Source organism: Dromiciops gliroides, chromosome 4 (genome assembly GCF_019393635.1).
Source record: "Dromiciops gliroides isolate mDroGli1 chromosome 4, mDroGli1.pri, whole genome shotgun sequence".
Lineage (NCBI taxonomy): Eukaryota > Metazoa > Chordata > Mammalia > Microbiotheria > Microbiotheriidae > Dromiciops > Dromiciops gliroides.
In genome coordinates this window covers 193,335,326-193,389,824 of record NC_057864.1, presented here as the reverse complement: position 1 = coordinate 193,389,824, position 54,499 = coordinate 193,335,326, and the positions used below count along the sequence as shown (strand labels likewise).

General features: G+C 42.0%; 1 protein-coding gene across 2 annotated transcripts; it reads right to left on the bottom strand.

Annotated features, from left to right (window-relative positions):
- Positions 1-12,339: 12,339 nt before the first annotated feature.
- MYL4 (myosin light chain 4) lies at positions 12,340-52,498 on the bottom strand. Of its 2 annotated transcripts, none has more exons than XM_044005213.1 (8): positions 52,325-52,498; positions 31,606-31,792; positions 27,530-27,557; positions 16,115-16,264; positions 14,640-14,813; positions 13,618-13,695; positions 13,020-13,063; positions 12,340-12,495 (listed from the first exon to the last, which is right to left on the bottom strand). In XM_044005213.1, the coding sequence occupies exons 1-7, from the start codon at positions 52,477-52,479 to the stop codon at positions 13,035-13,037; spliced, it is 801 nt and encodes a 266-aa protein (XP_043861148.1). In that variant the 5' UTR covers positions 52,480-52,498; the 3' UTR covers positions 12,340-12,495; positions 13,020-13,034. The 2 variants fall into 2 exon arrangements, with proteins under 2 accessions (XP_043861148.1, XP_043861149.1); XM_044005214.1 differs by having other exon boundaries at positions 31,606-31,771.
- Between the last annotated feature and the right edge of the window lie 2,001 nt (positions 52,499-54,499).

Sequence of the window (54,499 nt, the reverse complement as noted above, 5' to 3'; positions counted from 1 at the left end):
TGAGATATTATTTGTAAAGTGCTTAGCACAAAGCCTGGCACATGGTAGGCACTTAAATACTTGTTCCATATTTTCCCTTTGCAACTTGGAAAATTGTAGGGTTAGTGAACACTGCAAGAATTAGGCCTATGTCTTCTGCAGACACTGAGAGATAGCATTGTATAGTGGAGAGCATGCTGGACCTGCAGTCAGAAGATTCTGAGGTCAAGTCCTTCCCCTGACACATTTAACATAGCTATGTGACAATCAGGGGAGAGGTCACTCTGAATCTCTCTGATCCTCAGTCTCCTTATCAATACAATGGGGATAATAATAGTCTCTACTTTTGAAGTGTTATTGTGAAGACTAAATAAGACTATATAAACCTGATGGGGCAGCTAGGTAGCGCTGCAGTGGATAGAGTGCTGGGCCTGGAGTCAGGAAGACCTGAGTTCAAATTCGACCTCAGACATTTACTGTCTGGGTGACCTTGGGCAAGTCACTTCATCCTGTTTGCCTCAGTTTCCTCATCTGTCAAATGAGTTGGAGAAGGAAATGGCAAACCCCTCCAGTATCTTTGCCAAGAAAATCCCAAATGGGGCCACAAGTCAGACATGACTGAAACAACTGAAAAATATAAACTTTATAGCACATTATAATTCTTTTACTATATATAATAATATATAATTAAGCACTTTATAATTGTTAGGGATTACTGATAGTCAACGTTTTACTCCCTCCTTGTCACTGGTGTAACGATTGGAATAACGCCACCTGCTGGATACTTACTGTAGAAGAGTTCTGCCCATGAAGCGAAGGTCTTTGACGGCAAGACCAGGAGTCTTTTCTTTGGCATCAGGAAGTGACACGGACTAGTGAGAGGAGGAAGGAAGAGACTGGCGCTCACTCTCGCTCTCTTGCCTTTGGACTCTGGTGGAGAGCGGAGCTAGAAATGTGCTCTCCCTTTAATAGATAGAAATCTAGGCCTTTCTCTCTCTTTACCAAAATTCTTATTCTCCTTAATAAATGCTTAAAAGTCTAACTCTTGCTAAAGCTTATAATTTATTGGTGACCACACTGGCTTCCCTGGCTTCTTTTAAGGTTCAATTCAAATCCTACTTCTGTAAGAGACCTTTCCTGTTCCCCCCAGCCCCTACCCCTATAATTTGTGTCCTCCCTTGGAGACTGCCCTCAGTTTACACTATATATCTCTCTTAGGTATATAGTTATTTATGTGTTATATATCCCCTGAGAATGCACTCTCTGAGGGCAGGGCAGTGTTTGCCTTTCTTTGTAACCCCGGTGCCTGACACATGGTGAGCACTTAACAAATGCTTGTTGACTGCCTATTGTTACAGTGATGGAAGGAATCAGATATGTAAAAATCCAAAAGTCGTTTTGAATTGACTTTGGAATGTGGCTTTGGACATATTTGAATATGTGTAAATTTTTTCAGATTAAAGATGAAATCAATTTACTTTCCAAAGACAGAAGGATCTGGAAGGACTGTTCAATTTTGCTATCTTGAACCCTGTTTAACTATTGTGCATAAACCACTCACTCTATGCTAGGAATTTCTTTCTCTTGCCTTTCAGGGCCAGCCTAAGCAGAAATGTCTCCCCTCTGACTTTCCCTGAAATGGGTAAATGTTTATATTTCCAGAGGCTTCTCTCATGCTGAAAACAGTGAAGATAAAGTGAGATCTGTCAACCAAGTAGACAAGGAAGCAAAGAAGATTCATGGGAAGTAATGCTGTAGTAAGAAGGTTCCAAAGGACTCAAACCACTAGTACAGCGACCACCACCTCCTCTCCCAAGACCCTGAGCCCTGGAACCCTGGGAATAGCAATGCCTTGCCCCAAACCAATAGCCCTGCTTCTTCCAGTCCCCAAAGCCATTATCCAAGGACATAATTCCTGTGTCCAAGAGGTCAGCCATCCCCATTAACTGTGTCTGCCTATATGACAGAGAGTCCAATCTGGCTAAAACAATAAGGCCCTCTCAGGAAAAGACAGAAGGCAGAAGTGCAACACTGCCACCATCTCAACCAGAGCCTCCCCTTAGACTCTAGTGAAAACAGCCCAGGACCCTGAACCCAAAAGCCTTAGGTTTAGCAATGTCCACCAGACCACCGAGCCTGCTTCCAGCCTAGCCATCATCCACAGAATTAACTCTTGAGGAAAGAAGACCTGGCAACTGCCTTTCTAGAGGTACTGTAGATACTGCCTCTTCTTCTTCTTTAAATCAAACTAACCAAAAGTGTATCTATTTTATTGTTTGTTTTTTTCATAAAACCAGCTTAGTTTTATTTATTAGCTCAGTAGCTTTTTTAACTTTCAATTTTATTAATCTTTCCTTTGATTGTCAGAATTTATAATCTGGTATTTAATTGGGGATTTTTAATTTGTTCTTTTTCTGGCTTTTACATGCCCAGTTCATTGATCTGCTCTTTGTCTATTTATTGATGTAAGCATTTAGAGATATAAAATTTCCCCTAAGTACTGCTTTGGCTGCATCCCATCAATTTTGATATGTTGTTTCATTATTGTCATTCTCTTTGATGAAATTAAGAATTGTTTCTATGGTGTGATACTTGACCCATTCATTCTCTATAGACCTTGCTTTCTCAGAAACTACAATGACTGAGGATCTGGAAAAGAAGCTTCTCCATTACCAAATTCCTTGGCATTCTCAAATAGTTCAACATCAGAAATGCATATGCTTTTTCTCAGTGGAAATAACATTAAAGAAGATGAATTACCATCTGCTTTGCCACTGTACTCTAAGGACTATGGGTTCTTTGCATCTGTCCTGTATGTGGATTACCTCCCATTAGAACGCAGTAAGGTCCTTGAGAGCAGAGACTGTCTTGCTTGTCTGATATCTCAAGAGCTTAGTATAGTACTCATAGTAAGCATTTAATACATGCTTTTTGTCTTCATTTATTCAACGGAGGAGATTGTCATGAAATCAAAACAACTGATTAAACAGGTGTCAATTTTCCATAAGTGACCTGTTTGGAACTGGAATTTTGACTCTAAAATATCATTCTAATGATATACTCCTTTGGTGTGTTCCAAAAGTCTTGACACTTACTAGCTGTGTGACTCTGGGTAAGTCACTTAACCCCAACTGCCTCACCAAAAAAAAAAAAGTCTTGGAGTCTTAATTATCAAAGTTTAACACTACACTATGAAATTCCAAATCATCTTTGCTAACAAGATGGCAGACTAGACATTTTCTCCAATCTCCACAACTTCTCAAACCTTTCCAAAACAGAAATTACACACCAAAGATAAAGAAATTGAGTTATCTCCATGGTCTAGGATACCCAGAATCCAAAAAAAAGGTCATAAAAGCCTGATGAACTGCTACTCACTGACCCTGAGCTCCCTCAGCACTTTTCCCCTACTGATAGCAAAGTCACACCAGCAGACCCAAGGACACAACATAGACTTACATTAAAACCTATCCTTGTATCCTCCCTCTTTCCAATGTTGCGGGCTCCAAGCTTCAGAAGTTTGCTTGGGCCTTGACAGCCAGCTTGGCCACAGCCCTTCAGAAGCAAAAGCATGTCAGGGGCTGCAACCCTCTAACACCCATGCTATAAAGCCCTGAGCTGCTGGTACTGGGGAAAACAGATTCAAAACTGCTGGTGCCAGTATAGAGAACTGAGAAATAGAGAGAGCTGAACTCAGCATAAGGACAGGGGAGCTGTGTAGCACTCCACTATGCCTGAGGGAAAGAGCACAGCACCCAACTGGAGCCAATTCTGACCACCCAAAATTCAGTTGGGACAGGACCTAGGCTGGTGAACTGTGAATTGCTCAGTATGGGAAAATGCTGAGATGCTTTGAGATCCAGCCCTCAAGGAAATCACAATCAGAGCATAGGGAGTCAGGAAGTGAGTGATAAGGAAAATGGGAGTTGAGGGAATAGAGGACTGAAAGTGCCAAAGATTGCAAGAAGAAGAAAAATCAAAGACCTTGAATATGAGCATAAATAAACAAGAAAACAGTAAGAAGAGAAGGGAATGTGGCTCCCAGATCTATTAAATTATTCTAGTTGGCTATGAAAAAGATACTGCAAAATAAAGGAAAATAATCCAACATTTGATGAGACAGAGGACCTATGGAATTTGAGAACAGAGAAACACAGCACATTATTTCTGAGAATTTCTATTAAAAGAGAAGTGAGAATTATTCAAGCAGAATTTATGTCCTACATAGCAAAAAGAAGAAATAGAACAGAAAAACTTGGATTTGCAATGGCAAACCTCATCAAAAAAGAGAGAGAGAGAGAGAGAAAGAGAGAGAGAGAGAGAGAGAGAAAACAAAAGATTGGGAATGCAAATATACAAAAGCAAAGGACAATCTAGAAGAGAAGCAAAAAACAACAACATTAAAAAGAAAATATGCTAAACTTGAAAACAGGATGTGCAGAGAGAACCTAAGGTTCATAGGTCACCCAGAAGAACATGACAGAACCAAAAACCCTCAACACTATAATGAAGCAAATAATAGAAGAGAACTCCTCAGAAAACATAAAAAATGAAATTCCAATTTAAGGAATTTCCTCCCAAAAAAACCCTCAAGGTTGCAAACTGCAAGCTACATGGTAGTTAAATTTAGCAATTCAATTCAGAAATAAGTTCTGCAAGTCATCAGAAGAAAGACTTTCAAATCCAGCGTAAAGGACATTCAAATAATGCAAGACTATTTTCTACCCACTAGCAAAAGGAGGAAGGAATGGAATAATGTGTTCCAAAGAGGAATTGAGGTCAAGGTGCAGCCCAAGGTGACCTATCTTGCAAATCTGAGTTTAACCATACAGGACAAAAGATAGACATTCAATAACAAAGATGTTTGAAATATTTTTAGAAAGAAAATCAAAACTAAAGAGATTATTTGCTTATAACAGAAATGCAGGAGGAATGAATAGACTCGGGGGACAAGATCGGTAACAGCAGCACTGGCAACAGAGAGATCGGTAAGAGATTTTGTTCTAAATGGAGACAGAGTGAAGGTGGAAATCTGGTAAAGGTAACAGTGAAGAAGTAGAAGGGGATATTATGGACAGAACCTGGCAACACCCTGCATGTAGGTGAAGGTTTCTTTTGTGGGACTATATTATATCATGGGAAGGTATATAAAAAGGTAGAAGATAGGAAGGGGCTAGAGAGGAGTGAGTGATGCTCCAGGGTCAAATCAAGGGCTAGCAATGAGGGAAAATTGCCCTCTGTGGTCTCAGAAAGAGGAGACCCTAGAAGGGAGTAAGTAAGAAAGGGGGGAAAAGACCGAAGGGAGGGAAAAGGAAGGAGGCCTTACTTTGGAGGTGGGAGGACACTGATGAATACTCCTGAGTGAAGAGATATAGTCGTGAAGGAAGATGAGGACCTCACGTTGGAAAAGGCCTGGAACATCTGGAGCTTGAAAATTCTTCTTGGCCTGGGGGGCCAAGAAGGGGGGAGAGATTGGAAGCTCTGGGCACCTGGAAGAGTGGGAGAACATGGATAGAAGGGGGAAATTTCCAAGAAAATGTAGAAAATAAAGGTCAGCTAGAGATGATATAGATCAGTGGTGGGCCACATAATCAGAGACTGGTAGGGAAGGGGCCCTACCATGGAACAGTGCCTCTCTGACACCTGAAATAATCAGCATTGTTCTGGCAGTGAGGCACAATGAAAAGGGGGAATCCATGAGGCAAGCCCTACAAGATGATGCCATAAAATGCCTAGAGGAAAGAGACTAGAATGGATACATTGGAAGCTTTCATTGTATGAAGAATAAAGAGAAAAACTAGATGCCAGAAAATTATCGAGCTCATGAGTCAGAGAATAAAGGTCTAGATGAAATAGAAAGAGAAGATGGATGATGAGGAGAATGAGAGAAAAATTTTGGAAAGGGGAGCAAAAAAAAAATGAAATTTTTAAAAATTAAGGAGGGGCAGCTCTGCACCCCTCTGACATCAGAAAAAATTTCTATCTGGGCTTCTTCATTTGTCTTCCCCAAGTGCACAGGGGTGGAGATGACCTCTGAAGTCCCCGCCGGTAGTGGGGATTTTGTTTCCCCTGTATTTAGTTCTCCAGGGGAGACATTTTCACACAACTAGCTGGGGAATAGGACGCTGCCGTACTCCCATCTACTGGTAAAATGTAGGGATTGCACCTCAAGTCAACACAACAACTCTCCTTGTTTGTTCAGTTGTGTCCTACTCTTTGTGAACCCATTTGGGGTTTTCTTGGCAAAGATACTAGAGTAATTTCAGTCATTTCCTTCTCCGGCTCATTTTATAGGTGGGGAAACTGAGGCAACCAGGGATAAGTGACTTGCCCAGGGCCACTCAGCTAGTAAGTGTCTGGGGCCAGATTTTAATTCAGGAAGATGAATCTCTCTAACTACATATGTATGTATGTATGTATGTATGTGTATTGCATGTTGTTCGTGCATGCATGAATATGTGTGTAGTATGTCTGTGCATATGTGTATGTATTTGTATATATAGGTGTATCTATGTGTATATGTATGCATCTGTATATATATACTTATCACTTTTATATAGATATGTAGTGCTTTACCTCTCCTTCTATATGTATGTAACTGGACAGAAATCCTAATGCTACTTCCTTCTCAGCCTAAATTTGATTCCTCCCACATGGCTCTGATCCAGAGAAAAGCCCTAGCCATGGACATTATTCCCCAGGGACAGGAAGGGGGGAGGTTAAGGCCCTTCCCACAAGATGATCTTTGCTTCAGACTCACACTGAGCCTGGTTTCATCCTAAAGGTATCCTTATTGCAAAAGGGGGAGTCTAGCTTCTTTTATACTCTCTGGCCAGTCAGTCAATAAGCATTTATTAATCATCTACTATATTGGGGGCAGCTAGGTGGTGCAGTGGATAAAGCACTGGCCTTGGATTCAGGAGGACCTGAGTTCAAATCCAGCCTCAGACACTTGACACTTAACTAGCTGTGTGACCCTGAGCAAGTCACTTAACCCTCATTGCCCTGCAAAAATTAAAAACAAAAAAATACAAACAAAAAAAGCATCTACTATATCCCACACACTGTGCTAAGTGCTAGGAAATGATCTCAAGGATCTCACAACCTAATGGTGGAGACAACATGCAAAAATATGTATCACCAGGAGCAGCTAGGTGGCTCAGTGGATAAAGCACTGGCCCTGGATTCAGGAGGACCTGAGTTCAAATTCGGACTCAGACACTTGACACTTACTAGCTGTGTGACCCTGGGCAAGTCACTTAACCCTCATTGTCCAGCCAAAAAACCCAAACAAACAAAAATATATATCACCAAAATATAAATGGGATAAATTGGAAATATTTATTTCCATAATTGGAAATTCCATAAATTGGAAGTCTAGGGAAGGCATTAGTATTGAGATGGATCGGGAAAAGCTTCTGGCAGGAGAGATTTTAACTGAGACTCGAAGGGAATCACAGAAGCTAGGAGACAGAGATAAGGAAGGAGAAAGTTCTAAGTATGGGAGATGACAAGTGGAAGAACCAAGTTGAGAAATGGTATGTCTAGTCAGAGGAGCAGTGGGGAGGCCAGTGTCACTGGATCACAGAGTATGGGAAAGTGAGCAGTGAAGCAAGAAGACTGAAAAGGTAGGAAGGAACCAAATGACAGAGGGCTTGAAAAGCCTGAGGATTTTACATTTGATCCTGGAGGTAACAGCAGTCAATTGAATAAACTTTGGGGGGGGGCAGGGCAGGGCAATAAGGGTAAAGTGACTTGCCCAGGGTCACACAGCTAGTAAGTGTGAAGTGTCTGAGGTCAGATTTGAACTCAGGTCCTCCTGACTCCAAGCCCGGTGCTCTATCCACTACACCACCTAGCTGCCCCCTCGATTGAATAAACTTAACAGCTGAGTGGAGAATGGACTGATCAGTCCTCACTGACCAAAGAACTCTCCGATTTACAAGGTAGCAACCAAAGCTACAACCGTATCTTTCAGGGTCGCTGGTTTCCACTTGCAGACGTGTTTGGGGAAGAAACACAAAGACAGGAGAAAGGTAACCAAGGACTCAGGCTTACACAGGCAAGCACACATCCTCACTGCCATAGGCTTGTAGCTACCATTGCCACTTGGAGGAGAGGACAGGCAGTTCCTCTTTACCCAGCCCTAGAATTCAAAGTAGAACTATTAGAGGCTCTAAGTGAGGGGGGTAAGAGATGTCATCCTTTTTACTGTTCTTATGTCCTACTGAGTGAGTGGCTCTTACTGGCACAGTTGAGACAATTATCTTTAATGTAACTGTTGTCAAGGGAACCAAGGGACAAATCAGGAGTTGCTGGGTCATACAGGTACTTTACGAGGAGCCAGAGTTTATGTTGCACAAAAAGAGGCCAGTGCAAATGTCCAGCTCCGTGGGAAGAACTCCAGCCCATCTCCACTACATATATAGCAACTGACTTGTTCAGTCATTTTCAGTCGTGTCTGACTCTTCATGACCCCATGTGGGGTTTTCTTGGCAAAGATAACCAGAGTGGTTTGCCATTTGCTTCTCCAGCTCATTTGACAGATGAGGAAATTGAGGCCAACAGGGTTAAGTGATTTGCTGAGGGTCACGCAGCTGGTAAGTGTCTAAAGCTGGACTTGAACTCAGGGAAATGAGACTTCCTGACTCCAGGCCTGTCTCTCTATCCATTGACCACCTAACTACCCTTTCATTCAATTTCCCCCACCTGCAATTTCCTCCCCCTCCCCATTCCCTATCTTGAGACACCTCTTCCCCTGCTCACAAGCTGCTGCTCTGTGTCCTGTCAAGTCTCATCTCATCACCAGGCGCCTCTGCTGGCTTCTGGCTGGGGACTTGCTTATCTCTGTCCCAAAACAGTGATTCCCTCCTCCTCCTCCTCTTCTCACCCTTTCCTCTAGGAGTGGCATCTCTCCCTCAGGCCCAGAGTCAGCCAACCAAAGAAAGGGGCCCTCAAAGAGTGAAACATTCCACTCCAAGAGGATCATGGGACTTTAGATGTCATATAGTCTAAACCTCTTCATTTTAGGGACGTGGAAATTGAAGCCTGGTAAGTGACAGAGTCATGTTCAAAAACCAAGCTTTCTTACACCAGAGTCAGAATTCTTGCCACTGAACCACACTGCCCGTCCCAGGACAGGACAGAGGTCAGCAATGGGTTCAACCCCATACCAGAAAGCTTTCCCCAACCTCCTGTGTACCCCTAAGGGGGAGTAGGTATGGGACTCTGGGAGTGTATAGTTGTGGGTGGGTAGGAGGTGAGGTAGAGCTCAAAAGGCATTTCTTTGTTAAAACCCTTTCCAATAATCAGCACCAGTTACTGGGAACTCATTTGAAGGCAGGAAAAAAAAAATACCCCTTTACCTTAGTCAGGCTAAGTCTTCTCACCAACACCTGAACATCTTGCTCTTCTCCTAACCCCTCATCTTACGCCTTTCCCCCTCCTGCCGCGCCGCCCCCCCCCCCCCCCCCAGGAAGGATTGAAAGAGATCATAGAGGGAGCAGCTAGGTGGCGCAGTGGATAAAGCACCAGCCCTGGATTCAGGAGAAAAAATCCAGCCTCAGACACTTACTTACTTACTTACTTACTTACTTACTTACTTACTTACTTACTTACTTACTTACTTACTTACTTACTTACTAGCTGTAAGTCACTTAACCCTCATTGCCACGCAAGAAAAGGAAGATATCATGGAGATCATCTTATCTGATCCCTTTACATGTGAGGAAATCAAGTTAAACAGGAAGGGAAATGACTTATCCAAGATTACAGAGGAAACAGACCAGCTAAAATTCAAACCCAGGGTCTTTCATTCTAGATTTAATGTACCATGCTGCCTGTCTCCCCTTCCCGCTCCAATTCATCCACCTCATGTTGGTGGCAAATTTCATTCAAGACCCAACTTAAAACTCATAACCTTCTTTTATCTCCCATTATAATTTCATCAATTCTAGATTCCGTATCTCTTTAGCATATACAGTACAGACTACATTAGTTTGCTTTAGAATCACCGACTAGTCAAACCCCTTCATTGTACAGAGTTGAAAACTGAGATACAGAATTATAATGTAATTTTTCAAAGTCATATAACCAGCTAATGACAGAAATGGAAAAAGAATCCAGGTGTCCTGGCTCCCGGTCCAGTGTTCTTACCATTAAAATGCCTTTTATACAACTTCATAATCATTCTCTATTTATTACTTATATGTACCTTTGTCCTCTGCAATGAGGACATAAACTCCTTGATGGCAAGGTCAAAAACTTATATTTCATCTGTAATCTAGCCCTTCTACAATAACACCTAGATAAGGATACGATGAAATATGGTGGTCCCTCTTATATTGACCCAACAAAGAGCAACTGACCCAGATCTAAGCCTTAAGGAGCATCCACAGTAAAAGTTGGGTGAGAGGATGGAAGAAGAGAAGCCAGCAATATGGCAGAGAAAGACTAGTCAGAGGGGTAGGAGAACTAGAACCATAGGACCATAGAATGATGGAGCCAGAAGGGACCTTAGAGACCACCTAATGCATCTCCCTCATTTTATATAGGAGGAAACTGAGAGCCAAAAGGGAAATGACTTGACCAAGCTAACACAAAGTTAATGGTAGGAAATGGGATTGGAAAGGACTTTTAAGAACAAAGGATGTGAGTGTGTGTCCATCCTGCCTCTCTAGCTGTATTTTAAGTTCAAAGGCAAGTACCACCTCTTATACTTCCATATCCCCCACTGTCCTTAGTACAGAGCCAACCACCAAGAAGTTGCTGAGTTAATACTGGCTAATTAATAATCATGTTTGTACCACTTACTTTACAGAGTTATTTGGGGGGATCCTTTATAAACCTTAAATTGCTACAGAAAGGTGATTCATCCTGTTGACTAACTGGCAGATGAAACACAACAGGGAGGTCAAGAAGGATGAGAAAGATGAGTTCTATCCATCTCCTCCGAAGCCTCTGAGAGAGAGAGAGGATGTGTAGAGAGGATGGGGACCAGAGTGGAGTTTCTTGTGAAGTTATAGGGACAGGAGGGCAGATCCAAGTAAGAGTGAACTCGGGAGGAAGGGTGAGAAGGAGCAATCAACACTGGCTTGGGGACCCTTATAGATGTAGGGACAGGTAGACACCCACACTGGGGCAACTAAGTCCTTGGGATCTGAGATGACACTGGCTCATTCCTGAAACTTGTGAGTGCATTCTCTCTATCTCTGCTTCTCTCCATTTTTTCCTTGCCTCTTTTTCAATATCCCCTTCACTTCCCTCATCTCTAGCAGTGTCTCTCCCTGACCAAGGCTAATGCAGAGCAGCTTTGGACGAGTCATTGGGGAGGGGATGAGTTGGGGTAAGAGGATGCTGGAGGAATTTTCTTTGAGCCATACACTTTTTTTTTTAGTGAGGCGATTAGGGTTAAGTGACTTGCCCAGGGTCACACAGCTAATAAGTGTTAAGTGTCTGAGGCTGGATTTGAACTCAGGTACTCCTGACTCCAGGGCCAGTGCTCTATCCACTGTGCCACCTAGCTGCCCCGGAGCCGTACACTTTTAGGGTGAAAAGCTCTGGAGTCCTTGGCATCCAATCTAATCACTATTATATAAGACCCCAGAAACACAAGATAAACAAAAACAAAACAAGATTAAAAAACAATTTTTGTCCTCAAGGACCTTGCATCCTACTGGAGGGCTTTGGAACCGAGGTTATATAAAGTCAGAAGCCATTGTGGTGCCACAGTGAGTGAGTGAGGCACAACATCTGGGAAAAGGCATGGAAAAGTGGTGAGAGCAGGGAATTTCATGTCAGAGGATATTGGTTTACATCCCACCACTAATGCTTATTACCTGTGTGACCTTTTGCAACTTACTTAGCCTCTCTGGCCTCAGTTTCCACCTCTGTAAAAGGAAAAGGTTGAATTAAATGTCCTCTAAGCTCCCTTCCAGCTTCAAATCTATGATCTTTTGACTCATGAGAATGGGAGCCCAAACATCCCATGACAGGGACAGGGACCACTTGGGAAGATCCTGAGTCTAGACTCCGTCCTTGCTACCATCCCCATGACGCTTCCTGTCAACTAGACCCAACCTAAGGAGGGATGAAGCAAGAATGAGAGTATATAGAATGTTACTGTAAATAAGAACTGAACTGATTCCCATAAATATTTCTGATCCCTAAAACCCTTCCCTTTTAAATTTCTGACCCCAGTCTATCAGCCAGGCCTCTCCCCTCACCTTGCCAGGTCTCCAGCTACAAACCCTATCATTCTGATTGACGAACATGAGGGGGAGACCTGAGGTGAGCAACCTCATTCAGGGATGGGAGGAACATCAAAGAAAACAGACTGCAAGCTGTTGTCTAGAATCGTGCCTGGTTGTTTATTTACAGAGGCGGCTGTGAAGCTGAGGAGCTTCTTGTTACTGTGATGGGGAGACGGGCCTGGGTCCCTCTGACTCCAGTTCCGCAGTTCTTCCGAGGGTTCACTCACTCCTGATGCAATGTCAACAATGAAAGGCCACCTTGTACCTGAAAAGGCAATCACAGAAGAAAGTGCGTGGCAGTGACTCCCTCATCAAGTCCCTGAGCATGATGCCTTTTAGGACAGGGAGGAAGCTAGAGAGAGAAGGTCAAGGGTAAGGAAAAACCTGTGGACAGAGGCTACGGAGAGCAAGAGAAAGGGCAGGATGGGACCAAAAGGAGATACAAGAGCTTCTCCAGTCTGTTGGTCCTTGCTTTCCCTTTTCCATTGGCATAGCCAGAAAGGCCCAAGCCTGGAGGAATGCGTGTGAATCTGAGAAGGGCTAAGTTGTCAGCAATGTATAGATGGTGAGCAGCAGGAGGGGTATGGGCAAGGGAAAGAGTCAAAGAGTCTAGGAGGGGGGAACCATGAGGGCAGAGGGAGATAGAAGGGGATGCACAGTAAGAGTAGAAGGGCACCATGCCAGTGGGGCATTATGGCTAGCACAAGAGGCTTCCTGGGCCCCCAGTGCTCTTGAAACCTTAGGAATGGCCCTGACCCATGTAGGGACTATGGAGGAGTTCATACTCACCCTGAAGGCCCCACTTTATCCAGACATGATGTGTTTGACAAAGGCTGGAAGAGAAGGTGGGAGTCAGGGCCCTGCCCTGGTTCCTTTTGATCCTATACCCTTTCTTGTCCCTCTCAACTACTTGACTCTAAACTTGTCCCCAGTCTGCTCCTTTCTCAGTCCTAACCTTCTTCTCCTGACTGGGAAAGAATGTCTCATGCACCCAGGGATCCCTTCCTCACTTCATGGATTCTCTGAGCTGGATGACCTCCTATCCAACTCCCAGATCTACACCGCCAAACCTATCCCTTCCCTCAAGACAATACCAAGATTAGGGGGCAGCGAGGTGGCACAGTGGAGAAAGTGCCAGCCCTTGGATTCAGGAGGACCTGAGTTCAAATCCAGCCTCTGACACCGACTAGCTGTGTGACCCTGGGCAAGTCATTTAACCCTCATTGCCCTGCCAAAAAAAAAAAAAAGACAATACCAAGAGTAGAAACAAGGACCACCCTGCCCTGTTGGGTTGTAAATTTCAGTTTTCCAGTAGCAGAGATTAGAAGGCCTTAGGAATGATAGAGATGGGGGGCGGAGAGGACAGAGGTGCGGAGGTTCCCCTGACCTTCATAGTTAATGCAGCCATTGGCGTCCTCCTGTCCAGCCATCAGCTGTTCCACTTCTGATTCGGTCATCTTCTCACCTGGAACAAATTTAAGAGTCATTAATGGCAGAGGGTAGATGGCAACCCACCTCCTTCTCCCCACTACTCAGTAGCTTCCCTAGTCCGCAGACCTGTATCCTGGCCTAAGAGTAGAGCTCTTCCCTAAATCTCTCAGAAGGACATGGAAAGAAAAGAACTGGGGCAGCTAGGTGGTGCAGTGGATAGAGCCCTAGAGTCAGGAGGACCTGAGTTCAAATTCAGCCTCAAACACTTAGCACTAACTAGCTGTGTGACCTTGGGCAAGTCACAACCCTCATTGCCCAACCAAAAAAACAAAAAGAAAATAAAAAAGAAAGAAAGAAAGAAAGTAAGAAAGAAAGAAATACAGAAAGAAAGAAAGAAAGAAAGAAAGAAAGAAAGAAAGAAAGAAAGAAAGAAAGAAAGAAAATAACTGAGAGAGGAGTCAAAGACTGGACATTTCCTGACTCTGGGGCTCCAGCCCACCTTTCCTCAGATCCAACCAAGGGATGGATAGGACTTAAAGAAGGGGAGCCCTAGAATGTGAAGCAAGGACAGCCTACATCAGTAACTACTGCCTTCTTTTCTTCCCTGAAGGCTCATAGACTTCAAGATAGTCAGAGCTGGAAGGGACATTACAGACCAACCCTTTCATTCTATAGATGTAGAAACATTATCTGGTGACAGTGTCCATGGTTATAGAGTGAATTAGTAGCAGATCAGTAGAAGCAAGGTATCCTGACTCCCAGTCCACTGTTCTGCTATCCCTCCTCTTCCTTCCCTCTCCTTACTCCCCTCAAGGCTGAAAGACCTTACGTTGAAGAGAAAGAGTATGGAGAGGGGCCATTCGTGTGACCAGGGAGCTGAATTCCAACCTCAACCTCCCCTAATTCTTCTTCTCCCCTTGATCTGTCTCCTCATCCCATCCCACTGCAACCATCTTCCCCTTCCTCCAACGTCCATACCCAGTGTGGCAAGGACATGGCGTAGCTCAGCACCCATTACAGTGCCATTACTCTCCTTGTCAAAGACTCGAAGCCCCTCCACAAAGTCCTCATAGGTCCCCTGGTCCTTGTTGCGGGAGATATGCTGCAGGATGGGCAGGAACGTCTCAAAGTCGAGCATTTTGGCGTTCATCTCTTCAGGAAGAGAGAGTAAGGGGTGTTAAGACAGGGCAACCCACAGCAGACGGAGACTGTATCCTCATTCTGCCTATTCAAGAACCATCTTAGACAAATGACAGTGCCACACCTACTTCTAGGATCAGGGCATAGACATGGTGACCCTATGGAACAGACTAAAGGTGAATAAGGAAACTGGGAATGAGAGTTCCTGATGGTGAGGAATGTGGAAGAGGGAGTCAATCTGGATTCCAACAGGACCCTGTGCTCCCATCCCCATAACCCTGACCATTCCCCAGTAGGGTAAAGATGACATCAGTAGGTACCACATAGACACACTTCCAGGACCCCGACTCCTTTATTTAGCTCCCATGAATGAAGAGCCAATTGGTTCTAAAGCCAGAACCAAGGAGAAAGGCAACAAGAGGGAGCAAGAAAGGGAAAAGGGGAATGGTCTGGAGAAAGCTGCCCTGATTCTCAGGGTAGAGGTGACAATGATGTCACCTTTACCCTGACATCATTGCATCCTGGAGTTCCAACATGAGTATTTGCCTCCTTTTAGGACCTGAGAACAAAGTAGAGATTGTCTTGGAGAGGAAATAAGGTATACAGGAATGGTTAATTATTTAACAAACATACACTAAAAGTGTACTATGTTCACAGCTCTATAGTAAGTTCCAAGAGCTCAGAGGATAAACTCCGCCCTCAAAAAACCCTTACATTTTAATTGGAGAGCCAAACACAGAAAAACCACTTAAGAGGAATTCAAGCAAATTATCGTTAAATGGAAAATCATAGGGCCTACATTAGAGAAGAATTTATGCCTTAAGGAGACACACAGATCTTTAGACTTAGGGAATATCCAGTAATATGCTTAGCACAGTGCTTGGCACATAATAGGTGCTTAATAAATGTTTATTTAGCTGTGTGACCCTGGGCAAGTCACTTAACCCTCATTGCCCCACCCCAAAAAAGAAAAAAAAAGAAAAAAGAAAAATCATTTGGGGGGAAGAGTAATTCTAGTTGGGCGGGGCATGGCAAACTTTTAATGGCATGGCATCAGAGCAATAAATAAATAAATAAATAAATGTTGATTGACTAATTGACTGACTAATGGCAGAATAAAAATGAGATAGGTCAGGGAAGGCTTCTTAAAGGAGATGAGTGATGAGGAAGGAAAGGGGGATAAAGGAAAGCAAAGAAAGAACACAGATGGGGAGACTGGTTTGTATAAGGAAGCGGTAATTCCAGTCCTGGTGTGGCCTTGGATATTGGAAGCCAGAGAGTTGAGGTTGGATACTCTTGGTCTTGACTCTGACCTTCAGGCTTGGGCTTGCCCAGTACCCGGAGGACTTCAGCATTAGTGGGGTTCTGGCCCAGGGCCCGTAGCACATCCCCACATTGTCCATATGTAATCTTCATCTCTCCGGTTGGTGTCCGATCAAACAGCGAGAAAGCCTCTTTGAACTCTGCAGAGAAAGATAATGGCTAGAACCACTCTTGTGCCAAACAGAGAATCATAGATCTCATAGACTCCTGGATCTGGAAAGGACCTCATAGGACCCCTACTCAAACCCCCTAATTTTAAAGAAAAGGAAACTGAGGCCCAAGAAAGTTAAGTGATTTGTCCCAGCTTACATAGGAAATTGAGAGAGTTGAGATTTGAGCAACAGGACTTCTGATTGAAGAGCCAGTGTTCTTTCCATCGTACCACAATAGTTAGCGGCAAGGTACCAAGCTAGGGGTAAATAGGTGACACAATGGATAGAGTGCTGGGCCTGGAATCAGGAAGACCTAAGTTCAAATCTAGCCTCAGATACTAACTAGTTATGTGACCCTGGGCAAGTCACTGAACCTCCTTTGCATCAGTTCCTCATCTATAAAATGAGCTGGAGAAGAAAATAGTAAACCACTCCAATATCTTTGCCAAGAAAACTCCAGGGGGCAGCTAGATGGCACAGTGGATAGAACACCGGCCCTGAAGTCAGGAGGACCTGAGTTCAAATCCGGCCTCAAACACTTAACACTTACTAGCTGTGTGACCCTGGGCAAGTCACTTAACCCCAATTGCCTCACTTAAAAAAAAAGAAAGAAAACCCCAAATGGGGTCATGAAGAGTCAGACACAACTGAAAAATAACAGCAACGGGTACCAAGTTAGTCAGTGGACAATATTATAATTCATATACATCTCTAACCTGAGATTGATTATGTATGAGCCAAAATTAGGGAATTTTGTACCTGGGGCAAAAGAGCAGGTCAGGGGAGTGAAGAAGAACAGAAAAAGTGAAAAGAAATCTTTGAACACCTCAATATTTCTATGCTGCTGAATAACTGGCTTCTCCTGGAGAAGTTGGGAGGCAGGGGCAAAGGGTGTAGCCACTTTGAAGAATGACTTGAGCTGAAACTGCTAAGGATGGAACTAGGCAGGGAAGAGTTTACTTAAGGTACAACCCCTGGGAGCGAAAATAGTGCCCCAGAATGTTGCTGCCAGAACCCTTTAAATTTTATCACTCTGGAACAAAGCCCTAGGCACCTTGCCCTAGTTACAGCTTAAAGGCTATAGTCATGGCTGTTCAAAAGGCTTTGAGTATCCAGGAAGGATCAGCAGTGTGATCTAAGGGCAAAGAGTCCTAAAGGTCACAGAGCAGGTGCTTAGACATCTAAGGGACAGGAGTGGGATCCAATTTAGGCAATGTTGGATCCTTTGCAAAATGCTAATCTACCTCATTAATTCAGAATTTGTGATAATCCCCATGCACTGAATAGCTGAAATATACAATATGCAGAAAGGACTTGGTACATGTATTAATGGTTTTACAACCAGAATGTAGGAAGAATGTTCACAACCACTGGAGAACAAACTATTTTTAAAATTCTGTCAAGTACTTTAGAAGCAATCACTGATTTACAATTGACAGATTACAAATCATTATAGGTATTAAAGCAGGTCCCTCAAAGTCATCTACTTGACATTTTATCATTACTATATGAAAAGAAAGTGCAGGCTATCCTTGGAAAGTAGTAACATCACATTTCCTTCTTTCGAGTATTCTCCAACTCAGACTTTTCTCTGGTCCAGTCTGCTTGTCCTCCACTCCTCCCTCATTAGTTCAGTTAGTAAGATATAATTGAATAAACTAATAGACTAATGTGGAGAAAGACCACAATGTGGTAACCTCAGAGTCAGTGAGACGTGAGTTTGAATCCTGCCTCTGACACAGACTAGATGTGTGACCTTGTGTGAACCTTTCAATGGCAGGCCACTCACTCTCAGAGACCTTAAGTTGCAAAGAAGTTTCCTAATTACATTGGCAGAAGTTTCTCACCTACAACCTTACAACTGATGAAATCATAGCTCTAGTTTAAAAGATAAACATACACACACATACATACATACATACATACATACATACAAATTGGTATACTTACCCATATTTATTGAGATAATTGCTAAAAAAAATTTTGGAGCCAGATGGTAGAACCCTGTAAGACCACCTTATCAATGGGACAGGTGAGAGCTAGGGGTCTATTTGTGTACTCATATGATAGAAAGAATATTAGAAGACCTGAGTTCAAATTTACTATTCATATAATCCTGGGCCTCATTTTCCTCCCTTGGTTTCAGAAAACCAACTTCACAAGTATAAGTTGGGGGAGGTATGGTTAGATAACACTTTGTTTAAAAAAGATCTAGAGGGAACTAAAAAGTCAATACGAGTCAACAGTATTCAAAATGGCAGCCCCAAGAGGTGATGAAATCTTAAGATTAGTTAGAAGTTTAGTGTATAAGATGAGAATGGCTGCCTTAGATGTTATTGGTTCTGCCTAGGTTTTGGACCCTAAGGGGCTGATTAGAATATACTGGTTAATAATTTAAAGAATATGAGTAGCTTTTAATCATGGAGACCCAGAACAGGGATAAGCTAAATACACAAAGGCCTACTTTGGGGGAAGATTTTATATAAAACCTTTTTTAAGAAAGGAAGATAAAAAAAGATTTAAAACAAAATTTAAAAGGAAGATAGCTCTTCAGATGTAATAAACTGGCTATTCTTGTAGGGAATAAACAATTGCTATCATTGACCTGGGTGTAAACCCATTGGAACCAAGAGAGCTACACCTGTATATCCTTCCTTAATGTTTACTTATATTTCTTTGCCTATTGTTGATTTATATGGGGGAATGGGAGAAAGTATTACAGGGTATCTTGTGTTGAGTACCCCTGGCAGTTTCTGGGAACATGTGTGGCTCAGTGCTGAAGGACCTACATGATGAGCTATCTAAGAAATCTCCTTACTGGCCAATGAGCCAGAATAGCTGCTGACTTTGTGGAGTTTTTAAAATTTTTTTTTATTTTTTGGTGAGGCAGTTGGGGTTAAGTGACTTGCCCAAGGTCACACAGCTAGTGAGTGTTAAGTGTCTGAGGCTGGCTTTGAACTCAGGTCCTCCTGACTCCAGGGCCAGTGCTCTATCCACTGTGCTACCTAGATGCCCCTGTGGAGTTTTTAAAAGGAGTAACCCTGCCTTCGATAGCTCTCTTCTTTCAACTCACAGAGTGGGAAACCCAATCCTTGGGTTTCTCATGAAGAGTGGGGAAGGTGCAGCTCTCTCCCACTTAGACAAAAATGTAAAACTGTGAGCTCATGGCATCAGAAGCATAGATGTGGGTCAGGATGGCAATTCCCTGGAGGGAATTATTTGGACAGGGCAGAGCCAAGATGAAGAGGGAATGTTAATTCAGCAACCCCCCAGATAATTCATATTTTTGTATTTTAAGTATTGATCTTCTGGGAGAATATAACCGTAGTTATGAGTTATTGTTTCCATTTGTTTAAGCCTTTGCTCATATGCATTTGTGAGATTCTCATATTAAATATTTCTTTTGTGTGGAAAAAATAAATAGCTACTCTATACTTGATTTTGAATTATGTATTGAGTACCTTTGAATTCCACATTTTGGGATGAGACCCTACTCATGAGCCAGCCTAGAATCTAAGTAATTTTTCCCCAGGGATGAAGGGTGTAAAGAGAAAGAGAATGTAAGAAAAAGAGTATTCCCCCAACACTGAACCTTAAATTCAAGTCTGAAAGGGTTCCCCTTCTGGGGGAGGGAAAGGGAGTATTCTTGGTCCTATTGGACCCAATATCTATTTTGATTGTTTCTCCTAAGGCATTATCTGATATTTGAGAGTCTAATTCCAATCGATCCAAGTCCTCAATCCCTTTTTTGGAGCCCACACATCTTCAGGGATCATCTATTTGTTTTCTGAATTTTCCCCCTAAACTTGCTTGTCCTATTATCAAGTGAGTTCAGACCTTCAGTTGGATCACCCTATGTTTCGCAAGGGTCAATAAGGGGAATTTGTGGTGCCCTGTGTGTTTCAGGAACCCCAAAAGTTTTTCACCCAGGACAATTTAGTTTCCTGACTGAGGGTAAGAGGGTGACTTCCAGTTAACCCCAGGTCCTTAATCCTCTTTAGGAGAACTCCTAAAAGTGCTCTGGGAGCTCATTTGGGTCTAGTTTCTAAGAGATAAAGCTTGCTTTTAGGGAGCAGCGAGGTGGCGTAGTGGATAAAGCACTGGCCCTGGATTCAGGAGGACCTGAATTCAAATTCGACCTTAGACACTTTATACTTACTAGCTGTATGACCCTGGGCAAGTCACTTAACCCTCACTGCCCCGAAAAGAAAAAAAAAAAGATGAGATAAAGCTTGCTTTTTCCCCTTTCCTTTTTTCTATTTCTCATTCTTGTTAGTTGTTCAATTTTCAATTTTAAAAAATCACTGGGGGTCAGCTAGGTGGCACAGTGGATAAAGCACCAGCCATAGATTCAGGAGTACCAGAGTTCAAATCTGGCTTCAGACACTTGACAATTACTAGCTGTGTGACCCTGGGCAAGTCACTTAACCTTCATTGCCCTGCAAAATAAATAAATAAATAATCATGGGTTAACATCTTATAAATATAATTAACCACTAGTCTATGACAAACTTTGTAAAATATCCTTTATTTCTTGAATTTGTGTATCTAGTATTGACAGATGTTTGGCTGACACTAGAGGATAGAGAGCTTGTTACATGGTACTTGTCCCTTCCTGTCCTATACCCATTTGGGGTTTGGGATCAGGTTCAGGCTTCAGCAGCCTGACTTTGGTGAGTTCCCTTTTCTTTCCACTCACTGGCTCATTAATAAATCTCCAGGGATGGTGCTGATTATAGTAAAAGTTACAGCTCAAAAGTCTAGGATTGGGAGGGATAGGGTGAAAGAAGATAGATAGTAAATATCATGGGAAAGGGAATAGGATGGAGGGAATTAACAATAGTAACTGTGAAAAAGAGAAAAGGAAAAAAATTGTACAAAAGTCTAGGGTTTCCCCAAATAAGGAGAAGCAAACAAGGTATTTTGTATATAACCATAAATTGGGTATGGGACAGCATATCCAATTGCTACACAGCAAGAAATACTTAACATGGAAGAATTGTAGCATGCATTAACAGAAATACCAGGATTTAAGCCTCATAAGGACATAGAATACTTGGGTTTTGGGGGGGGGGTGAGGCAATTGGAGTTAAGTGATTTGCCCAGGGTCACACAGCTAGTAAGTGTCAAGTGTCTGCGGCCAGATTTGAACTCAGGTCCTCCTGAATCCAGGGCTGGTGCTTTATCCACTACACCACTTAGCTGCCCCAGGACATAGAATAGTTTTACAAGACCACTAGTCAGGCAATATATATTTCACCTTAGCACTGCACTGCCCAACCATTCCCAGGTGCTGCCTGTTTAGGCCAATCCTATTATCAGTGGTTATGCAGAAGGTTCCCCTTCTGTCAACCACTGCCACTCTGGGGATACCTCAACCACTGAACTCAAGGGCCTCCCAAGAATTTCAGACAACTAGAACATCCAAGATATCAGAAAGGAAATATAAAAGAGGCAGAGACTGCCAGAGACCACAGAGGACACAAGTTCACCTATTTGTGCCACATGAGACCAAGGTAGAAAAGAACCCCATCCTTCCCCAGCCCTTACTGTGTGACACTGGACAGAGCCCTCACTGGCATCCCATCTTGCTTCCTCAGGAGTTACAGTTGAGAAGCCTGAGTAAGAAACTGGTCCTTCTCTTAACAGGTGTAGCACCTCACCCCCTTACTACTGTCATAGGATGGGATCAGGGGACTATTAAGTGCTATCTACCTAATTCTAGAATACCACATCCTTTTAGTGCTGAATCATCACATGGCTAGAAACAGCCAGGAAGCTCATCATCCCCAGTCTCCAAAAATAAGTCACCATGTCCTTGGAGTCATAAGAAGTACCTAGGGGAGGGGCAGCTAGGTGGCGCAGTGAATAAAGCACCAGCCCTGGATTCTGTAGAACCTGAGTTCAAATCTGGGCTTAGACACTTGATACTTACTAGTTGTGTGACACTGGGCAAGTCACATAACCCTCAATGCCCCGGAAGAAGAAGAAAAAGAAGAAGAAGCAGCAGCAGCTAGGGGAGTATCTTTGGATACATGGTACTTGGGATGGCCTTTAGAGGTTCATTGAACCTCCTCACATATTACTTTGTATTTGGATGTAATTGTTACCTCTATACCCATCGGCTATGGATTTTCCTTTAGATCTGTACAATCAATTCAATTTCTCCATATTCAGAACTTGCATTTGGGGCCAATGTGCACTTGGCTTAAAGTAGTCCCACTATATCATGGTATACATGCTCTGATCAAACCATATTGTATTTAGAGTGTGATTTTCAACTCTGGGTACAAAATTTTAGGAAGTATAATGATTCATTGTGAAGGATCCATTAGAAGGCAACCAGAACAGTAAAAGTACCTTGAGGTCATATCATCTGAGGATCTGATGAAGGATTAGCATCCTTCTCTTAGAAAAGAGAAGACTTCTGGGGATAGAATGGTGTCATGTGGGGAGGAATCACTCTTGCTCTTCTTTGGCTCCATTGGACAGAGCTATAGGCAGTGGGTAAGAGCTATTGAGAAGCAAATGAGGGGGCAGCTAGTTGGCACAGTGGATAAAGCACCGGCCCTGGATTCAGGAGGACCTGAGTTCAAATCCTGCCTCAGTCACTTGACATTTACTAGCTGTGTGACTCTGGGCAAGTCACTTAACCCTCATTGCCCCACCAAAAAAAAAGTAATGAAATGAGAAGCAAACGAAGGTTTTCTCATAAGGTAAAACTTCCCAACAATTACAGCTCTCCCAAAGTGGAATGGGCATGGGGACCATAAAGAAGGAAAGGGAGAAGAAGGGATGAGAGGGTGGAGATTCTCTCTCACTTAACATCTTTAAGGGAAGGCTAGATTACCACTTATAGGAAATGTTGCAGAGGGAATTTCTAAATAGATAAGGTTCTGAACAGATGACCCCTGATCCCCATCTCCTCCCTCCATGCCTTTGTATGGGCTTTTGCCTAAGTCTTACTAAGTCCTCACCTTAATTTAGTATAATTCCTCATGCCCCTTGAGGTCTGGCCTCTTAAAGAGGCTTTTTCCTAATTCCTCCAGGTACTAGTACTTCACCAGAATTATTATGTATGGATTTTGTATGGATTTCACATTTACTAATGTTTACATGTTGTTTTCATCAAGTAGAGTATAAGGTCCCAATGAGCAGGATCTGTCATTTTTGTCCTTGTATCCTGGAACCTAAGAGTACCTGACCCATTTAGGTGATTTTGTGGTTCAATAAAAATATTTTGTGATTGAATTCTAAGATTCTGTGATTTATCTGGAAAATAGCAGAGGTGAAATTTAACAGTAAGACATGATTTTATTGGTGTAGGGAACACCTGGAGGAGGAAATTCTCTCTGCTTAGATTTGCCAGGACACTGAGAAGTTAAGTGACTTGCCCAGGGTTACACTGCTGGTATGTATCAAGGGCAAAACTTGAACTCAGCACTTTCTGGCTCTACAACCTGTTCTCTGTCCACTATGCTATCTCTCTAAAACAGGGATTCTTAAGCTTTTTGTGACATAAAGAATCCTTTGGCAGTCTAGTGAAAACCTATGGCCCCCCTCTCATAAGGACTTTTATGGGCATTAAGATACATGGCGGCAGTTAGGTGGCACAGTGGATAAAGCAACAAGCCTGTAGTTAGGAAGACCTGAATTCAAGTCTGGCCTCAAACACTTACTATCTGGGTGACCCTGGACAAGTCACTTAACTCTCTTTGCCTCAGTTTCCTCATCAGCAAAATGAGCTGAAGAAGGAAATGGCGAACCATTCCAGTATCTTTGCCAAGAAAACCCCAAAACCCAGTCAGAAATGACTGAAAAATTACTAAACAACAACAAAGAAGATATATAGACTCAAAATGGAAATCAATTATATAAATATACAGTTATTAAAGTCTTTTTTCTAGACCTAAGGTTAAGAACCCCTGCCCTAAATGAACCCTAAAAATCCTTCTAATTCTAAAATCTCATGATCACATCCCCAACCTGGGTGGACCCTCTACACAATTCTTTTGGGGGGAGTGGGGCAATGAGGATTAAGTGACTTGCCCAGGGTCACACAGCTAATAAGTGTCAAGTGTCACATTTGAACACAGGTCCTCCTGAATCCAGGGCTGGTGTTTTATCTACTGCATCACCCAGCTGCCCCCCTTCCCTCTCTCCCCCCCCACCCCACAATTCTTAATGAAATTCTGCTGAGGAAGTTTAGAAAGGAACAAGATTGTTCCTTTCTAAAGGAGAGGGGGAAATGAACTCTGTCCTACTAATGAACCTGTTTCTTCCTATATTCCCCTCGTGGTTTAATGGGCAGACTGGTAAGTGCCCAAAATGAATGTGAGTCAGCCCCGTGTGGTTTCTGTGAAAAGTTCACCCTAGCTCTGGGGTTTATTTAAAGGAGTATGACATAAACCCATGGGTTGAGAACTAATCCCGCCTTGGTACTCTGCATTAGTCAGACTTTGATTCCAGTGCTCTGCTTGGTTCAGTTTTGGTTACTATACTTTAAAAGGTTCAGAGAACTGGGATGGGCCCAGAGAGTGAAAGTGTCTCAGATGAGGAAAGGTTATTAGAAGAATCACATCATTTAGCTTAGTGAAGAGGTTAAGAGGTCATTGAATTACTCTCTTCTTCTGTTTGAAGGGTTTCAGAAGAGGATACTGAATAGAATTTAGAATGTCAGAGTGAAAAGGGACCCCAGGGATCATCTAGCCCTACCTTCTCATTTTACAGGTGAAGAAATTGGAGGCCCAGACTGGTTGAGACCAGCTCATAGTCACACAGCTAATTAAACTAGTGGCAGATCTTGGGATTAGGATCCATCTGTTGACTCCCAGGCTATAGTTCTCTCCACAAAGCCACATGTGGATAGTTCTTTGTGTCCAAAGATCAAACAACTGGCAACGGGTCAAAATTAAGTCAAAAGGGATTCCAATTGGATACAAGAAAGGCATTTTTCATTGTCAGTGATAACCCACTGGAATGGGCTAGTGAGTCATAAACCTCAAAGATATTCAAAATGGGGGTAGCATGTTATAGTAGAAAGAATACTAGATAGAGCCAGACACAGAAGACCTGGATTTGAATTCCAGTTGGGTTGTTGCTGTTGTGTCATTTCAGTCATGTCTGACTCTTTGTGGCCCCATTTTGTGGTTTTCATGGCAAAGATACTAGAATTGTTTTGCCATTTCCTTCTCCAGGTCATTTTACAGATGAGGAACCTGAGGCAAATAGGGCAAAATGACTTGCCCAGGATCACACAGCTAAGAAGTGTCTGAGGCCACATTTGAACCCAGGAAGATGAGTCTTCCTGATTCCAAGCCCAGGGCTCTATCTACTGCACCACCTAGCTGATCCTGTTACCTGGGTAGCCTTGAGTAAATCATTTAATCTCTCTGGGGTTCAGTTCCCTCATCTATAAAATGAAACATGTGCCTCCGGCTTGATCTCCAAGGTTCCCCTTCATGTCTGAATCCTCCAAACCCTTTGTGGTGGCCAGCTCAGAGTCCCAAACATTTTGAAGTTGTAGCAGGTTGATTCTGTACTCTTCCCTCATATACAAGTGAATTTTTTAAAAATTAGTTTTATTTTTAGAACCCCCTACTACCGCTTGGAGAAACTTTGGGATATCACAAAATCAGAGCCAGAATCACTCCTTTAAAATGAACATAAGGGCATTCTATTCTATATTTAGAAGTCAGATAATTCAATCACTCCATTTTACAGATTTTTTAAAAATGAGGCCTAGAGAGATGAGTTGGTTTGCTCAAGGTAATAGAGCTAATAAGCAGAAGAGTCAGGAATCAAACTTTGGTCCTCTGACTCCAAAGCTAGTGTTTGTTTTTCTTCTTCATCATCTTTTTTTGGGGGAGGGGATCAGGATTAAGCCATTTGTCCAGGGTTACACAGCTACAAAGTGTCTGGGCCCCTAATTGAACTCAAGTGCTCCTGACCCCAGAGCAGGAGCTCTATCCACTGTACCACCTAGCTGCCCCTGTTTGTTTTTCCATTTTACCTTTTTTTTTATGCAGGGCGATGAAGATTAAGTGACCTGCCCAGGGTCACACAGCTAGTAAGTGTCAAGTGTCTGAGGCTGGATTTGAACTTAGGGCCTCCTGAATCAAGGGCTGGTGCTTTATCCACTGCACCACCTAGCAGCTCCCTCCATTTTATCTTGATGCTTCTCTTACCTACCTGAATGCCAGAACACTCTTCATTTCCATTACCTTCCCTCCCTGGCTTCCTTCAAGGCCCAGCTAAAATCCTACCTTCTAAGAAGACTTTTCCAGCCCCCCTTAATGCTACTGCTGCCTTCCCTCTGTTGGTTGGTTATCCCCAATTACATCCATGTCTCATTTGTTTATGGTTCACATATTTGCCCATCGTCTCTCCCATTAGAAAGTAAGCTCCCTGAGGGTAGAGACTGTCTCTTGTCCTTCTTTAGATCCACAGAGCTTGCCCCAGTGCCTGGCCCAGAGGAAGCACTTAATAGACATCTATTGACTGACTTGTTGAATAACTGGACCAAATGATCCCTTGAGGTCGCTTCCAACCCCAGGAATCTAAGATCCTTTGCCTTTAAGGCAAATATAGAGGTGGAAGAGATCTCTGAACTTAGAGATAACCACAATAGAGGCCCCCCTCTTTATCTTGAATCAGTGTGTTGGCAGGTGATGGGTAATATCATTCTCCATAGCTTTAAAGTCACACTGCTTCTTGGTCCCTAGGGACTTTCCCTGTGGAGGGGTGCCCTTTAGCTGGGATGAACTGAAGCCCATATGGAGAAGAAGGAGAACAGAAGACAAATGAGTCGTTTATATGGGATGATGGGAGGCCTAGGAGGAGTTCAGTATTAAATTTTCTAACCTAGTATAGGCCCATTCTGGAAGACCTTGTAGTGGGGTTTGGGATAGGCGGTAGTGATGTCAGATTGCCTTGAGGGGAGGCATGAGGATGAGGGGAGGAGTAAAGGTAAACACTGCTCCTCTACTCCAAGGAACAGATGGGGTCAAACTTTCTCGCAGGACACTGAACCCCTGACAAGATACAGTTCATAGGCCTGGACATAAAAGGATCACAACTGGCCAGGGCTACATCTTAAGGTTTCAAAATAACTTGGCTAGAGGACTGAGCAACTGTCAGAGGTTCTGGGAGACTCCTGGAGAATCCAGACAGGCCTTCTCTAGGGAGGTGTAGGTTCTCATCAAGAAAGGGGAGAGGCCACAGCAATGGCAGGGAAGGAGAGGTAGTACTCACCTTCTATCTGGTCAGCGGAGAAATCAATCTGTGGGGAGGGAGAGAACAGAGTGGTGAAGGGTAATGACAGGATAGAAACTCTAGTTACTGTATTGTAAAGGGCATGATGGGTGGGAGTCTGGACCTCCCTAGATGCTGGCTTGCTGAGGAGTAAGGTTAGAGTATATTCTGTGGAATAGAATGGAATGGGAAAGGAAAAGAAATGGGAGGAGTAGGGAAGGAACCAGTGAATTTGGGGGTGGGGGAGGAATAAGAGAGAAGGAGGAATCAAGGATGATCAAGAGATTACAAACCTCAGTGATTGGAAGGATGGAAATCTTCTCACACAACTAAGTTCAGAAAAATGGTGGATTGAAGGTAAAAAAAATGAGTTCTGTTTTTGACATTCTGAGTTTGAAAATCTCTCTTCTTTTCATCTCCTTCTCTCAGTTCACTTGGCTACCATCTGAGTTTAGGCCCTCATCACCTCTCACACACCTAGACTTCTACAGAAGCCTCAGAGTTCTCCCTGCTCTAATGTATAATTCATTGCCAAAGTGATTTTATTAAAACAGAAGCTGGACCATGTCACTCTCCTACTCAATAAACTCCAGTGGCTCATTGTCTGGTCTAGGATTAAACATAAGCTCCTCTGTTTAGCATTTAAAGCTCTTCATAACCTGACTCCAATTTACCTTCCTGGCTTTATTATGTGTTTTTGCCATTCATATACACGATAGTCCAGCCAAACTGGTCATACAAAATATTCCATCTTTGTTACTGTATCCCCTGCTTCTGGCACAATGCTCGACACAAAGTAGGTGCTTAATAAATGCTTGTTGTTAAGGATTGAATAGAGGCAGGGACCAGATAGAACCTGTATCTGTGATTTCCCTGGTAAAGAAAATTCCCATGTGAGTATGCCCTTTCTACCAAAGAAAGCCAACATCTTCTCTGCAAGTATGAATCTCAGACAGTTGACTGTAGATAGTACTAAGAGGTTTATGATTTTTCTAAGGTAACAACACAGTCAGTGTTGGTGAGCCCTACAGCCACAGGAGTGTGCAGAGGGCCAGGACAGTGTGGGGGAGCTAAGCAAAGCACTGAGTAACCATCTCTTAACCTGGGGTCTGTGAATTTGTGTTTAAAATCTTCTGATAATTATGCTTTAATGTAATTGGTTTCCTTTGTAATTGTTATATATTTTATGCATTTAAAAACTTCTTCTGGAAAATAAATGAATGAATAAATAAAGAGATAGATTAATGAATAAGTAAAATTTTTTAAAAATAAATAATAAGTAGTGGATAAACAAACAAATAAATAATGAGTGAAAAATAAATGAATGAGTGAATAGATAAGTAGATAGGTAGGTATATAGATAGATAAATAGATGATAGAAAGATAAAATAAAAACATTCTTCTGACTGAGCATCCATAGGCTTCATCAGACTGCCAAAGGGTTTTGTAGAACAGGATACTTTGTGGAATGGAATTAGAGGAGAGGAGAGGAGAGGAGAGGAGAGGAGAGGAGAGGAGAGGAGAGGAGAGGAGAGGAGAGGAGAGGAGAGGAGAGGAGAGGAGAGGAGAGGAGAGGAGAGGAGAGGAGAGGAGAGGAGAGGAGAGGAGAGGAGAGGAGAGGAGAGGAGAGGAGAGGAGAGGAGAGGAGAGGAGAGGAGAGGAGAGGGAGGGAAGAAGAGAGGGCAAGGCAGAGGAGGAGAGAGGAGAAGAAAACTAGGTGAGAAGGGGGAGGTGTAAGGGGAGGAGTAAAGGATGGCTGAGAGATTTCAAACCTCAGTGACACATGAGGTTTGAAATAATAGCGGAAAAGAAAAAAAAAAAGGTTAAGAGCACCTGGGGGAGAGAGAAGGTCTAGAGAGAGGTGGTGGCAGTGTGCTGGTTTCACTGACTCATCTGCTGAAACAATTGCCAGGGTCAAAGGAGGCACCGCTGGATGGCTAGCTAGAGAGCCCAGCCAGGCAGTGGCTGTCCAAATGGAGTGGTGCTTAATCCCAACACGATAAAGATAATAGCAAAGGGCTGTCACGACGAGTGGCATTGTACCTGCCAGGCTCTGCCCATAAAGGGAGAGAGACACAAGACGTGCAAAAGCCTTTGGAGCCCTTCAGGACGGAGCCCAGATGAATGCTGGCTTTACGACCTTGCCTGCATCCCTGTCTATCCCCCAGCTCTGTCCTGAGGGCCGGCCTCCCTTGTCTCCTGCCCCACCCCTCCCAGCCCCAGCCCAGTTATAAATAGCTCTCTGAGGCTCGACCTCCCTCGTTTTGGTGTGGAGGCTTAAAATTACTCCATTCCCCTGAGGAGCTTCTTTGGCCACCTCTACCCAGACTCCTTTTTCTAGCTTCCCCTCCCAGAATAAGTCCTTCCCCAGTCTGCTCTGTGAATTTGGAGAATTCAGCTCAGCAGCCAGCTTGGTGAGGGATACACCTATTCTGAGGAAAGGAACATTCCCATTCAGGGGCTAAAGGCAAGAGAGACAAAAGGTCAAGACATTGCCCCTACTCTAGATTCAACCCTACGAGCAACCAGAGCATGACTTATGCTTCTGACATGGGTGGAGATAGTACTAAATACAGAGGAAGTCCTCAAATGCAGAGGAAAAGAAAACTGGAACCAAAGAAAAAAAGTGGGAAAAAAATAGCACAAAAATAGCTATGAAAATAGTCTGTGTTCAGGGGCAGCTAGATGGCGCAGTAGATAGAGCACCAGCCCTGGAATCAGGGCCTGAGTTCAAATCCAGCCTCAGACACTTAACACTTACTGGCTGTGTGACCCTGGGCAAGTCACTTAACCCCAATTGCCTCACCAAAAAAAAAAAAAAGAAAAAAAATAGCCTGTGTTCAATCACCCGCGGATAACCTTATATCTGATTGCTTACCGCCTCAGGGAGGGGTGAGGAGGAGGGACCTCAAAACTTTAAATCAAAATGTTTATTTTTTAAAATAAAAGTAAATAAATATTTTTTAATGTAGAGGAAAAGAGACAAGGTAGGAGATTTTTAGCTTGACATGAGGGAAGTACCATTAACATGCTGCATGTGGTCACAGTGTTGACAGTGGCTTCAACTATGCTAGCGTTGTCATTGGAAGGCATTGGGAATGTAAAAGGGTAACAGAGAATGGGAAGAGATCGTCTAAATGCTACCTGCCCTTTAAGAACCACCCCAAATCCTGCCTACTCCACCAAGTCTTCCCTGCCCAGCCTGTAAGGGTCTCTACATCTCTCCCCTGAGCTCCTCTACTTCTTATTACCCTCCAAACATGGTATAGTAGAGAGAGCAACAGATGGGGAGTCTGAAGACCTAGGTTTGAATCCTGGCCCTGGGACTTGCTAGGCTGTATGTATGGCCTGAGGAAAGTAATTCCCCTCTCTGATGCTCAATTTTCTCATCCATAAAATAAAGGGGTCTGCAAAGACCTTCCACACCTAAATCCCATGAACTATTCACTTGGCACTTCTCATACACTGGTTTATAGGGTAAGTTATCTTTTTTATGTCTGTGTATGTCTATTCTCCCCAACTAATTCAGTAGCATCTCAAAAGTGGAAACTATCTTTAAAAAACAAAAAAGCCCAAAAACTTCTATCTCCCAAAGTCCCTAACACAGTACTTTGAACATAGAAGCCTCTCAAAAAATGCTTCTTGAGTGACTGATTCAAGGCTAAGGTCATTGTACAGTGATACTTCCCCTTCCTTAGCTTCCCGTTCCTCTCTATCAGTGGTTCTTAACCTGGGGTCTAGTGAACTTCTTGTTGTTTGTCAATTTTTTTTTGATAACCATATTTCAATATTATTTCTTTCCTTAATAATCTAATGTATTCTACTTTATGCATTTAAAAACATTCTTCTAAGAAGAGGTCCCCAGGCTTCAGCAGACTGCCAGAGAGGTCTAAGACATAAAAGATTAAATACATCATGTGCCTATTCCCTAGAGCAGGTACATTCTAGTATTCTGCCCAGTAAGGCGCTAATTTAGTCCAGAAATGTACTTCACCTATGTGTACCCCTACCCCACCCTCCCAGAATGGGAAAAGGTTCTTTCTTGATCCCTTTCCTCCCAACTAGATACATCTCACCTTCACACTCTTTGGGTCAAAGGCAGGTTCCTTGGGGGCTTCTGGAGCAGGAGCAGGGGCAGGAGCTGGGGCTGGGGCTGGAGCTGCGGCTGGCTTGGCTGCCTCTTTTTTGGGTTCAGGCTTCTTGGGAGGCATGGTGCTGGGATCTCTGGTGGGACTGGAAACCCTAAGAGGAAGTAAGGAGAGCCTGGAAGACAGAGAGACAGGAGCCTTGGGTTTCTCTGTCCCTTATATCACTGACCTGAGGCCCCCCTCCCCCAAGGGGTTGGGCCAGAGCAAGAGCAACTGTCACTGACTATAAAAGGAAGAAACACCCACAGGGTCCAGCTGACAATTGTCCATTGTCACCAGGTTTGGGGCTACCAAGCCCCACCTTCTGCTTCCACCATAGCCCTGGCATCCAGGCTCAGAACAGACTGCCCTCTTCCTGTTGCCTGGGAGAAACACAAGAAACACAGAGGGGATAGGGGACCAGGGCCCCCTTAAAAATGCCAGAGTCTGACCACAGTGATGAGCCAACATGTAGCAGCTGATAACCCCACACACAAAGCTCAGGGGAGTGCGGGGCTTTTTTTAGCCCCTCCTGGGCGGGGGTTGCCTGATGCACATTCCTTTTAGGCAGAGATCTGCTCTGCACCCTCCACTCTCAACCTATCCAGGGGGCTCAGCTTTCGTGCCCAGAACCCCACAGTGAAAGGAGATGGACTGAAGGATAATTAATCCATTCTAGGGACCGTCCTCTTATCACCCGTGCCATGACCTCCAGGTTCCCCAAATCATGAGCCTCCATAAACTAAAGTCACTGAACTTCTCTCACATTCATTCATTCAAAAATGTTTGTCAAATGTCCTCTTTACACAAGTGCTCTGGTCCCTGAGACTAGAGTCATAACTAGTGTTAGGGAAAAGGGACTTTGCCTCAGAATGCTGACAAGGTATGGGGAGGGTATTACGCTGGGGGGAGTGCTAATGCTTCACACTGTGGTCTTCTGCAGGCCCACACCACTCAGGACCACTGCTCTGTGGCTCATTGACCTATCGACCCCCAACTATTTTTGCCCCCAATAAAAGAATTCCTAGTTAAGGCTCTACCTGAAAATTGCCCATAAGCACTATAAGGTACTATATTTCCAAGTCATTCATCACAGACCCATAGAATTTTTAGAACTGTAAGGGGCCTGAGAGATCTTGGTCCTGAGCACAGCACAAGATTTTTTCAGGCGGTGACCAAAGATAGGCATGAAGGGCTGAGGAGGGGTTGGGCCCTGGAGTCTGATCCCTGAAGGGGCAGAAGAGGGAGGAGAGCTGGGTTTAAATCTAGCCTCAGACACTTTACTCACTATGTGACCCTGGGCAAGTCACTTAACTGTTTGCCTCAGTTTCCTCATCTATAAATTGAGCTAGAGAAGGAAATGACAGTTTTTTTGCCAAGAAAACCCCAAATGGGATAGCAAAGATTCGGACACAACTGAAAATGACTGAGCAACAACAGCTTTCTGACTCCAAGTCCAGAGCTCTCTCTCCACTGCACCACCTAGCTCCCTTAAGGAATAGGAGAATTGTAGAATATTATACAGTCTTAGAGCTAGAAGGAACCCTAGAAATGATTTTGTTCAACCACCTCACATTATAGAGCACGATGTATTGAGCAGGAGCCTAGACCCAAAGTCAAAAGACCTGACCTTAACTCCCAGCTTGAAGACAAGTTTCAGTTTCATCATCTGTAAAATGGAATTGATTGTACTCACTTTCCACCTACCTGGAAACATACTGCAAGGAAAGTATTTTGTAAAGTTTCACATGATACATATGCATACCTATACATGTATAAATATACATGAATATACACATACACATATATGTGAGTTAAATACATAATAATTCCCTTCAACAAACATCAGCTAAGTGCCTGTTGCTGAGAACTGTTCTAGGTTCTAGAAATACAAATATAAAATCAGATATTTTCTATGCCCTCAAATATCTTATAATTTAGTAGAGAGGAGACCCATCCATATAACTGCAATCCAAATGAGAAAATTAGTACAAAGCAGAGGTCTATAAAAAAGGGAACGATTCTCAAGGATAGAAAATAATCCCTTTCATCTAGAGGAAACCAATGAGGAAAACTGAGGCTCAAAGCAGTGACTAGAGAAATAAAAAAGCACCTGAAATCCCAAGTTCTCTAGGTAGTCTTCCATTCCCCTATGCAGCAACTACTAATTATTCCTTTACTCTGCTCTCACCTCTTTTCCTTTATCTTTTTCTTATCTGTTCCCTAAATTATCTTGCTTTCTCTAATCACTTCTTACTCTACTTACTCCCTTTTTCTTTCTTTATCTTCTCCCCAGCCTAGTTCACTTCATGGCATCTGCAGTTCCCAGATGCTTGAAGGGCTCAGAATAGAAGGGGGAAAGGAAAGAGGAAGATAACGTTTAGCCTCTCCTCAAATCCCATGCCCCATCCCATTTCAAACACCTAGCTCTCAGGACTGAGTTTGGGGCCCTGCCAAGGAGAGAAGAACAAACACAAAATCTGAGAGCCAGTGAGATATATTGGAAAGAATGCTGGCCTGAGAGTCAGGAAACCTAGAAGCTAACCCTGGTTATAACAATGACTAACTGTGACCTTGAATATGTCTTAGGCTTCATTTACTCATCAATAAAAGAGTGGGTTGGAACACCACAGACCTTTCCGGTAAGAACAGGAGCAAAACAAGGCTATCCATTGTCATAACTATTATTTGATAAAATTCTAGAAATGGAAGGCAGAGCAACAGGACAAGAAAAAGAAATTGAGAGAACACAGACAAAGAAGAAAAAAATTATAGCTTTTGCAGACGGTATTGTTTATTCAGAGAACTCTAGACATTCAACTAAAAAGTTAATTGAAACAATAACTTCAATAAATAGCAGACTATAAAATAAACCCACAAAATCATCAGCTTTTATGATGTTACCCACAAAACTCAGCAGAAAAAAATTAAAACACAAGAAATTCTATTCAAAACAACAATAAGATGAATAAAGTATCTACAAATCTACTTACAAACAAGATGCACAAAGGAATGTATTTATAGATTCATTGCCAGACAAATCAACCAAAGGATTATCTTATAGAACTTGAAAAAAAACAACTTTATCTGGAAGCACAAAAATGTCAAGAATCTCAGGGGAAATAATAAATAAAAGTGGGAAGAAAGAGGACCTAGCTGTACCATGTTAAAAAAAAAAAAAAAAGGTGATCCATGGAATAGAATAGCTACACAAAACTCAGAATGAATTGAACATAGTAGTACCACATTCAACAAGCCCAAGGATCCCAAATAGTGGGCTAAGGGTTTATTATTATACAAATATTACTGGGAAAATCGCAAAAGCAGATTCATAGAGATTAGGTTAGGAACAATGTTTCACACAATATATCATAAAAATCTCCAAATGAATATATAACATAGATATAAAAGGTCATATCATAGTCAAATTATAGGAGCAGGGAAGAGGATACCTTTCATAACTGTGGATGGAGGTCTTGACCAAACAAAGGATATAGATGATCACAAAAGGTAAAATGGGTAATTTGAATTACTCCAAATAGAAAAGGTTTTGCACACATAAAATCAATAGAAATAGAATTCAAATAAAAATAGGTACCTGAGGGGAAAAAATCTTTGCAGCAAATTTTTCTGATGGAAATCTGGTATCTAAGAAATATAAGGAATTGAAACAAATAGACAGTAAAAGGATGTGATTAATCAGTTTTAACCCTGAGGTTCCGCTTCAAATCCATCAAATTGGTAAAGATGACAAAAAAGGAAAATGACAGTGTTAAAGAGGCTGTGGGAGGACAGGCACACTAATGCACTGTTAATGCAGCTGTGACTTGGTCCAGCTATTCTGGAAAGCAATTTGGAACTATTCTCTGTGCATACCCTTTGACACAGTGATACCACTACTAGGTATATACCTACCAAAGATAGAGGGAAAGGATCTATATATACAAGAATACTTATGTAACCCAAGCCCCAAAGCCCATTGGTATGAGAATTTCTCTTCACTGGTGGACAGCAAGCCTAATCACTGACTGAGAGGAAGTAGAATTGGTGACGAGGAAAGAAAAAAGAAATTAGGTCTCTTCAATCTCTTTGAGCTCTTCTGGTTTCTAGCGATGTGACAGAAGATATACGATGTTAACCTTCCTTCAGGTTGCTGAAGTGAGGGAAAGCTCTGGGAGAAATCAAGATGAGAGAAGCTGGAATCTTCATCATGTCCCTGTGGCCAGCTTACTACATTAGAGACTTCAGGAATTTCCCTTTGGATGAGATCAATGACACTTCTTCTCTTAGTTGAGCTGACTTATCTCACTTCCAATGAAAGAGTTTCTTCACTCTGTATTATATGGTTTCTATTCTCATATGTATACTTTCTCTGATTTCTGTTTTGCTATTGACTTGGATAAATAAGTTTCTTTGCTATTTGCTATTGTGTGTTCATTGTGGAATTAGTATTTGGTGGGAAGGAAGTCAAACCTTGGATATAGAGTTTGGGGTTCCCCGCCCCATTAAGGAACAGTGAAAAGAACTTTAGCTTGAACCTAAAAATCACATCCCCTATATTAATAATATTTAAAGGAGCAAATAGATATAACTCTAACCCAGCATTACCCCCCTCTCTAGGAGAACAGGGTGTGGCTGACCTCTAGTTCCCAACCTCCTACTTCCCCTCTTGGCAGGAATTAAAGACTCCCTTGGAGAAGGGTAAGGAGAGGATAAGGTAGAGATGTATCTATTCCTGCTTCCCAGAAATTCACACACACACACACACACACACCACCACCACCACCACCAACTACCACCACTCCACACTACATGTGGGAGAGAGCTCACACTTATAACATCACTTTTTGTTATAGCTAAGAACAGGAAATAAAGTGGGTGCTCATCAACTGAGGAACGGCTGGACTAATAAGTTATGGTTATTTCAAAGAGAAATAATGAAAGGGATGGATTCAGAGAAATCTATAAATCCTTGTATGAACTGATGTAGAGTGAAATGCACAGAACTCAGAGAACAATATATTACAATTTTGGGGGATGAAGGAATAAGTATTTGTTAAGTGCCTACTCTGTTCCAGGCACTAAAAACTGTATAAATGTTTCATTTGAGCACCAGTCCTGGATTCAGGAGGACCTGAGTTCAAATCGGACCTCAGACACTTGACACTTACTAGCTGTGTGACTCTGGGCAAGTCACTTAACCCTCATTATCCTGCCCCCCCAAAAAAATACATAGAAGAGAGAAGGAAGTTCAGAAAGGGACACAGACAATCAGACGGCATTGGTACTGTTGTGCTAAATGTACTATGAGTTTTTAAAATAAAATAACTGGGGGACACAGTGGATAAAATACCGGCCCTGAATTCAGGAGGACCTGAGTTCAAATACAGTCTCAGACACTTGACACTTACTAGCTGTGAGACCCTGGGCAAGTCACTGAATCTTCCTTGCCCCACAGAATAAAATAAAATAGCCTGTACCCTCATAATTTTATATTAAATCCTTTTTTCTGTTCTTTTGCTATGGAAATGGTCTTGTTTGTCACATTCACAATAAAAAAAAATAAAATTCCCCAATAAATTAATCAATGAGCAAATAAATAAACAAGTGAATAGAGAGACAGATGAATGAATGACTAAAATGAAGAGGTTGAGCCGGATGATCTGTAGGGTCCTTTCCAGCTCTAATACTCTGTGGTTTTAGTAAAGGAAAGTGTCATCCCATTTCCCTCCTCCCTCAAAACTGAAGGGCAGAACCTTCCTCTTTTCTGTATTTAAGGAGTCTTTGAGAGAGACAGAGAATGTGTGTGTGTGTGTGTGTGTGTGTGTGTGTGTGTTTGTAGAAGGGCACAGATAAAGAGGATTGTGGGGCAGCTGAGTGATCTGGACACAGTATCACTTTAGCTCTCCAACTACCTAGAGCAGGAGATACTGCTGCTCTCCTGCAGAGGCTTGACAAGGATCGGGTGTATTGACCAGAGAAGTCTTAGCCTCTGGCATCCTTGGAGCTGGTTCTCTGTTGTAGCCTAGAGAAGGTTTGACAATGAAATAGGGAGCCTCTAGCAGAGTGTGTGACAGTGTTTCAGGGATGGGGGAGCAGAGCTGGTGGCTTTTGTGAATAAGTGGAGAGGGATTTGGGGGGAACTCCTGTGGGAACTTGTCTTGCAGCCTAGATGAAGAGGGGGAGAAAGTCATGACGGAAGTAGAGGGATCCCTGATAGGGGAGAGGAGAGGGCTTCAGCTTAGGGCAATGTAGAAGCTTAAAGAGGGTGAAATGGTGAAATTGAGGTGAAAGTGGAAAAGCTAATGCCTTGAACTGCTGATTTCTTATGTCTTGTCCAAAATTCTGCTATGGGGGCAGAGTAGATGTCAGGGAATTAGGGAGAAATAAAGCTCATTTTTTCAAGCTTAAGTCCTGGCAGAATATGTTACCATTGCCCCAAGTCTTCTGTGCTTTCCACCTTTCTTTACAATGCTAGAAGAAACCTGCAGGGGCAGCTAGGTGGTGCAGTGGATAGAGCGCTGGCCTTGAAGTCAGGAGTACCTGAGTTCAAATCCGGCCTCAGACACATAACACTTACTAGTTGTGTGACCCTGGGCAAGTCACTTAACCCCAATCGCCTCACTAAAAGGAAAAAAAATTAAAAAAAAAAAAAAAAAAAAGAAACCTGCAATGGGGGGGGGGGGGGGCTGGGCAGTGATAGGATGTTCCTTGTATTATAAACTGGGCAGTGAAGGATGTGCTGTCTGTGATAAATTGCTTGGATATTAGACTTTTTTTAAACAAATGTCTGAGTTTGTGTTGTCTCCCTTTCCCTTACCCCCTTGACTTGTAAGGCCAATTGAAAGTGTCTGGTTTGTGTTTATCTCTTTTTTTTTGTCTTTATTCTCTTGGGAGCAGGGGTGGCTGCCCCACCTTTCCTCTTCCCCCTTCCTTTGCCTCCATTCTTCTTTTCAACATTAAAAGTTGATTGATGAAAAAAAAAAACCCGAAGGGCAGAACATGTTCTTTCTTTCATCTATTTGATTTCTAAGGTGAAATATAATAACAATTTCTATAAATATAGGTTGATGGGATAAAAATCTAAAGGATGTGCTAAACCCAGGATGCCAGACAGGTCTAAAACATGGTCCAGAGCAGCTAGGTGGCACAGTGGATAGAGCACTCCTGGAGTCAGGAGTACCTGAGTTCAAATCCAGCCTCAGACACTTAACACTTACTAGCTGTGTGACCCTGGGCAAGTCACTTAACCCCAATTGCCTCACTAAAAAAAAAACAAAAACAAAACAAAAAAAAACAATCCCATAGTCCTACCACAAAAGTGTGGGGTTGGAAGGGGGTGAGAAGAGAGGAAATAACTGTGGGGAAGCATGGAGCTGGGGCTGGAGTAGAAGGGACCTGAAGGATTGGTTAACAGGGATGGAGGTAGAACAGGGATGGCTGAGAGGAGGAGACGGGAATGAAACCAGAGAAGACAGAGCCGGACAGAGGAGGGGGAAGGGCAGCAGCTGGGAACCCAAAGTGTGAAATAGCTTGCATCTTAGGAAGCAGGTGGCAGATCCCTGGGGTCAGGATGCCTGCCTGTCAAGATACACTTAAGACAGGAGCCGCCCAGGCTGAAACCTTAGCGCTTTTGCTGAGGTAGTGAGGGCTCTCCCAAATCAGTCCATGATTCTCCCTAAGTTAGGCCAGCTGAAAAAGTGTCTGGGCACTTAGTTCAGACAGATATGCTGACTATGTGAGATATGAAGATCCCTGGCTTGAGACTGTGGATACCTGAAATCTAGTCATGGCTCTGCCTGTTATAATTAATTCTACAGATCACGGGGTTGAAGTATGAGGCTAATGTCACCAGAAATAGGGGTTTGATCTCTATATGATATTTTGTCTTTTCAATAACCACAGACTTTCCTTAACCTCAAACCATAATGCATGTCCTAAGGATGGCTGTGAGTAGAAATTCAATTCAATTTAATAAGAATTTATTAAGCAATACTAAATATTGGGGACTGGAATACAAAACTGAACATGGAAAAGGCCCTAACTTCTATTTATTTATTTATTTGTTTGTTTGTTTATTTTTGCGGGGAAAATGAGGGTTAAGTGACTTGTCCAGGGTCACAGAGCTAGTAAATGTCAATTGTCTGAGGCCGGATTTCAACTCAGGTCCTCCTGAATCCAGGGCCGGTGCCTTATCCACCATACCACCTAGCAGCCCCTTTCTTTTTCTTTTTTTTCCCCTGCCTTTGTATTCTCAGTGTCTAGGAGTACCAGGTACATAGTTGGTGCATAATAAATGTTAATAATTTTTTTAAATGTTTGTTAATTGGTTGATGGAATGAGAAGAAAATTTTCTATACTGACATCTCCCTAACTAGCCAGAGCTTGCAAAATTTAGCTAACATCATATTTTAGCTCCAGTGATTAATTGGTTGATTAGCAATAGACTTTCTGGCTCAACCTTATTACCTCTATTTACTTAAGATGAGTATGTCAAGTAACTAGGTACAGTTTGGGTATTAATGGTCAGTCTACAAATTCCAGCTTTATCCCTTATGTTTACTGACTTGTTTATCATTTTCCCTGATGTGATCTTCCCCTTCCGCTAGTTCTTCTATGATATGTAAATCTTTACCTTCTCCTTCTGCCCTCAGTAAAATTCCACTGCATCTGTCCTGGTTTGCTGAAACTGCTGCTCAGGGCTCACTGGGTGAGTCTATTCTCTAAGCATATAATAAGCAAGTTATTAAAATATTTCTGCTTATTGATAAGTAAGATCATCAGCAGTACCTGTCAATGAATTATTGGACAATTTTTATGACAATGGTCTATCTGTGTCTCATTTTGTTCTAATCCTAAGCCTAAACCACCCAACCAACCCAAGTCAGGCCTGGCCCAGAACAGTGAGCACAGCCAGGATTAGCTAGGGAGTGTGGCTCTCCTTGTGTTTGAAATGAAGGGTTACTGTGAAGGAAGAGGAAACTTGAGTGATCAGATGGCCAGATACAGGAGTCTGGAAAATATCTACTGATCACCTCTTGGAATAAACCTCAAATTAAAAGCACCCAGGTATTTCATAGCCACAATCCAGTTTAATAATAATAATAATGCAAACATCCAATAAGAGTTCAGGTACTAAGAAGACACAGTCAGGACTACACAAGATGTGACATCAGCTATCATAAAGGAATGAAAATCTTATAATACAACATTCCCAAAAGAAAAAGGAAAAAGGCTTACAACCAAGAATAATTTATACCAGAGAAACTGAATATCATCCAGGGGAAAAGTAGATCTTCAGTAGAATAGAGGAATCACACATTTTTTACTAAAAAAAAAAAAGACTTGAGTCTAGAAGAAACTTTCAAATGCAAACAAAGTTGTCAAAAGAAATTAGAAAGGGAAATACATTTGAGCAATTAATTAGAAGAGGCTAAATGGTGATAAGACAGCTAGGTGGCACAGTAGAGCCAAGACTGGAGTCAGAAAGACTCCTTTTCCTGAGTTCAAATCTGGCCTCAGACACTTACTAGCTGTATGACCCTGAGCAAGTCACTTAACCCTGTTTGCCTCAGTTTCCTCATGTGTCAAATCAGTTGGAGAAGAAAGTGGCAAACCAGTAAGTATCTTTGCCAAGTAAAACCCAAATGGCATCAGGAAGAGTAAACTGAACAACAACAAAGACAAATGATGATAAAGTCCTTACATTCAAATAGGACAAGAAAAGATAAACACCACTAGGCCTGGGTATAGTATTGTTCTATTGCTTGGCTTTTTTTTTTTTTTTTAGTGAGGCAATTGGGGTTAAGCGACTTGCCCAGGGTCACACAGCTAGTAAGTGTTAAGTGTCTGAGGCCGGATTTGAACTCAGGTACTCCTGACTCCAGGGCTGGTGCTTTATCCACTGCGCCACCTAGCCGTCCCCGAAATAAATTATCTTTTATTATTATTATTATTTTTGTGGGGCAATGAGGGTTAAGTGACTTTCCCAAGGTCACACAGCTAGTGTCAAGTGTCTGAGGCTGGATTTGAACTCAGGTCCTCCTGAATCCAGGGTTGTTGTTTTTCCACTGTGCCACCTAGCTTCCTACTGTTTGGCTTTTAAGAAAGGAAAAAGGGGGAGGGGGCATTAGGGAAGATATGAGGAAGAAGAAGGAACTCACTTTTCCCATAATCAGAAAGCAAAGGAGCATAAAAACAGGGCTGAGGGGGTAGCTAGGTGGTGCAGTGGATAAAGCACAGGCCCTGGATTCAGGAGGACCTGAGTTCAAATCTGGACTCAGACACTTGACACTTACTACCTGTGTGACCCTGGGCAAGTCACTTAACCCCAACTGCCTCACTAAAAAAAAAAACAAAGACAGTTCTAGACCTCAAGGGATTTACATTCTAATGAGAAAGGCAACACACATAGTAGAGAAACACTTCCATTGGAAAGATGCTGAGAAGGTTAGTGGGATCACCCCATTTAGGTAGCTAGTCAAACATTTATTAAGTGCTTGTTATATGCCAGGTATTGTGCTAAGAAACGGGGCAAGAGAGGCAAAAGAGTGTCCCTGCCTTCAAGGAGCTTGCAATCTAACTGAGGGAGACAAGAAGAAAAGAAAAAAAGCTATTGATTTATGTAAGTGAACCCTTCAGCAGACTTTATGTAAAGTAATTTCTACTCAGTGTGAATTTACCCCAGAAGTGGGGAAGGGAGGGAGAGGAGAGAGACAGGAAGGGGACTGTGTACTCATGGAGGGAGAGGGCCAGCTTACAGTTCAAAGACATGGGTTGAGGCGGGTGGGGTGGTAGAGACAGAGAAGTGAGAGCAAGAGGAGGAACAAATTTGAGCCAAGGTCGGTCATATGGGGGCCTGGTCAGAAACAAAAGGAAGAACACTCAGGGACACAGACACATGAAGGCTGGATACAGACACAGACAGAAGGGGACGAGCGACATATGCAGAGTCTGGGAACAGACACGTGATACCAAAGAGTGGACAGACAGAAGACAGACATATGGAGGTCATTCATAGGGGGCAGGTGGGCAGAGTTGGGGGGCACGCAGCTAGGTGGCACAGTGGATAAAGCACCAGCCCTGGATTCAGGAGAACCTGAGTTCAAATCTTAACTCAAACACTTGATACTTACTATCTGTGTGACCCAGGAGAAGTCATTTAAGCCTCATTGCCCCACAAAAGAAACAAAAAACAGGTGGGCAGAGAGGGGGAAAGGTCTCCTCTCTTGGTGGCTGAGATCTCAAGCCAAGCCCCTATCCTGCAGTGGCAACTGGTCTCTCTCTCAGTATGTTGGTTATTCTGTTTTCACTAGGAGAATTTATTTTTAGAAGGGTTTTTTTAGGTTTGTTTTTGGTGGTTCTTCTGAAAGGGGTGAGTGAAGGCTTGGGTCTTTGTTAAGTCACCTCCGTATAGTATTACTTCAGGGAGTTTTCTTTCCTGCTGTCCTGTTTTTGGTTGTTTTTTTTTTCTCTTTCACCCATAATAAACTCTTCCTTCAGGACTGTATGTGCCACATATCTTGAATCCCCAAGATCAAAGCAGTCAAATAATGGCCCTAGAACCATTCAAGTGGAGAAAGATCCTCTAAAAGGCCCATAAAGAACATTGCCATCGAGGGGTGTAATGTGGTAGGGGCATATCTACTAAGACTAGAAAGTATCTGTTCCACATGATAGCCTAGGTTTTCCTTAAAATGACAATGAAACCGTCTTTGAGAACTAATCGGTCCAGAAGACCAAAGCTTGAACCACTGAAGTAGTTTCCTAGTCATGTAAGACATTAAAAAGAAAAAAAGGCTAGTGCACAAGAAGTCAATATCCCTTAAACTCTACAACCTTCCCTCCATTACCTGCGATAAAACACTCTTCCTACTGGGCATACCACCATGGTAAATGTGGAACCCAAGGATCTATGTCCACTAGAACAAGTGCTGTATCCTTGCTGAATATTGTCTCTAGACTATTGTTAAGCAAACTGGTTTTTGTTAAATATTAGATGATCTATGAGTGTCTTGTTTTATTCCAGCTCCAAGCCTGAACCACTGGTTCAGTCTGGAATAGGCCCAACCTTAAACAGGCACTACATCTGCAAAGCACAGTTAGATTGACTCCACAGATCTTTCCTTATCTACTAAGAACAGAGCCTCAAACACCAGACACTTACCTCCAAGATGGTGCCAAGAATCGCAGCCTCAAATACCAAACCTGTTACTATCAAGAACTCACTGGGAGGGGGTGGCTAGGTGGCCCAGTGGATAAAGCACTGGCTCTGGATTCAGGAGGACCAGAGTTCAAATCTGGCCTCAGACACTTGACACTTACTAGCTGTGTGACTCTGGGCAAGTTACTTAACTCTCATTTCCCCGAAAAAAAAAAAAAGAACTCACTAGGAATAGAACCTCTGACATCTGGAACAACCTTCCTTCTTCCCTTCCCAAATGGTAGGGCCCTCTATCAGGCCAGGACTATCGGAGCTGCAATCTACATTTTCATCATCTGACTAGCAAACTGCCTTCTAGGCAGATAAGTGGTGAAGTGGATAGAAAACAGGCCTGGAGTTAGGAAAATTTGAGTTCAAATCCTCCCTCTAGCTGTGTGACCCTAGGCAAGTCATTTAACTTCTGTTTGCCTCAGTTTCCTCATCTGTGAAATGGGGATAATAATAACACCTACCTCCAGTTGGGAGAGGGACAATATTGCCATGCAGAAGGGGAAGAAATAGGCTTGGCAATCTTCTCTTGCACCATGACAGAGCAGACTTGGACTTGGGGTCAGGAAACACTTCAATTCAAATCCTGCCTCTGACCCTTAATAGCTATGTGATCACAGGAAAGCCCCCTAATTTCTCTAGATCTCATTTTCCTCATCTGTAAACTAAGAGGTTTGGACTACATGGCCTCAAAGGTACCTTCCGACTGTGGAATCTTATGATCCATCCTATAAGTCAGATGACCTGACTTCTTCTACTTGCCACCTTTTGTGACCTTCACTAAGTCATCCCCCCTCTCTGAGACTCAGTTTCCTCATGTGTAAAATGAGATTAGATTAGATGATCATTAAGGGCCCTTCCACACCAGACATACTATAAATTTCTATACTGCCAGCTGACCATGAATATAAAATGAGAGGATGTACTTGGTAGCAGAAGATGGCAGATTTTCCTGGGTTAATGGAAAGACCACAGAAGCCATGAGAAATTCTGACACTAACAAGACATGAGAGGAAAGGCTTTCCTAACTGCCCACCATATCCCTGCTGGAAAATATCTTCCACATCCATTCCACCAATTAAATATTTATTTTAGCTTTAACCATATTTAGTAAGTGCTCAAGTGAGATTATCTGTAAAATGCTTAGCATAGTTCATCCCTTCCCTTCCCTCCTTCAAGCCTTCTTTGCTGTGCTAGAAGATAGGGAAGGTACAAAGGTTAATAAGACACAGTCTCTGCCTTCATGAAGCTTATAATCTAAAAGATTATTCTTAACCCACTAACAAATCATTTAAATGACGCTCAAATACATGAGGGATGTCAACCAAGTGCTATGTAAAATGGAGGGGGGAGGGCATGAAACACTATCATCTACTGGAAGATCAGGAAAGGTAGCATTTGAGCTAGATTAGCAGGTAGAAATGGAGATCTTAGAAAGCCACAGAAAGACTTGTGTGAAATAATGAAGAACAAACTGAGCAGAACCAAGAGAACATTGTATACAGTAACAGCAATATTGTTTTAAGCACAATTTTGAGCAACTAAGTCGTTTTGACTATTATTAATCCACAAATTAAAAATAAAGGACATATGAAGAGAGATGCTATCTGCATCCAGAGAAAGAACTGACAAATGGAAATATGTATACAATAATTTTACACATATATACCTATTTGTGTTTAATGGTAGCCATTTCTAGGTTACAGGGTGGGGGGAGGAGAAAAAAGGGAAAAAGACATTTACATAATAACTTTATTATATATATAAAAGGAATAGCAAGTTGTATATAAAAGGTGTGCAGTTTCATGTGCAATCATCTTTTTTATTACACTATGTTATGGAAGTATTTGGTTTATTACATGAGTTAAAAAAGAAAAACTTAAATTAAAACTGGGGATAATCCACATTATTAGATTGTTATTTTACTTCTTTTCAGGATGTTTATGTTTTATATTTATATAAATGTATGCATATGTATATATGGAGAGTCAATTTAAAATTTCAATTATGAAAAAAAAAAGAAAAAGAAATGGAGAGAAAGAAATACATTTTAGGGGCAGCCAGGTGGTGTAGTGGATAGAGTTCTGGGCCTAAAGTCAGTAAGACCTGAGTTCAAATATGACCTCAGATACTTACTAGTTGTGTGACCTTGGGCAAGTCATTTAACCTTGTTTGCCTCTGTTTCCTCACCTGTAAAATGAGCTGGAGAAGGAAATGGCAAGCCACACCAGGATCTTTGCCAAGAAAACCCCAAAAGGAGTTACAAAGAGTCAGACATGACTGAACAATGACAAATATTTTAGGAATGGGGAGCAGTATGAGCAAAAGCAAAGAAACAGTATACTATGGGATAAGTTTTCTTTATATTGAACTAGCCCTACATTCCTAGCATAACTCCAACCTGTTCACAAAGTATAATCTCTATAATATGTTTTTATAACATATTTACTATTTAGGGTCCCAAACTAAAATTAATAATTAATATGACCATAAATAATTTATTATTTCTATCATAAAATTTAAATGAAAAGACTAGCTAATGTGTAGTCTAAGTTATGGTTGCTAGTGCTTTTTAAAGTCATTGAACTCTATGTGGCCAATCAAAAAGAATTCTCCTATCTCTAAATACTCAAACTGTGAAAGCAAACAACTTTGAAAGCTGTAAGGTTTTTTTCGTTTTTGTTTTTGTTTTGCAGGGCAATGAAGGTTAAGTGACTTGCCCAGGGTCACACAGCTAGTGTCAAGTGTCCGAGGCTGGATTTGAACTCAGGTCCTCCTGAATCCAAGGCCAGTGCTTTATCCACTGCACCACCTAGCTGCCTGAAAGCTGTAAGTTTTGATCAGTACAGTGACCATTCATGATTCCAGAGGGCCAAGGATAAAATATACTATCTGTTACAAAGAGGTGATGGATTAAGAGTGTAGAATCACATGTACACACACAAACATTTTTCCCATATATAGCCATTGGGAGGATTTGTTTTGCTTAGCTATGCATATTTATTAAAAGACATTTGCTTCCCCCCCCCCCTTCTTTTTTTTCCATGAAGTAGGGGTGGGAGGGAAAGAAAATAAATGAATTTCAGTTAATTAAAAAATAGAGGTACAGGTGTAAAATTTTGCATGAATTTTCGTCTCGCTGTATTATTAATTTTACTTAACTATTTTACTTTGTTACAAGAGACTTTCCATTAAGTGGGAATAATCTATAAATATTTGAAATATAAGAAACAAAACACATCAAAGAAAAAGACTCTTCCTAACCTCCAAATCAAATCAGAACCAGTCACAGAATGTCTACAAATATTCAACTCTCCAAGGCACTTCCATTCCTTGTCATCATGCCTCTCCCAAAAGTAGGTCCCTGTAGCCTTTTCCATATGTCAAGTAGCATCCAAAATAGTCTGGGAAGGTGCCACACCCCAATTAACACTCTCCCCTTCCCCTATCTGAAAAATCTTTCATTCCCAGCAAATCAGCAAGGGTATTTTGGTTTTGGTTTTTTTGCAGGGCAATGGGGGTTAAGTGACTTGCCCAGGGTCACACAGCTAGTAAGTGTCAAGTGTCTGAGGCTAGATTTGAACTCAGGTACTCCTGAATCCAGGGCTGGTGCTTTATCCACTTCGCCACCTAGCTGCCCCCAGCAAGGGTATTTTGAACACGCTGTCCATGTCTCTAATGCAGAATAAATCTCTCGGGTATCAGGGAAGCACAAGCAGTGTCCTTTCCTTAGCTTCCTCAGTAACACATAGAAATAGAGTTTTAATTTTTTTTTTTTACATTTGAAGAAGTCTCAAAATAGTCCATATGACATAATCTCATATAGTCCCACATGTACAGGAGAAAAATCATAATTGTCCTCAAATACAAAATTATGCAGACTCAGCAAAGAACATCTCACATAGTTTACCAAAGATTACTGTTTACTTAGTATTCGACAAGTGCCTGACTTGGTGCTCAAAATGGCCTTCCCCAACCCATAGGCAATAGAAAAAGAAAAAATATATATAATCAGCTTCCTGCCACAGAAGGAAACCTGGTCCTTTCAGAGCTTCCCAGATTATTTGCATATGGAGTTCTCCCCAAAGGGATTTAGGACCTGGGGTCTTTTGAAAGTCTCTTCCTCACTCTCAGGGAAGAATCCAAACTGACTTGTCTTGGTGCCTTGGATCCCAGGAGACTGGGATACTTAACCCTCTCCCTTTTCCATTAGGGCCCCCAACCCTGTTCTGAGTCCACACTTCCAGAATAGATTTACCGAGTAACTACAAAGAAAAATAAAATCAAGCTTTTCATCTAAGGGAAGCTGAGTCTCCATTGAATCCCAGAGTATATGGGTCTCTCCACAGAGAGCCCGGAGTTGACTGCAAGTAATCACTTCACTCTGTGATGAGAAACTAATAATCCTGGGTGAAAACTACCATGATTCCTTTAGCTCACAAGACCACGCAACTGGAGTTTAGACAAAATTCTTGAAGAGTTCCTTTCTTTAGAAAACCCACTAAAATTTATCTCTCAGCATTCCACTCCCACAGGCATTCCCTTTAGAGATCCAGATAAATTTTCTCTGAATTCCTATTCCAAAAGGGCATCTGAAGCTTCCCCCCAATAGATCTTTGCCACTGAAAAGGTAATTCTACTGGAATTTCAAACTCACCCAATAACAGAACAAGTAGGTTTCAGTTAGAGAAATAGTAAACAAGGTAAAAAAAATGCCCAGAAGATGGCTGAGGATCCCCCCATAAAGGAATTAAGTTCATTGGGTTAATTACTTGGGGTTTCAAGGTCATATATACATATACATATGTGTGTATTCATTTGTCAACTAGGTACCAGAATTTCAATGATATAATGTCCAAACTTCTCCCAACAGTCTCAATATCAATGCTTCTACAGGATTTAGTAATAGAGCAAATGACTATTTAAACATTCCAAGAAGCAAAAATTCTAGCTTCAGTTTCCTCAACTGTAAAATGAGTAAGTTGCACTAATTAATCTTAAAGCTTAATTACAGCTATAAATTTATGATCCCATGATCCTAAGAAATTTGTTTACTATTTAGAAATAGTGTTGTAATTTTTTTTTAAAAATGTTTCACAGTATAATTCCATAATGGAAGGGGAAGCAGTGTTTAAAAACCAACAAAATGTTACAAAATGTGAGGAAAAGCCCCCAAAGTCTTGGCATGTAGGGATCCCAAGAGGTCGTAATATAATGCTATAATAGACATAAATTCCAGGAGGGGTGTGTGCCTTTGGACAAGCAGAGGTCAATATAACACAAAGAGCCTAGGGCATGGGAGAGATAGCCTGGAGAGCACCACCTGGCGGCCTGTATCAGAACTGGACCAGGAAATGCATAGAGGAACCCAGTGACAGGTGGGTTCGATTGCTTTCACTGAGAGAGGAGAGGTGATGACAGTCAGGGTCTGGCTAGGATATCCCCTGAGGAAAGCAGTAAGTAACTAGCTGAGGGCCCTCCTTCCTCCATTCTCCAGCTGCATTCCCCCCAGGGATTCCACACTAAGATGCCACTGAGAGAGACAGCTGGAGGAGCAGGTGACCCTTTCTTGTCACAGAGGAGGATCACAGCTGTCACCTAAGGGTTAGGGCTTTCCAAAGAAAGAAAGGTCACATCAACCCAATAACAGCCATGGTATGCAGCACACTAAGCCCTCACTAAGAAAGAAAAAAGCCGAGTGGTGCGGTGGATAAAGCCCAGAAGTAAGCATCTAGGTTGTGTTTGACATCTCACTACCTACCTGACTTTGGCAAGGTGCTTCCCTCCCCAGAGCCTCCAGTGTCTCAGCTGTAAAATGAGGTGGCTGGACTATTTGGTCCTTAAGGACCCAACCAAGCTCAATAATTAATCCTATCTATAGTATCAAATCTGGCCTCAGACAGCTGTGTGACCCTGGGCAAGTCACTTAACCCTTTTTGCCTTGTTTACTCATCAGTAAAATGAACTGGAGAAGGAAATGGCAAACCACTGAACTAGCTTTGCCAAGAAAATCCCAAAATAGTGTCCAGACATGATTGAAAATGACTAAACAACAACAACAATATAATATTAAAAGCTCTATAGAATAGGAATAAGGGTTAAATCTGTCATTTCATTGATATAGGGAACTTCCAGAGGAACAAAATGCAGTTTGGCACCTTCTCTGCAACTTATTAGTGAATTGCTTAGAGAAATATACATATATGTACACACACATAGTATACTTGTTTGCTATGCATGTACACACATATGCACTCAACTGGTTTGCATATATGCATATAGTATATGGGACATTGTACATACACATATGCACATATGCTCTAAATATAGAGCATACATCCATGAGTTGTGTACATATACACACATGTACTCGTTTGGTATACATATACACATATGCATCCATATAGTGTGCATATACACATACATAATAAACACGGCATACATATATAAATGTATACATGTGCATATGCATATATACATGAATGTACACATGTGGGATTGTGTGCACACATATAGTATACAAACAAATATTTATATAGTATATATGTGTATATACATGCATATAGTATAGATACACATAAATAACGGATACACTGCATATACATATATGCCTACATGTAATGTGAATACACATATGTTCATATATGTGTACTGTATACAGTATGTATATAGTATGCGTTTGTATATGTACTGTATACATAGGCATAATATGTGCATACATGCATGGGTGTGTTTATTGTGCATATATACATAATATACACATTTGTTTATAAAGCTGTTTCCAAAGTTCTTTATCTACATTATTAATAATTCATCTTTATATGGCACGTTAAGGACTAAAAAGTGCCTGTTTCACCAAAACTTCTGTGATAGAGATAATGTAAGTATAATATTCTGTTACAAAGGGCCTCCATTGTTTACCTTTATTAGGTCCTTTATTGCTTTTATTAGGTAATTATTATTATTTTTTTTTTTGGTGAGGCAATTGGGGTTAAGTGACTTGCCCAGGGTCACACAGCTAGTAAGTGTTAAGTATCTGAGGTCACATTTGAACTCAGGTCCTCCTGACTCCAGGGTCAGTGCTCTATCCACTGTGCCACCTAGCTGCCCAGGTAATTGCTTTTTAAGTGGGTGGAATAACCAACAGAGGCCCCTTTACAAAAATACCATACCGACTTTATAGAGGAGGTGACTGTAGCTCACAAATGGAAGTGATCAGCCTAGGGTCACATTGCTAATAAAAGCCAGAGCAAAGTTTCAAATCCAGGTGACCTGGCTCTTTCTACTACAACATCCTGCTCCCTTTGAGCCTAATCCAAATCTGGTGAAGAAGTTTGTATAAGAAACCCCAAATCATTTAGTTAATTAATGGCATATTTGGGGTTGATCTCATGGCTGAACTGACTCAGTTTCTCCACAGCCAAGGGCTTAATATATGCTTTTCTATCATTAAAAAATTATCGTTCTTCCATTTCTCTTACAATCAATTTCTTTTGCTCCCTAAAGTGTGTGTGTGGGGGGGTCATCTTTATTTCTCCCCAAGACTACTCTTGCCAAAGTCTCTAGTTTCTTCTGGACAAATCCATTGGGCTCTTCTCCGTTTTCAAGCTATCTGGAATACCTTGACCAGTGTCCCCTCCTTGGCTCCCATCTCTCCTCACTTTCAATGATGCTCTAATCCATTCCCATGCTTCTAAAGTCACATCTATGGTGTCTTCCCCAAAACAGCATCTCCATTTTGAACCCATCAGACAAAATCTAATCCCAGACCATAGTTCGATGGAAAGAACTCTTGCTCTGGAATCATAGGACTTGGGTTCAAATCCTAACTGTGCCTATGACCTTAGGTAGATCATTTTACTTGGCTGGGCCTCAGTTTCCTCATCTGTAAAATGAAGGGATTAGAGATGAGTCTATCAGTATGAAACACTTCATATACTGTCAGATTCTGTTGATATGTGGTTATTTTTTGCTGAACTGCTCTTTTTTTGCTTTGCTTTAATTCTTTGTCATGGAATATAACTTACTAGGTACAGGATGGGGAATGGATATATTTTGAAATGAAGGTAATACAGACATTCTTGCTTTATACAATTCGACTTCAGGTAAAGGAATCTAAAATAAATCAACATTCCAAAAAACCACCTATGTTAACTTGACTACACAGTACTGTGCTCTCTCTCCACTCCTGCCCCGTGGCTTGGTGCTCATCATCTTCAAACACCGCCCTCCCCTCCCCCCACCAAAAAAAAAAACCACCAAAAAAATCCTTTTAAAAAAAAAACCTCCGAGTGAAAGCGAAAGAAGGACTTTCGGAGAGACCTCCACCGCTGGATTAGGAGCCTGGCTTGAGACCTCCTGCGCTGCCCCTGAATCCCTCGGTGTGTCTGTCTTCCGTTGGTCTGTGGTTAGGTATCGCGTGTCTGGTCCCCGCCCCCGCGTGTTCCCTGTCCTCACCTGTCAGTGTCTGTGTCCGGCTCTTTACCTTCCTCTCGGCTTGGGCCCGGCCCCGAGATGGCTGACCCTGCTCCCCCTTCTTCCTCCAGCGCTAGCTTCTTCGTCCCAGGATCCCGCGTGTTCTTGAATAGTGTGCCGGCCACCTCTCTCTGCATCAGCCAGGCCCTTCCTGTCTCTCCCCCCTCCCCCTAACCTTCCCCCCACACACACCCTCCGCCGAGGCAAATTCACAATATGTGAAAGTAAAAAGGCCTGCAGACCTGTACGTTTCCATAAAGCGAGAACTGTCAGTATAAAAATAAAACACACCAATAAATATTTTTAATGAAGGCATTGGCCTCATTTTAGGACTATTTTCAAGTGACCTCTAAAGTCCCTTCCAGAGATCTCTAAATCTATGATCCTGTGAGTTTCTGATTTACTCCTGGACATTTCTACCTAAATGACCTACCCATACTTCGGCCTCAATTTGCATCAAGCAGAGTCAGCGTGGTACAGCAGAAGAAGAAAAAAAAAGAAAGAAAAAAAAAGGGGGGGAAAGGCTAGTCCTGGAAGTGAAAAAACCTGAGTTCAAATCCTGACTATGGCACTTACTAGCTATGTGAGCTTGGACAAACCATTCAAATCACATATTTCAGTTGAAATCATTCAAATTTATTTCTCATCTGTAAAATGAGGGAAATAATTTTTACCCCTGAACCCTACAGGTTCACACATCACTTTGAGACCCCTGGCTCTTTCTTGGGTTTCATGTGCTATTTTACATTTTCCACCATCCAAACCACAGTCCACCCTCCTACTAATGCCATTTTTAAATAATGATCCAGCCAAACTATTCCTTGCACAGGACATTCAATTTCCATTTTCATGCCCTTATACTAGCCATCCCCCATGCCTAAAATCTACTCTCTACACAGACTCCTTACTTTCCTTCAAAACTGCAGCTCAAGGACCACTTTCCATGCTAGACCTTTCCTCAACTCCCTAGCTCCTAAGGCCCTCCCTCCCAAAAGTACTTTGTACTTATTTCCTATATTCTGGATATACATTTGTATCAGTATCATTGCCAAATTGCCTACCTTTCTCCCTGTATCCCTCCTCCTCCCCACTCCCAGAGAGTCAGCCCACTTAGCAAAGCATCTTTTTTTAAAGAAAAAAGAAAAAGAGGAAAAAGGTAGAAATCAACAAAACATGCCAATGGGTCAAAAAAAAATATAAAAACACATGCAATCTTGATTGAGCATGTATAACCTATATCAAATTGTTTACTATCTCAGGGAGAAAAGAAGAGAGGGAGGGAGAGAGAAAATTTGGATCTCAAAAAATTTTTAAATGAACATTAAAAACTATTCTTACATGTAACTGGGGAAAAATAAAATATTATCTTAAAAAAATACATGCAATCTTCCACACACGTGGCCTCTGGGCTGAAATGAAGGGTGTCCTCATATCTCCTTTTGGGGACCATTCATATTTTTTCTAATTTTAAAACATTTACTTTTGGTTGTTTTGTGGTCGAAGTTCTAACAATTTTCTAACATTGCTGCAGTCTCTACCAAAGAATTACTTTATAGAGATAGAAAAATATATAATAACAAAATTCATCTGAAGGACCAAAAGATGGAGTACCAAGGGAATCAATGAAACAAAACAAGAAGGAAGGGGGCCTAGAAGGACCAGATCTCAAACTATATTACAAAGTGGTGATCATCAAAATAATTTGGTAGTGGAAAAGAGAGGAGTTAATCAGTAGAATAAAGTAGGTACATAGTATACAGAAGCAAATGAGCACAATAGACCAGTGTTTAAATAAACCCAAAGATCCAAACTATAGAGCAAGAATTCAATATTGATAAAAATTTCTGGGGAAACCACAAAGAAGTGTGGCAGAAACTAGGCACAGATTAATATCTCACACCATGTATCAAGACAAATTCAAAATGGGTACACAATTTAGACATAAAGGACAATATCATAAAGTAAAAGAGCATGGAAGAAATTACCTGTCAGATATAAGGATTGGGGAAACTCTTGTTCATGACCAAAGAAGAGATAGAGAGGTTTGTGGAAAATAAAGTGATTAATTTTGATTGCATTAAATTTAAAAAGGTTTTATATAAATAAAACCAATGCTCACCAAATCAGAAGAAAAGCAGGAGAATGGGGAAAAAAGTC

What these genes read in the sequence shown, in the direction of transcription:
- MYL4 (XM_044005213.1), bottom strand. Translation starts at nt 52,479, where the DNA reads ATGCAGAGAGAGGTGGCCGGCACACTATTCAAGAACACGCGGGATCCT. An exon ending in TTGACCCAAAGAGTGTGAAG is followed by an intron (nt 27,558 to 31,605) that starts GTGAGATGTATC and finishes CCCTCCCCACAG; the next exon opens with ATTGATTTCTCCGCTGACCA. An exon ending in GGGCAAGCCCAAGCCTGAAG is followed by an intron (nt 14,814 to 16,114) that starts GTCAGAGTCAAG and finishes CTCTTCCTGAAG; the next exon opens with AGATGAACGCCAAAATGCTC.